Source organism: Salvelinus fontinalis, chromosome 4, assembly GCF_029448725.1.
Source record: "Salvelinus fontinalis isolate EN_2023a chromosome 4, ASM2944872v1, whole genome shotgun sequence".
NCBI classification, from domain to species: domain Eukaryota; kingdom Metazoa; phylum Chordata; class Actinopteri; order Salmoniformes; family Salmonidae; genus Salvelinus; species Salvelinus fontinalis.
In genome coordinates this window covers 71,112,677-71,184,765 of record NC_074668.1, presented here as the reverse complement: position 1 = coordinate 71,184,765, position 72,089 = coordinate 71,112,677, and the positions used below count along the sequence as shown (strand labels likewise).

Below are 72,089 nucleotides of genomic sequence, written 5' to 3'. Positions count from 1 at the left end.
GGCCTTCTAATGCTGGCTTCATAATTCTCCCCCTCAGTTGGCGGTAGTAGTATCAGTAGTATTGTAGTACCATACAGATTTGGAATAAATTGTCTTCAGTCTGACCAGCTTTTAAAAATACACTGCTCAAAAAAATAAAGGGAACACTTAAACAACACATTGTAACTCCAAGTCAATCACACTTCTGTGAAATCAAACTGTCCACTTAGGAAGCAACACTGATTGACAATAAATTTCACATGCTGTTGTGCAAATGGAATAGACAAAAGGTGGAAATTATAGGCAATTAGCAAGACACCCCCAAAAAAGGAGTGATTTTGCAGGTGGTGACCACAGACCACTTCTCAGTTCCTATGCTTCCTGGCTGATGTTTTGGTCACTTTTGAATGCTGGCGGTGCTCTCACTCTAGTGGTAGCATGAGACGGAGTCTACAACCCACACAAGTGGCTCAGGTAGTGCAGTTCATCCAGGATGGCACATCAATGCGAGCTGTGGCAAAAAGGTTTGCTGTGTCTGTCAGCGTAGTGTCCCGAGCATGGAGGCGCTACCAGGAGACAGGCCAGTACATCAGGAGACGTGGAGGAGGCCGTAGGAGGGCAACAACCCAGCAGCAGGACCGCTACCTCCGCCTTTGTGCAAGGAGGTGCACTGCCAGAGCCCCGCAAAATGACCTCCAGCAGGCCACAAATGTGCATGTGTCTGCTCAAACGGTCAGAAACAGACTCCATGAGGGTGGTATGAGTGCCCGACGTCCACAGGTGGGGGTTGTGCTTACAGCCCAGCACCGTGCAGGACATTTGGCATTTGCCAGAGAACACCAAGATTGGCAAATTCGCCACTGGCGCCCTGTGCTCTTCACAGATGAAAGCAGGTTCACACTGAGCACATGAGCACATGTGACAGACGTGACAGAGTCTGGACACGCCGTGGAGAACGTTCTGCTGCCTGCAACATCCTCCAGCATGACCGGTTTGGCGGTGGGTCAGTCATGGTGTGGGGTGGCATTTCTTTGTGGGGCCGCACAGCCCTCCATGTGCTCGCCAGAGGTAGCCTGACTGCCATTAGGTACCGAGATGAGATCCTCAGACCCCTTGTGAGACCATATGCTGACACATGCACATTTGTGGCCTGCTGGAGGTCATTTTGCAGGGCTCTGGCAGTGCACCTCCTTGCACAAAGGCGGAGGTAGCGGTCCTGCTGCTGGGTTGTTGCCCTCCTACGGCCTCCTCCACGTCTCCTGATGTACTGGCCTGTCTCCCGGTAGCGCCTCCATGCTCTGGACACTACGCTGACAGACACAGCAAACCTTTTTGCCACAGTTCGCATTGATGTGCCATCCTGGATGAACTGCACTACCTGAGCCACTTGTGTGGGTTGTAGACTCCGTCTCATGCTACCACTAGAGTGAGAGCACCGCCAGCATTAAAAAGTGACCAAAACATCAGCCAGGAAGCATAGGAACTGAGAAGTGGTCTGTGGTCACCACCTGCAGAATCACTCCTTTTTTGGGGGTGTCTTGCTAATTGTCTATAATTTCCACCTTTTGTCTATTCCATTTGCACAACAGCATGTGAAATTTATTGTCAATCAGTGTTGCTTCCTAAGTGGACAGTTTGATTTCATAGAAGTGTGATTGACTTGGAGTTACATTGTGTTGTTTAAGTGTTCCCTTTATTTTTTTGAGCAGTGTATATATATATTTCACCTTTATTTAACCAGGTAGGCTAGTTGAGAACAAGTTCTCATTTACAACTGCGACCTGGTCAAGATAAAATAAAGCAGTGTGACACAAACAACAACACAGAGTTACACATGGAATAAACAAACATACAGTCAATAATACAATAGAAAAAGTCTATATACAGTGTGTGCAAATGAGGTAGGAAAAGGGAGGTAAGGCAATAAATAGGCCATAGAGGCGAAATAATTACAATATAGCAATTAAACACTGGAGTGATAGATGTGCAGAAGATGAGTGTGCAAGTAGAGATACTGGGGTGCAAAGGAGCAAAATAAATAAAATAAATAACAGTATGGGGATGGGGATGAGGTAGTTGGATAGGCTGTTTACAGATGGGCTATGACCAGGTGCAGCGATCTGTGAGCTGCTCAGACAGCTTGTGCTTAAAGTTAGTGAAGAGATATGAGTCTCCAGCGTCAGGGATTTTTACAGTTCGTTCCAGTTATTTGCAGCAGAGAACTGGAAGGAAAGGCGGCAAAAGTAGGAATTGGCTTTGGGGGTGAACAGTGAAATCTACCTGCTGGAGCGCGTGCTACGGGTGGGTGCTGCTATGGTGACCAGTGAGCTGAGATAAGGCGGGGCTTTACCAAGCAAAGACTTATAGATACACCTGGAGCCAGTGGGTTTGGCGACGAATATGTAGCGAGGGCCAGCCAACGAGCGCATACAGGTCGCAGTGGTGGGTAGTATATGGGGCTTTGGTGACAAAACGGATGGCACTGTGATAGACTGCATCCAATTTGCTGAGTAGTGTTGGAGGCTATTTTGCAAACGACATCGCCGAAGTCAAGGATCGGTAGGATAGTCAGTTTTACTAGGGTATGTTTGGCAGCATGAATGAAGGAGGCTTTGATAATGCTTAGATAATGTCAACACACATCACGAAGAGCACCCATCCCAGAACAATTCAGAACCTCCACATCACGAAGAGTGCCCATCACCAGAACAATTCAGAACCTCCACATCACTCTAAAAACCACAGAGGATTTGAAGAAACCAATTAAACGGGAAATAATGATTCTTCTTCCTCACTGTAGTTGGTAATATGTTCACCTTAAAAGGCATGCTGTCCTTAAAACGACCCTCTCGCATTACAAGGGAAACAATGACTGTGCCCAAAACCTAAATGCTTTGCTGTCATCAAGGAAATCAATATGGCGGGGTGCTCACTCTGCCCTTCAGAGCAATGCTCTCAGCCCATTTAGAATGACTTTCCCAGATGATTGGTGGGCCGTAGCGCCCTCATAGCCACCATTAAAACATAGCGATACTAGTGATACCAGCGGAGTTTGCCTGCACCCCTTTAATATCTCCGGGCATTTTTTTACAGGGGAGAAATAAACTTGCGGGAGCATAAAGTTTTAACATTGTATACGAGAAGGCTTTGTACAGTTTATGAGCTGAGCAGTAGATTGTGTGGCCTCCTGGATGGGTATATGGCAGATAAGCCCTGGGTGGGAGATTGATAGAGCTGAATTATATTAGTGAGGCAGGAGTTTGGGGCTGGAGCCTGGGCAGATGCAGGGGCTGGGACTGCCTGGCGCTGATGCAGATGTAGGGGTTAGCAATGGGACTGGTGCAGGGGATAGAGTGGAGGCTGCCAGTAGAGGATTCGTTTCATCTCAGAGCACAGGGTGGAAATGCAAGACATCACTAGTGATCCCAGCTACACAGTCACCGCACAGGCACAATGAGCTACAGGACCATAAGCTTAAGAGCAGGACAATATGTTTGATTTTGCACCTGGTTCAGTTTCTTCATCTTTTGTGGCTAGAAGAAAATGCAAAAACGATACTTTTTGTAACCTAAAATGATACAGGTCACAGTCATTTAGTTGGTAAGAGCAAGGTTTTACTATTCAGTCAGAATTTCAATGAGAGCTTTTCATGTCTTTGTCCTTGACTGATAATGAATATATCTATGTAAACTTTCTATGCTCTTCTTGTATGACACATGATTGATGGCAGACGCAAAGCAACAGATGGGCACATTTCTCAAAGTCAGATTTGAACTTCAAAGTAGACAAGCTGAACTCCAGTGCGTTCTGAATGGGAACTTCTCAATGGCACGTCGCCGTCTGGTTGGGAGCAGGAGGAATGTGAGACACGCCACTGTTTTAAAAACACAGACCAGGAGAGATTAAACTGGCCTGTACAGCCGTAAGGTCACAGGAGGGTGAATGACAAAGGACCTGTCTCCTCCTATTCCCAGTACACTCACAGAGCCCCTCTCAATCTGGCTTCATTCCCATTTCACAAGACTTCAGCTCCCAGGAACAAAGCTAGCTACCTACTAAAGCCTGACTGACTCAATGCACAACGTGCTGGCCAGGCCAGGCCAGGCTTCCTTCCCTTGACATGTATTGATCCAGCCAGCGTTTTTTTCCTCCCACTGCTCCATTGTGTCTGGCTTTATTAGCACTGCCATTAACGACTTTGCCACCGATAATGACGCATGCTACTGCATAGTTCCTTTGTCCAAGTCTCCAAAAACAGAATTGTGTCAGCTAGATAACCTTATTCTAGATGCCGCTTTTCTACAGAATGTTGTTGAAATTAACACGTTCAATGGTCCCAGTATAAAGCTTTCAGAATGAGACAAATAGACAGCGGTTTCCTGTCTTTGAAATAAAAGCTGGGTTTGTGTCTCTCTCTGTCTGTCTGTTTCAGTTCATGCCACACAGAGCTCGAGCCCTGAGCGCTGACTGCATGACTCCCCGTGGCACCATCCTGCACCAGACCCTTGACTTTGACGAGTTCATCCCACCCATCCCTCCACCACCCTACTACCCCCCGGAGTACACCTGCACCCCGGTGATGGACGGACAGAGGTATCGCAACACAACATCACAACACAACAGAACAAACACAACATACCACAACACCTTGACCCCGGTGATGGGCGAACTGAGGTACTACAGCAAAGCAACACAACACAACACCTGCACTTCGGTAATAGATGTACAGATGTACTGGCTGCAGCACAACACTCTGACCTCCTAACAACCTCCTAACAACCTGGCTGACCAACATAGCAACATGCCTGTTTGAATGACTGGCTGTAGCAACTCCTTTGGCACCTGTCACACTGGGTTTGATATAGTCTTGCGTTGCCATGCCTCCAAAATCATGTTGTTGGCATGCCTGGAGAATTTTGTATTGCAAAAATGGTTTGAACGGTTCCGCAAGATTTTGATTGGCTGTTACATTTCAAGAACCCTCCTCCACACACCTGTAAGGGGGGGGGTTATGTGTGCCACTGTATTCCGTCCGGGTAGGACACATTTTGTAGAGAGTTGTTGCGTTTGGTAGTTTCCAGTGCACGTTTTCAAATGATCAAGTGTGGCTGACAATCTGCGATTTATATTTGTTAAAATTGAAAGTGGATTACGCTGGTTAAGTCAAATGTCACAACACGTTCTAAACTGCTCTGTCGACAAACACACGTTTTACCTTGTCTCCATTTGCCTATATTGCTGCTGGCTGCGCTTTGCTACCACTGAAAAATCTTGAAGATTATTATAAAAAAGAAGGGCTCAAAAAACAGAGGCAGTGGGAGAACCTATTCAAGTAAGTAAATATATTTTGAAATGTTAAACTATGTATTACACTTCTAGTAGGCTAACTCAACTGAGCTGCTAGCTAGCAAGCTAACTTTACACACTGTTTAGCTAAGTGAATTAAATGTCATTATCTAGATAACTTTCTATTAGCTAACTACAGTATCTTGATATAATCATTGTAATTTAAAAACAATCTCCAAATGCATTTGTTGATAACAGCCTAGGGAGAGACTGTGTCACGATCGTGTGGCGGATTAACGGACCAAAATGCAGCTTTTGGAAAATATGCCATCTTCTTTTATTTTAACACGAAGATGAACACGACACAAAAACACTTTAACAAAACAACAAAATAACAAAACGACCGTGAAGCTACAAACGTTGTGCACAAACATACAGGCTACTAACGTTCTTACATAGACAATTACCCACACCCAATGAGAGCCTATGGCTACCCTAAATAAGGCTCCCAATCAGAGACAACCGAAATCAGCTGTCTCTAATTGGGAACTCATTCAGGTAACCATAGACTCTCCTAGATAATTAACCAACATAGACAACGCTAGACATATACACTCAACACAAAACCATCTACTACACCACATAACCCCTTTACCAAATAAACACCCAAAACCAACAAAACATAAACATTCCCCATGTCACACCCTGACCTAACTAAAATAATAAAGAAAACAAAGAATAATAAGGCCAGGGCGTGACATAACCCCCCCCTTGAGGCGCGAACTCCGGGCGCACCATACACAGTCTAGGGGAGGGTCTGGGTGGGCTCCCCTCCACGGTGGCGGCTCCGGCTCTGGTCGTAGTCCCCACGTCACCACAGTACCTAACCACCTCCTAGGCTTCCTCCAAACGACCCCCCTCCACATTAACCCCATTGCATTAAGGGGGAGTTCCGGACTAAGGGACAGCTCCGGACTAAGGACCAGTACCAGGGTAAGGGGCAGTACCAGGGTCAGGGGCAGTACCAGGATAAGGGGCAGTTCCGGACTGAGGAATGGCAGCTCCGGACTGAGGAATGGCAGCTCCGGACTGAGGGACTGCAGCTCCGGACTGAGGGACGGCCCATGGCTGGCTGACAGATCTGGCTGCTCATGACTGGCTAACGGATCTGGCTGCTCATGGCTGGCTGACGGATCTGGCTGCTCATGGCTGGCTGACGGATCTGGCTGCTCATGGCTGGCTGACGGATCTGGCTGCTCATGGCTGGCTGACGGATCTGGCTGCTCATGGCTGGCTGACGGATCTGGCTGCTCATGGCTAGCTGACGGATCTGGCTGCTCATGGCTAGCTGACGGATCTGGCTGCTCATGGCTAGCTGACGGATCTGGCTGCTCATGGCTAGCTGACGGATCTGGCTGCTCATGGCTAGCTGACGGATCTGGCTGCTCATGGCTAGCTGACGGATCTGGCTGCTCATGGCTAGCTGACGGATCTGGCTGCTCATGGCTAGCTGACGGATCTGGCTGCTCATGGCTAGCTGACGGATCTGGCTGCTCATGGCTAGCTGACGGATCTGGCTGCTCATGGCTAGCTGACGGATCTGGCTGCTCATGGCTAGCTGACGGATCTGGCTGCTCATGGCTAGCTGACGGATCTGGCTGCTCATGGCTAGCTGACGGATCTGGCTGCTCATGGCTGGCTGACGGATCTGGCTGCTCATGGCTGGCTGACGGATCTGGCTGCTCATGGCTGGCTGACTGATCTGGCTGCTCCTGTCTGGTTGGCGGCTCTGGCAGATCCTGTCTGGTTGGCGGCTCTGGCAGATCCTGTCTGGTTGGCGGCTCTGGCAGATCCTGTCTGACGGACGGCTCTAGCGGCTCCTGTCTGGCTGGCGGCTCTAGCGGCTCCTGTCTGGCGGACGGCTCAGTGGGCTCATGGCAGACGGGCGGCTTTGCAGGCTCATGGCAGACGGGCGGCTTTGCAGGCTCATGGCAGACGGATGGCTCAGATGGCGCTGGGGAGACGGATGGCTCAGATGGCGCTGGGGAGACGGATGGCTCAGATGGCGCTGGGGAGACGGATGGCTCAGATGGCGCTGGGGAGACGGATGGCTCAGATGGCGCTGGGGAGACGAGCAGTTCAGTCAACGCTGTGCAGACGGCAGACTCCTGCCGGCTGAGGCGCACTGTAGGCCTGGTGCGTGGTGCCGGGACTGGTGGCACCGGGCTGGGGACACGCATCTCAGGGCTAGTGCGGGGAGCAGCAACAGGACGCACAGGACTCTGGGGACACACAGGAGGCTTGGTGCGTGGTTTAGACACTGGTGGTAAAGGGCTGGAGACACGCACCATATAGCTAGTGCGTGGAGGAGGCACTGGTGGTACTGGATTGGGGCGGGGAGGTGGCGCCGGAAATACCGGACCGTGCAGGCGTACTGGCTCCCTTGAACGCCGAGCCTGCCCAACCTTACCTGGTTCTATGCTCCCCGTCGCCTGACCAGTGCGGGGAGGTGGAATAACCCGCACCGGCCTATGTAGGCGAACCGGGGACACCATGCGTAAGGCTGGTGCCATGTACGCCGGCCCGAGAAGACGCACTGGTGACCAGATGCGTTGGGCCGGCTTCATGACATACGGCTCAACGCTCAGTCTAGCCCGGCCGATACGTGGAGCTGAAATGTACCGCACCGGGCTATGCACGCGTACAGGAGACACCGTGCGCTCTACTGCGTAACACGGTGTCTGCCCGTACTCCCGCTCTCCACGGTAAGTACAGGGAGTAGGCGCAGGTTTCCTACCTGACTTCGCCACACTCCCTTTAAGGCCCCCCCCAAGAAATTTTTGGGTTGTACTCACGGGTCTCCAGCCTTGTCTCCGTGCTGCCTCCTCATATCGCCTCCTCTCGGCTTTCGCTGCCTCCAGCTCTTCACGAGAGAGGCGATATTCTCCAGGTTGATCCCAAGGCCCCTTACCATCCAGTATCTCCTCCCATGTCCAGAAATCCTTTGTGAGTAGGTCCTGTTGCCGCCTTCCATGCCGCTTGGTCCTATGGTGGGTAATTCTGTCACGATCGTGTGGCGGATTAACGGACCAAAATGCAGCTTTTGGAAAATATGCCATCTTCTTTTATTTTAACACGAAGATGAACACGACACAAAAACACTTTAACAAAACAACAAAATGACCGTGAAGCTACAAACGTTGTGCACAAACATACAGGCTACTAACGTTCTTACATAGACAATTACCCACACCCAATGAGAGCCTATGGCTACCCTAAATAAGGCTCCCAATCAGAGACAACCGAAATCAGCTGTCTCTAATTGGGAACTCATTCAGGTAACCATAGACTCTCCTAGATAACTAACCAACATAGACAACGCTAGACATATACACTCAACACAAAACCATCTGCTACACCCCATAACCCCTTTACCAAATAAACACCCAAAACCAACAAAACATAAACATTCCCCATGTCACACCCTGACCTAACTAAAATAATAAAGAAAACAAAGAATAATAAGGCCAGGGCGTGACAGACTGCAATTGCAGCTCTAGCTGTCAGTAAAGGGAGAGTGTAGGCTACTGGACAGGGTAGGTCACTTTGTGGGAGGACATTATGAAAATATTCTCCAGTCCCAAGAAAGAAAAACAGAGAGATAATAACAACATAATGTTCAGTGCTGACTAATTTCAGTATAATGAAGCCTGTTTCATTGTGATGATTTTTGTCCTCAGATATGGAAAGTTGTGAAAGCCTGTGTTTGCAGATGAAGAGAGAGGTCCCAATGAATGTCCCAAGAGACTAATGGTGCATTTCCATAAAGGATTTACCCCAGTGTTTTACCTAAAAGGCTCAGACTTTTTGTTTCCATCTATGTGGGAAGGCACCCGTGTCTGGGCCATGACTCCGGTGGACCTGCTCTCACTTGGGGCCAAAGCCAGGCCACTGGTACTTTTCAGCCCACATATACATAACAATGGCTAACTTTAACATCTTCTCACACAGTAACTGTGTATACCAGCGGTATTTTTGTATATAACTTTTGCTAACATAGGTAGGCCTACCTATATGCCCTGGGTTATATGTGTAGGCCTACATATGTTAGCACATGTTGTATACAAAAACAGTTGAACATCACACACCATGTATAAACCTATTAGAATTGGAGAAGGCTGGAGATCTGCTAGGTGTGCAGGGTTCTGTTTCGGCCCAGAAATAACACACCTGATTCAACTTATCAAACCTAATGAGTTGATAATCAAGTGTGCTATTGCTGGGCTGGAATAGAAGTCTGCTCACCCAGTAGATCAGGGATCAATGGAGCAAGGTTAGTCACCGCTGGCATGGAGTTTTGTTCACCTGAAATTATGCTTTAGTAATAATGGCCTACTTGTTATTTCCACTCAATTTTCTATTGTTGTTTAGACTAAGATGTCTAATATTTACATAAGGTTAGCTTATTTGTACATTTTGTAGTGATGAAGTGTTTAACTTGTTTTAATTGTTAAAATATTATTCAAAATGAACTAGTGTTAATGTTGATTAATCACAATCCTGCAATAAAGAAGAGAAGGGGTTCTGTCTCTGTAGTTCTGTGTTGTATTCTCAAATTAACATTTCCTTTTTGTCTAGTTGTAAGATCTCCAATCTGTTTTATTTAACTGTCACTCTGTCTCAGTATATCAGCTATCTGAATCCATTTTGCAGCTTATCATATGGCATGCATCACTGGCCTTATGGGGATCTGTCATCTGAAGCAGAGAATAGCAAAACTCTCACATGGTTTACATGTTGAGCTATATATTCTCAATTTAAAATGATACTAGTAGACAATATATACAGTTGAAGTCAGAAATGTACATACACCTTAGCCAAATACATTTCAACTCAGTGTTTCACAATTCCTGACATTTAATCCTTGTAAAAATTCCCTTTCTTAGGTCAGTTAGGATCACCACTTTATTTTAAGAATTTGAAATGTCAGAATAATAGTAGAGTGATTTATTTATTTTAGCTTTTATTTCTTTCATCACATTCCCAGTGGGTCAGAAGTTTACATACACTCAATTATTTTGGTATTTGGTAACATTGCCTTTAAATTGTTTAACTTAGGTCGAACATTTCGGGTAGCCTTCCACAAGCTTCCCACAATAAGTTGGGTGAATTTTGCTGGCCCATTCCTCCTGACAGAGCTTGTGTAACTGAGTCAGGTTTGTAGGCCTCCTTGCTCGCACAAGCTTTTTCAGTTCTGACCACACATTTTCTATAGGATTGAGGTCAGGGCTTTGTGATGGCCACTCCAATACCTTGACTTTGTTGTCCTTAAGCCATTTTGTGTCAATTTAAAACTCGCTTTAGCCAGTTCACAAAATTATTAATTTAAAAACGTTTAGACAATTTATTCATGACTAAATTTAGCTAACATTAGATAGTTAATCCAGATATTCTTACCTTTGCCTCGATTCAGCTGTCTCGTCCAGATCATGGTATTTGTAGTTCATTATGATAGCCACATTAGCAGCTATTTAGCATTTCATTTTTGGGGAGTAAATGCAGGCGAATATATTGATAAAATTCAACTGTCAGGGGCCTCCCGAGTGGCGCAGTGGTCTAAGGCACTGCATCGCAGTGCTAGAGGCGTCACTACAGACCCTGGTTTGATCCCAGGGTGTGTCGCAACTGGCCGCAACTTGGAGACGCATGAGGTGGCGCACAATTGGCCCAGCATCGTCTGGAGAGGGTTTGGCCAGCCCGGATGTCCTTTACCCATCGCACTCTAGCGACTCCTGTGGCGGGCTGGGCGCATGCACGCTGACTTCAGTCACCAGTTGCACAGTGTTTCCTCCGATACATTGGTGCGACTGGCTTCCGGGTTAAGTGGGCAGTGTGTCAAGATGCAGTGCGACTTGGCAGGGTCGTGTTTCGGAGGAAGCATGGCGCTCTACCACCACCTCTCCCGAGTCCGTACGGGAGTTGCAGAGATGGGACAAGACTGTAACTACCAATTGGATAACGCGAAATTGGGGAGAAAAAGGGGTAAAAAAATATTATAAATAAAAAAGTCACCTTGTCCTAGAGAGATTTACACAGTTATCAAAATGTCACGCCTGGGTAAGCCTACACGAAACACAGCCCTTATTTGAACTGTTTCTAAAATCCCCTATGGGAAAAATGAATTGCGGAAAAACAATTAAAGCAGGACAATTAACTAAGAGGCAACTCAAATGAACTTTGATCGCTTTTATTTGAATTTTTACATTGCTATAAGTTACACTTATTTTTCATGCCACAAGAGGTACTGGATCTGTCCAAATAGGTTCCGAACGGAGAGGTGTCAGATCCTGTTCCGGCTCAAATTAAGCACTGACCTTAACGCTAACCCCTAACCTTAACCCCTAGCCTAGCTAACGTTAGCCACCTAACTAAAATTCATAACATATCATACGTTTTGCAAATTCATAACATATTGTAAATTTTGCAAATTCGTAACATATTGTACCTTTTGCAAATTTGTAACATATAATATGAATTGTAATTCATAACATACCATACGAAATGGGTGATGGAAATCCACAAATTAATAACATACTAAACGTAACACAACATCACGGATTTACGTACAAAATAATACAAAATGCTTTGAGACCAGGTTGAGTGCTGACAAAATTGTAAAAATCCAACCCTTGTAATTTAGGTGCAGTATGAAAGTAAGGCGATGACAATTAGGTTACAGGATATGAGCATTAGAGGTAACATATTTTGAGGTTCATTTTATTTTATTCATTTTAGCAATGTTGCTTGCGATAAGGTAGCCGTTGTTCCCATAGTAGACAGACCAGGCGTATTCAACTCTTACCCTACGAGGTCCGGAGTGCTGGTTTTCTCTTCTACCTGATAACTAATTGCATCCACCTGGTGTCCCAGGTCTAAATTAGTCCCTGATTAAAGGGGAACAATGAAAGCAGTAAAAGCAGTGGAATTGGCTTCGAGGTCCAGAGTTGAGATGGAGATAGACAGTACTATGGTTGCTTTAGGTATCACTGACCCTGAATAAGTTAGATATTGGGCTAAAACAGCTAGCCCTTTAGGTCAATAATATGCTTTTTTTATTAACATTTTGTTGCCTTTATAATCCTGAGAGAAATTGAACTAGCTAGTAGGTAACTAGCTAGTTATACCTAGGTAGCTTACAAGGTTAACTGACTTTTGTCAAAGTGAACCTCATTGTGACTAGCTACTTCTTGTCCCAGGGCTCATGCAAGCCTGCACACCCAAATATCACTCCAGAAACGTCAAAATAAGAAATATTGAAATGGCTAACATTGTAGACCATTTCTCCTCTCTTGCTGCAGCTTTATGTCGTCTCGAAACAACAGAGAAATGCTGTGAAAAGCAGGGTGCTGCAAACGTTCTAAAATGTTTTGTCACCACCCAGTGCTTGTTTTATAGATTTCTTTTGTCTTCACGCATTGAGGGGGTTTGATTAATCTCGCCCGAGCGCCCGTGTAGGCGTGTTTTGCACCGTGATTTACACCTGGTTCCCACCCCTCTTTAGCTCATTTTTGCCATGGAACTTCCCCAGGCTTCCCGTTTTAGGGAAGATGATGAGGCTAGGTTTGATACAACTCCTAGCTTGATTATTTGGTTTTATCCTCGCCCAGAATCATATTTTATTTTAGTGATTGATGGCAGAGTTTAAACTAAACACATATGTTTTATTAAATATATATATTGTAAGTGGCTAGAGCAAGTTTGATCCTAGACATGTATTTTAAAATATATATATTTAACCTTTATTTAACTAGGCAAGTCAGTTAAGAACAAATTCTTATTTACAATGACGGCCTACCAAAAGGGAAAAGGCCTCCTGCAGGGACAAGTGCGGGGATTTTAAAATGTAAAATAAATACAATATAAATATAGGACAAAACACACATCACGACAAGAGAGACAACACAACACTACATAAAGAGAGACCTAAGACAACAACATAGCAAGGCAGCAACACATGACAACACAGCATGGTAGCAACACAACATAACAACATGGTAGCAACACAACATGGTAGTAGCACAAAACATGGTACAAACATTATTGGGCACAGATAACAGCACAAAGGAAAAGAAGGTAGAGACAACAATACATCACACAAAGCAGCCACCGTGTCCATGATTGAGTCTTTGAATAAAACTGTCCCGTTTGAGTATTTGTTGCAAATCTGATGGCTGAATAGTAAAGAACATCTAGTCGCTCAAGAGCACCCTGACTTGCCGATCTATAAATTATGTCTCCAAAATCTAGCATGGGTAGGATGATCATCTGAATCAGGGTTAGTTTGGCAGCTGGGGTGAAAGAGGAGCGAATACGATAGAGGAAACCAAGTCTAGATTTTACTTTAGCCTGCAGCTTTGATATGTGCTGAGAGAAGGGCAGTGTACCGTCTAGCCATACTCCCAAGTACTTGTATGAGGTGACTACCTCAAGCTCTAAACCATCAGAGGTAGTAATCACACCTGTGGGGATAGTGGCATTCTTCATACCAAACCACATGACCTTTGTTTTGGAGGTGTTCAGAACATGGTTAAGGGTAGAGAAAGCTTGTTGGACACTAAGAAAGCTTCGTTGAGCCTTTAACACAAATTCTGTGGAGCCCTTGAGCCAAGCCACTCACAATGCTCAGTACAGACTCAGAATGTTGTAGTGCTTTGTTAAGGACCACTGGTAAAGTAACATCCATGGCCTTGTATAAATGTGCCATTGATCTCCTTCCACTTGGTATAGGAGAGTCAGTTCCATTTCCACATCTTTGAAGGCATGCTGATCCAGCTGCTTGGCTAGATGCCATGTGTCCTTGTCAGTTAGGTTGTAAATAGAAACATGCAGAGGAAGCCTTTATAGAGTCCCCTAGCTGAGGGCAGAAACATGTCATGACATCATCATGCGCTGGATGATTAATTCAGACACTCAAGTTGTATTTTATACTCTGCCACTTCACAGGAGAATGGGTTTTAATTAAAAAGATGGCTCTTGCATGGGTGAGAAATTTTTAATTAACACCACATGAAAAACAATGTGCCTCTCAACCAATTGAATGTGTTTGTTTACTCTAAAATGAAGTGTTGCTGGATTGAGGAAGAAGAGGGTATTATTATTATTTCTCCTCACACCTTTCCTCCCTAATGTTTCTCACATTCAGAAGTCTACACCTGGACTTTCCACACTCCCCGTTCAGCACCATCTATGGAGTGCCCATCAACAGCCCTGGGACACTCTACCCCTCTGAGTTGCCCCCGTCATATGAGTCTGTGGTGGGGCTGGGGATGGGGATGGGGATGGGGCAGACCCCTGCCAGTCAGGTGAGTATCACTACCATCCTGCCCCAATAAAAGACCAGCCTCTTTCTAACATTACACGTTCTCTATTCACAGTTAGAGTAGTTTAGAACCCCTCTCACTGTTTACATGCACATTGTAAGAACACATGCTAAGAAAGGCATTTTGACTTCAGAAGAAGTTGTTGTATGAGATCACAAAGAGAGAAGAAGTACACAGAGAGAAGCTAGCTAGTTAGAGACTCAGTTGAAGTTTCTATTTGGGTTGAGGATTAGTGAGGTGAGAGGATTTTATGCTCCTCTCTCTCTGTGTAAATAACTGCCACAGGCTCTAATAAAAGAGAGATAATAAAGACGTGTAACATTTCCTTATGCAGATGACCCAATTCACTGCTGACCTCATAAGACAGCAGCACACACATACAGTGCATTCACAAAGTATTCAGACCCCTTGACTTTTTGTTACGTTTCAGCCTTATTCTAAATTGGATGAAATAGTCCCCCCCCCCTCATAAATCTACACACAATACCCCATAATAACAAAGAAAAAACTGTTTTTTAGATTTTTTTGCAAATGTATTAAAAATAAAAAACTGTAATATCACATTCATTTACATAAGTATTCAGACCCTTTACTCAGTACTTTGTTGAAGAACCTTTGGCAGCGATTACAGCCTCGAGTCTTCTTGGGTATGACGCTACAAGCTTGGCACACCTGTATTTGGGGAGTTTTTCCCATTCTTCTCTGCAGATCCTCTCAAGCTTTTTCCGGGTTGGATGGGGAGAGTCGCTGCACAGCTATTTTCAGGTATTTGCAGGGATCTGGCTGGGACCTTCAAGTACATTCAGAGACTTGTCCCGAAGCCACTCCTGCATTGTCTTGGCTGTGTGCTTAGGGTCGTTGTCCTGTTGGAAGGTGAACCTTCGCCCCAGTCTGAGATCCTGAGCGCTCTGGAGCAGGTTTTCATCAAGGATGTCTCTGTACTTTGCTCTGTTCATCTTTCCCTTCATCCTGACTAGTCTCCCAGTCCCTGCCGCTGAAAAACATCCCCACAGTATGATGCTGCCACCACCATGCTTCACCGTTGGGATGGTGCCAGGTTTCCTCCAGATGTCACGCTTGACATTCAGGCAAAAGAGTTCAATCTTGGTTTCATCAGACCAGAGAATCTAATTTTTCATGGTCTGAGAGCCTTTAGGTGCCTGTCATGTGCCTTTTACTGAGGAGTAGCTTCCATTTGGTCACTCTACCATGAAGGCCTGATTGGTGGAGTGCTGCAGAGATGGGCAGAGATGGTTGTCCTCTAGAAGGTTCCCCATCTCAACAGAGGAACTCTGGAGAGCTGTCAGAGTGACCATCGGGTTCTTGGTCACCTCCCTGACCAAGGCCTTTCTCCCCTGATTGCTCAGTTTGGCCGGGCGGCCAGCTCTAAGAGTCTTGGTGGTTCCAAACTTCTTCCATTTAAGAATGATGGAGGCCACTGTGTTATTGGGGACCTTCAATGCTGCAGATTTTGGTACCCTACCCCAGATTGGTGCCTTGACACAATCCTGTCTCGGAGCTCTACAGACATCTCCTTCGACCTCAGGGGTTGTTTTATTCTCTGACATGCACTGTCCACTGTTGGACCTTATATAGACCGGTGTGTGCCTTTCCAAATCATGTCCAATCAATTGAATTTACCACAGGTGGACTCCAATCAAGTTGTTGAAACATCTCAAGGATGATCAATGGAAACAGGATGCACCTGAGCTCAATTTCTAGTCTCATAGCAAAAGGTCTGTATACTTATGTAAATAAGGTATATGTTTTTTTTTTATACATTTGAAGTCGAACGTTTACATACACTTAGGTTGGAGTCATTAAAACTCGTTTTTCAACCACTCCACACATTTCTTGTGAATAACAAACTATAGTTTTGGCAAGTCGGTTAGGACATCTACTTTGTGCATGACACAAGTTATTTTTCCAACAATTGTTTACAGACAGATTATTTCACTTATGTATCACAATTCCAGTGGGTCAGAAGTTTACATACACTAAGTTGACTGTGCCTTTAAACAGCTTGGAAAATTCCAGAAAATTATGTCATGGCTTCTGATAGGGTAATTGACATCATTTTAGACACTTGGAGGTGTACCTGTGGATGTATTTCAATGCCTACCTTCAAACTCAGTGCCTCTTTTCTTGACATCATGGGAAAATCAAAAGAAATCAGCCAAGACATCAGAAAAACAATTCTACACCTCCACAAGTCTGGTTCATCCTTGGGAGCAATTTCCAAATGCATGAATGTACCACGTTCATCTGTGAAGAAAAAGGTACAAAGTATCTAGATCCACAGTAAAACGAGTCCTATATCGACATAACCTGAAAGGCCGCTCAGCAAGGGAGAAGCCACTGCTCCAAAACCGCCATAAAAAAACAGACTACGGTTTGCAACTGCACGTGGGGACAAAGATCGTACTTTTTGGAGAAATGTCCTCTGGTCTGATGAAACAAAAATAGAACTGTTTGGCCATAATGACCATCGTTGTGTTTGGAGGAAAAAGGGGGAGGCTTGCAACCCGAAGAACACCATCCCAACTGTGAAGCACGGGGGTGGCAGCATCATGCTGTGGGGGTGCTTTGCTGCAGGAGGGACTGGTGCACTTCACAAAATAGATGGCATCATGAGGCGGGAAAATTACGTGGGTATATTAAAACAACATTTCAAGACATCAGTCAGGAAGTTAAAGCTTGGTCGCAAATGGGTCTTCCAAATGGACAATGACCCCAAGCATACTTCCAAAGTTGTAGCAAAATGGCTTAAGGACAATAAAGTCAAGATATTGGAGGGCAATCACAAAGCCCTGACCTCAATCCTATAGAAAATCTGTGGGCAGAACTGAAAAAGCGTGTGCGAGCAAGGAGGCCTACAAACCTGACTCAGTTTCACCAGCTCTGTCAGGAGGAATGGGGAAAAATTCACACAACTTATTGTGGGAAGCTTGTGGAAGGCTACCTGAAACGTTTGAACCACGTTAAACAATTTAAAGGCAATTCTACCAAATACTAATTGAGTGTATGTAAACTTCTGACCCACTGGAAATGTGATGAAATAAATAAAAGCTGAAATAAATCACTCTCTCTACTATTATTCTGACATTTCACATTCTTAAAATAAAGTGGTGATCCTAACTGACCTAAAACAGGGAATTTTTACTAGGATTAAATGTCAGGAATTGCGAAAAACTGAGTTTAAATGTATTTAGCTAAGGTGTATGTAAACTTCCGACTTCAACTGTATATTTGCAAAAGTTTCAGAAAACCTGCTTTTGTTTTGTCATGGGTTATTGCGTGGGGTACTGTGTGTAGATTGATGAGGAAAACAATTTAGTTAATCCATTTTAGAATAAGGCTGTAACCTAACAAAATGTGGGAAAAGTCAAGGGGTCTGAATACTTTCCGAATGTACTATAGGTGTGATGGAAAAAGTCTCATTTAGATGAGATACAGAAGACACATCTTGTCTGGTAGAACATCAGAGCGGGTATAGATTTCAGTTTGATGAGTTTAATGTAACATCCTGTTTTTCCTCTGAACTCAATCATGGAGGTACAATTGTTGTACACCTGGAGAAAATGTGAGATGTCACTTCTTCAAGGAATATAGTTGGTTTCCTATTGAATGCAGCTGGGACGTTCCACCAATTGGGTACCTTTTGAGAAGTGGAACTTGGTAAAGAAAATAACATTTGATTTAATCTAATTTTAATATTGTCATTAAGAGCACATGTTCAACTTCCTAGAAAACATGTTTTCCTATCTCTTGAGGTTAAATTTAAAAAAAAATCTATAGTAATTGCCTATAAGTGCCAAATATAGTAACAGGGTTGACTGTAACAGGGTTGACGATTTCATCTTAAATCAGCCATACATCCCCTTGTGACAGGGGGGGGATGGAAGCTTGTTGTGTGCAACAGGGAGTGCATTTGAATGCAACCTTAACAAAAAATGCCATTCAATCATTGGCGCAGTTATCTGTTCAGGGCTGAGTGGTGCTTTGTGGCTCTCCTAAGACAGACAAGGTCTCTTGTCTCTTACATGACAGTGAAGGGAAACCACAGGAGACAAAGACATAGGAATCCAATCTATAACAAAGCTGGGTCGTTCCACAAAAAGAGTGCCCTTTGTGTGCCTTTGATATTTTAAGAGACATTGTGCACCAACATTTTAGAGCAAAAATATATTGTTTGCTCTAAAATGTAATACCAAAAGGCTTCCCCTCATCTTTTAGAGCTCTGCACAGATCTCCTGAAAATGATCTTCTAACAAAGATTCTGTGAATGAGGTCAAATCAATATAGAGTTTTCTCACCTGAAGTACATGCCTTTGAAGTGTTGATGCAGGGAAAGCACCTGAGGGGACTGGCTGCTGTTAGATGTATGCCTCATAGGGGAGCAGCTGCAATAGAAGGATCTAGATTACCCCTGAATAGACACTCTAGTTGCTCATCTCTAGCAGGTTGACAAGAATAGAGGTATGGACCCGAAATGATCAGTTTGTACAGGTGACTGCAGCTTATGAACGGTAAGACTGAGGTATTGTATTGGAACATACTTTATATTAAATGGTACTACAGACACTACACGACATTACATGCTTCTAAGACCCTGATTATCCTTTTTCGTATTCACTGCTATGATTTCGAAATACTCATCATGATGGGATGAGAAAGCAAGCACACATAACACATAACATAATAAGCATTCAATTATTTAAGAAAACCACATTACAGTGACAGTTCACCACCTCTAAAATTTCAATGGAATTCCTGATGTAGAGTGGGTGATGTGTGCTTAGAGAGCTCTCTACTGGCCAGAGTGTGGTACTGAGCACATGGTTGCCAGATGTGTCGGGATGAAGCAGCAGCCTCTGACAGATGTTCTCCAAAAGGATTCTCTGCCTCTCCCACCTGTTCCTCATCTTTAACAAGGGTTTCACTAATGGCAGATTTATTTGGTTCCCTCACTCACTATCCCTTTGGAAATGTGTGTCTCCTTTGTTAACTGTAAGAACTAATCGTGTGTGTGTGTGTGTGTGTGTGTGTGTGTGTGTGTGTGTGTGTGTGTGTGTGTGTGTGTGTGTGTGTGTGTGTGTGTGTGTGTGTGTGTGTGTGTGTGTGTCTGTCTGTTCATGTGCTACTCTCTGCAGGTCACTACCAGCATTGATCAGTCCAGCCTCTGTGAGAGAAACGCCACAGCTGGTCTCAGTACTCAGGGTAAGGAAGGCTTAATTACTATCACTACAGCCACCCCTCCCACTACTTTGACTGTGTGTGTGAACAGGCTGGGGTATCTCACCCATAGGGTTGAGACATGTTTGATATCTATGCCTGTACTGTAATTTGGTGCAGCTGATGCTTGTGCTCTCCTGTGTCTTGTCCCAGCCTCGGTGGACAGTGCCTCTCTAATGGTATCAGAGGAGGTGGCAGAAATTCCAGACCACAGTTGCTCCTCAGAGGATCTCTGTTCCCTGGAGGTGCAGGGCTCTGACTCCTCTCCCTATAGCACGCTGCACACCGCCCCCACTGATGGCAGCTGTATCAGTCTAGAGCTCAGTGCCCGCTTCTCCCACCGCCACCGCGGCCTGGCCCGGCTCGACTACACTGGCTACAGCGAATCCTCCCACACCCAGGACTCCATACCCCGCTCTCCAGACTGGTCCATAGAGAACGTCAGCATACTGGAGCACGAGGAGCCCAAGGGAGGAGCAAAGTTACACGCAAACCTCAGAGAACGAGCCAGTAGGAAGCAGCTGATTCTTCCTGTCCCTCCTACTCCTCCCTACCTGCCCTCTGCCTCCCCCTCTGCAGCCACAGCCACAGCCTCCGTAGAGGTAGCCTCAGCAGCCCAGAGCCTCCCTGCCTGCCCCTCCCCGTCCCCCCCTGCCCGGCCCCGTGGCTCCCGGCTGTGCTTCAGTGTGTGGTCCCCATCCTCCTCTTCCTCCTGCCCGGCCTCGCAGCCCCCTTCTACCTCAGCGCCCGCAGAGCGACCCCGCATGCTCCGGTCGGGCAGGAGGTATCGCAAGCTGGCTCGCATCGTACGCTCCACCAGCGACCCCATCTCCTGTACCTCCATATCTGGAAGTACGTGAGTTGTTCCTGTGTCGGCACGGCATTGTTCCCCATGTGTTGTTTAGGAAAGATCCTGTCATTACTGTTGAGATGAACCAGGTTAATCAGACCACATAGGCAGCTAGCATCACTTCATTTGGTGAAATGCAAATAATATACCTTAGCATAAGTACTTGTTCACCATAAGGCTAACATCTCCCTCTGCAGGTGACAGCTGTGGCTACCCCTCTGCAAGCAACCCTCCTCCTGAAGATTCTCCTCAGACTTCACCAGAGCAAGGTAACGTCCACCCCACCAGAGCCTTTTACCACCTCTCTACTATGTACGCCTTTCACATCTCCCCACCTAACCTGGCAGTCTACACATACCCCTGGTGAAAACACCCATTTAGCGACTCGTAGGTGAAAATAGCGTTCGCCTACAGAATGTGCAAATGTGTTGAATATGTTGAGTACCGCCTGATTGGATGTTGTTGTATGTTTGTGTCTTTGGTGTGTTCAGAGTCTACAGAGGTGGCAGCTCCTCTCCACGCCACTGCCAAAGTCGGCACCCGGAGTGGTAGGAAGCAGAAGGAGGGGAGGAAAGTGGACATCCGCCTCAAACCGCGAGCCCTGCACACGGTCTCCAACGAGCGCCCACACTCTCTGGCTGACCTCAAGACGTATAAAGACACCAAAATCCTGGTGGCCAAATTCCTGGAGCACACCAGCTGCAGTCTACCTCCAGAGGTCCAGCAGGTGGTCAACAGCATCAAGTATGTCATCAAGTCTGACGAGAGACACATGGAGGAAGCTATATTCAGTGCCAATGTCATAGATCAGGTACGTCTATCGATGAGCATGAGTATGAATGAATATGAAAAATAAGCTGGTCTGATATCTTAATGAAACCATTGTTGGATCATTCTGGGCTAAACTGTTGGTCAGTGATATTGATGGATGTGTTTGTTTGTGTCTGTTAATTTGCACAGGTGATGACACAGTCACAACGCATCATCGGCAGCCCAAGGAAGCGTGCCCATGAAGACCTGCACCTCCAAAGCTGTGGGGCCTTGAGTTCCCCTTTCTCATCCCTGCGCCGTCCACCTACAGCACCAGGGCCTCCCAACCCCCCTGCTCCCCTGGACTCCTCTCCCTCACCCTCTGAACGCACTCAAAGCCTTTTGTGTAGAGAGACCATCCTTTGACCGCCCTCCCTCCCCACCAAGGACTCAACCCCTATATCTATCTCATAGTGCCCTGTGAGACTGTGCCAAGACATTAGCAGAAACAAACTCAGTAAGTCATGTCTGGACTGGATTGGCTTCTCTTCTCTCTCATATCAAAAACACCAGAATGTTCTTTTCTCCCTCAGGGGATTTTTTTAACAGTCTCAACCTTGTAAAACACACTTGTAAGCCAACTAAATGGAGATGTCATGATGAAAAACTAGTGCTCTACTTTATCAAAAGGAAAAAAACAACTTTGTATTAAAACTGTGAACTGGACAGACTTGGGATGGTACTAGCTCCTGCAGACTTTGTGGATTCTAACTCTGATTGGCTGAATACTGTGTGCCACTGCAGGACAGAGAACTTTACAAAAGTGGATTATTTAACTTACCTCAATGTGTTACAATTCTTATCAGTGTTACAATAAAATATGACTTTCTATGTTGTAGTCGACATCCTTCTTTCAACAATGGTATATCAGTTGAACATTACATACATTTTTAGGAGGCATGAGAGGCGCAGAAGTCCATACTTAAAGAAGATGCATGGCGCAACTAAATAGTTTAAAAGAATAATAAAATACTGTATCAATGTACAAAACACACAAATTGTGTCATATTTTTTAAAACCTTGGTCATTGTAACTTACGAAATATCAAGATCTTGCGGTTTTACAAACTATTCTGAATCAGATAGGTTGCCATCCAATTGGCAAAAGATTTTCAGGTGAATATTCTAAAATCTGCATAGAAACAATATGCACATTTTCCCAACAGCGGTGTTTCCATCAAACTGACTTATTAGCGGATAAAATGCTGTGCGTGATGACGTAGTGTACATAAAATGACTTTTGCACTTAAGTTTTCATGTTCTGAATAAATCAATTGAAGTTTAAAGGGATAGTTTATCCAAATTACAAAATTACATATTGGTTTTCGTAAGCAGTCTATGGACAAGGTATGACAGCAATCCACACTTTGGTTTAGTTTCCCTGGCACTGTTTCCATATGTTAACCTTTTAAGATTTTTGGCACAAATCCCATTCAAGTCATGGGACATATATTATACTTTTTCTGGCGTCATTTTCAAATCATGTGAAAGTATCTAAAATTGATTGTGAACCTCAAGAAAGTCACTTAAAGATGTTTTCAACATTTTCTCTCATTGATCCAGACAGGTGAGTGTCATCGTGACATGCAGCACTTTAGGGTGGACCCATGTGTGAAATTAGATGACATTTTTTCCGGTACGGGACTGTGTGTGCACACCCCAAAAAATGATGGGCCTAATCAAAGAACTACATATAGAATCCCTATTAATTCAATAGGATCTCTGTGGGCCTAGTCGTAAAGATTTATAATTTAACTTTTAAAATTTACAATATTACCTTTTATTGTGGCATAACGACAACCAGTCATAATGTTCTCATCTGATTCTCAAACATTCACTTCAAAGGGCTCCTTTACTAGGCACCCGCGCACATTCATCCACTCGCAACATATTTCCCGCCTCCAAACAGAGGTAAATGGAAAGGGACATCTGTTACACAAAACACCAAAAGGTGTAATGACATATGACATTTGGTGATTGTCATTAGGCTAGAATGTATGTATCCACTGCTGTCCCACGTCTCGGGTTTCCGGCACTACTCATCTCAGTTTTCTTGACATTTTGTTTGAATTATTGTGATAGACTCATGTTTTACCAATACCCCCACTGCCCTACCAACTAACCCTAGACCCTTTAAAACCTCACCCCTATCTGGTACTACACCAGGCCTGCAGCCTGGGAGGACGGTACACTATCGTTCAACACACCTTGTTAACTCTTCTGCAGTAAAATCACATACACCCAAGTACTTTTCTGCAGTACAGTTGATAACGATGGGTATGAACCCTAAGAAACACACTTACTGAAGCACATGTTATTCCTATCAATCTCTATAGGCCTTATCCTACTCACAGGGATCCTCTTAGAATCCCTCGCCCTGGACCCCATCTTCCTCTACTACTCTCTTAACTGCCTTATCATATGACACCTTCTGTACTACTCTGATCCTGGCAACCTCAACCTACCTTTCTCTCACCCGGACACTTCTGATCTCCAGCACCATGGGTACCTCTAGAGTTAACACACAACTTTTCCCACCAATACTACATATTCCGTTGTCACATTTCCTCCTGTAAACTTATCACATCTAGGAATCTTCCTCCTACACACTGCTGCAACATGACCATACACTTGGCACCTGAAACACGGCAGCGGGTTCGGCACAAAACCTCATACTGGATAACTGATATATCCAAGCATTACTTTGTCAAGTAAAGACAACATAAAAACTCAAAAGAACAAACCGCAGTAATCACTCCCTTCAATGGTGCCTTGATCTTGAGAGCAACACAAACCACATGTCTTGTCGAATCTTAATGTCCAGCCGTAGCTGTCGCTTTAATTAAGCTACCCTGGGTCATTGTCCATTCAAGCCCCCGCTGGGGCGGGGGGGCGACGGGGGACCCGGCCGAGGCATCCCCGGTTGCTTCAGCAGCGGCACCTGGATGTCACCTAAAAGTATATATATATAAACTCCATGATGCTTCCAATTGTGGAGTCAGCATTCTGTAAGGACAGACTCTGGGAGACAAGAAGCAAGTACAGGGAGTGAATATTTAATGAATAAACAGACAGGAAACAAACCATGACCAGTGTCTGGACAAGGGACCCATAACAACATTAATGCTGACTCGGGAAAGAAACTGAGGAAGTGACAGATATAGGGGAGGTAATTAATAACTTGATGGAGTCCAGGTGAGTCCGATGAAGCGCTGATGCGCATAACGATGGTGACAGGTGTGCGTAATGATGAGCAGTCTAGCAGCCTCGAGCCAGAAGGGGGGAGCAGGAGCAGGAGTGGACATAACCGCACTGTAGGCTAACTGCAAGCTGTTGGCTAGAGCACACGTACCAAGACCAGACTAGGCTATTTAACACAAAAGCTTTTGTGACAAAACTATTGGTAGAGTTCAAAATGTGATGAAAACACATTGAACTTTAGATTTTATTTGGTAAATGGAAATTTAAGCGAACGTCATCAGGACTGATTTTTTTATCTGCATCGTGTCCATTTGGTGGAAACAATTGGTGAGGAAATGCACTTTTTTTATGAGGATTCTAGAATATTCACATGACAATCTGTCGCCAATTGGATGGAAATTTAGCTACAGTGTAATTTTACCAATAAATATGCTGTTTCCATAAGGCCTGTCATGACTTATTTTATGTGTTCCATATGCATAAAATGGTTGGATGGAAACAGAGACAAGAGGCGAAGCGATCTTTAGAAAATAAGCCCAATGCATCTCTATGGGCTTATTTTGGACTTATCTTGTCCCATTGTTATGTTGAAGATATGGGCATCTCGTCATTGTATACAGATAATGGATGGAAACCTGATTATTGTAGCCTACATCAACGTGACAGGGTTGTTTCACTTCAACATGACGTTATTTAACCAGACCACTAACCAGAGGAGTATACTAAAAAGCTTAATCAATGAGTTAGCCAGATAACATGCCCAAATATTCTGAAATAACTTTTTATTTTTTAGAAAGAGAATCTTGAAATGGGCATGGTGTAATTGACTCAACAGCCAAAAACACATATCAAAGTTTAACTTTCATAATGAAACAGAAAATCAGTAGGTGTAGTTATTTCTGGTTGTTTATCAAAGTTAGCTGGCTAACTCATTGATCCTGCTTTGTAGTATACCCCTCCGGTATGACATTGGTTGTTGTCTTCCAAACAGCATTGGCGCATTCTGTACCATTTCCACACATCAAGAGCACTCAATATAAATATAACAATTGTAGGAGTATAAACTAAATCTCCATGAGGGTTAAGAAAAAAGCTGAACACCATTGAAAGCTATCAAGTTGCTTATTTTCTGTCGATTGCCACTCTGACACCTTCAGTGTAGTGTCTGTTCTGATTCTTGATTGGTTCTCATTCTTTGAGGTTGTAGATACAATGACAAATTACATACACATACACACGGGGACGGCGCTAGCCTTTAGGGGGCCCTAAGCGAGACTTGTTTGGGGGGGCCCCCACCTCTCGGCAAAACATTTTAGTGCTCCCCCCCCTCTTGACGGTGGAGAGAAATGTACGTTTTAAAGTTAATTTACTGCAAATTCTACACATTTTGCCATAAGGCGTAGAGAAAACGTTGCCGTTTTAAAGGTGATTGATCTGTGTTTTATATGTTTCCACACTATACTGTGAAATTGTTAACATGATAATGCTATTTTAGTGTAAGAGCTGTTTGAAAAGACTGCCAAAAATGTCAGTCTAATTTGGTGTGATGGAGTTTTGGCCTTCCATGGTGAAATCACCATGGGCTAAATTGGTTATTATAAACTGGGTGGTTCGAGCCCTTAATGCTGATTGGCTGACAGCCGTGGTATATCAGACCGTTTACCACTGGTAAGACAAAAAAAATATTTTTACTGCTCTAATTAAGTTGGTAACCAGTTTATAATAGCAATTTTTTACTTTTAAATTTATTTCACTTTTCTTTAACCAGGTAGGCTAGTTGAGAACAAGTTCCCACTTACAACTGCAACCTGGCCAAGATAAAGCAAAGCAGTGCGACACAAAATACAACAGAGTTGAGTTACACATGGAATAAACAAGCGTACAGTCAATAACACAATAGAAAAAAAAAGAAAGTCTATATACAGTGTGTGCAAATGACGTGAGGAGGTAAGGCAATAAATAGGCCATAGTAGCAAGTAATTACAATTTAGCTAATTAACACTGGAGTGATAGATGTGAAGATGATGATGTGCAAGTAGAAATGCTGGTGTGCAAAAGAGCAGAAAAGTAAATAAAAACAATATGGGGATGAGGTAGGTAGATTGGATGTGCTATTTACAGATGGGCTATGTACAGCTGTAGCGATCGGTTAGCTGCTCGGATAGCTGATGTTTAAAGTTAGTGAGGGAAATATAAGTCTCCAGCTTCAGCAATTTTTGCAATTCGTTCCAGTCATTGACAGCAGGGAACTGAAAGGAAAGGCGGCCAAAGGAGATGTTGGCTTTGAGGATGACCAGTGAGATATACCTGCTGGAGCGCGTGCTACGGGTGGGTGTTGTTGTCGTGACCAGTGAGCTGAGATGAGGTGGAGCGTTAACTAGCAAAGACTTATAGATGACCTGGAACCAGTGGGTCTTGCGACGAATATGTAGCAAGCGCCAGCCGATTTAGAGCATACAGGTTGCAGTGGTGGGTAGTATATGGGGCTTTGGACCTTTTGAAAGTATGACAGAACTTTGCAAGCTATCTCTGCAGTAGATTGCAACTCCTCCCCCTTTGGCAGTGCTATCTTGACGGAAAATGTTGTAGTTGGGGATGGAAATCTCCGAATTTTTGGTGGCCTTCCTAAGCCAGGATTCAGACATGGCAAGGACATCAGGGTTGGTGGAGTGTGCTAAAGCAGTGAGGGACAGAGAATAAAAGGAGCACATTTTTCGGCGTGGTAGAATAGATTCACGGCATAATGTACAGACAGGGGTATGGTGGGGTGGAGGTAACCGCATGTGTGGGAGGTGGGACAGAGGAGGTATCTGAGGCATCCAGGCACTCCGCATTGCGTCGTGAAAAGAACATCCCTTAGCCTTGGTATATTGGCTATAAACCACACCCCCTCGTGCCTTATTTCTTAAATATCAATAAGAAAGATAGTTCCAAACCTCTCTGCCAATAACAGTTATTATGTTTATGTTTATTGTTTTTCCGTCCTTACTCAGACCACTCCCAGACAGTCTTATCAAAATTCTTCCTTGAGAAATGTATCTTTGCTAAGAAGCTATTTTTGTTTTAAATTAAAATGATAAACTAACAATCACAGTAAGGTACTTAATTGTTGCCCAGAAATAATTTGATAGAGATAAAAACGCTGCATTGCACATTTACAGAAAGTTGTGTGCCATTCTACACATTTTGCCATGGGGCAGAGAAAAAACATGGCAGTTTTACAGTTAATTTCCTGCAATTCTACCCATTTTGTAATTACTTACGCCATGTTTATATGATATCTGAGTGACAGTGACGAACAAAATCAAATCAAGTTTTATTGGTCACATACACATGGTTAGCAGATGTTAATGCCAGTGTAGCGAAATGCTTGTGCTTCTAGTTCTGACCGTGCGGTAATATCTAACAAGTAATCTAACAATTTCACAACAACTACCTTATACACACAACTCTAAAGGAATTTATAAGAATATGTACATATAAATATATGGATGAGCGATGGCCGAACGGCATAGGCAATATGCAGTAGATGGTCTAGAGTACAGTATATACAGTTGAAGTCGGACGTTTACATACACCTTAGCCAAATACATTTAAACTCAGTTTTTCACAATTCCTGACATTTAATCCCAGTAATAATTCCCTGTCTTAGGTCAGTTAGGATCACCACTTTATTTTAAGAATGTGAAATGTCAGAATAATAGTAGAGTGATTTATTTCAGCTTTTATTTATTTCATCACATTTCCAGTGGGTCAGAAGTTTACATACACTCAATTAGTATTTGGTAGTATTGCCTTTAAATTGTTTAACTTGGTTTAAACGTTTCAGGTAGCCTTCCACAAGCTTCCCACAATAAGTTGGGTGAATTTTGGGCCATTTCTCCTGACATAGCTGGTGTAACTGAGTCAGGTTTGTAGGCCTCCTTGCTCGCACACGCTTTTTCAGTTCTGCCCACAACTTTTCTACAAGATTGAGGTCAGGGCTTTGTGATGGTCACTCCAATACCTTGACTTTGTTGTCCTTAAGCCATTTTGCCACAACTTTGGAAGTATGCTTGGGGTCATTGTCCATTTGGAAGACCCATTTGCGACCAAGCTTTAACTTCCTGACTTTCTTGAGATGTTACTTAAATATATCCACAGAATTTTTCTACCTCATGATGCCATCTATTTTGTGAAGTGCACCAGTCCCTCCTGCAGCAAAGCACGCCCTCAACATGATGCTGCCACCCCCTTGCTTCACGGTTGGGATGGTGTTGTTCGGCTTGCAAGACCTCACCCTTTTTCCTCCAAACATAATGATGGTCATTATGGTCAAACAGTTCTATTTTTGTTTCATCAGACCAGAGGACATTTCCCCAAAGTACGATATTTCTCCTCATGTGCAGTTGCAAACCATAGTCTGGCTTTTTTATGGCGGTTTTGGAGCAGTGGCTTCTTCCTGAGCGGCCTTTCAGGTTATGTCGATATAGGACTCGTTTTACTGTGGATATAGATACTTTTGTACCTGTTTCCTCCAGCATCTTCACAAGGTCCTTTGCTGTTGTTCTGGGATTGATTTGCACTTTTCGCACCAAAGTACGTTCATCTCTAGGAGACAGAACTCATCTCCTTCCTGAGCGGTATGGCGGCTGCGTGGTCCCATGGTGTTTATACATTATATTGCGTACTATTGTTTGTACAGATGAACGTGGTACCTTCGGGCGTTTGTAAATTGCTCCCAAGGATGAACCAGACTTGTGGAGGTCTACAATTCTTTTTTCTGAGGTCTTGGCTGATTTCTTTTGATTTTCCCATGATGTCAAGCAAAGAGGCACTGAGTTTGAAGGTAGGCCTTGAAATTGTGTCAATTGAAATTATGTCAATTGGCCTATCAGAAGCTTCTAAAGCCAGTACATAATTTTCAAGATGTTTAAAGGCACAGTCAACTTAGTGTATGTAAACTTCTGACCCACTGGAATTGTGATACAGTGAGTTATAAGTGAAATAATCTTTCTGTAAACAATTGTTGGAAAAATGACTTGTCATGCACAAAGTAGATGTCCTAATCGACTTGCCTAAACTATAGAAATGTGTGGAGTGGTTGAAAAATTAGTTGAAAAATTAGTTTTAATGACTCCAACCTAAGTGTATGTAAACTTCAGACTTCATCTGTACATATGAGATGAGTAATGTAGGGTATGTAAACATTATATAAAGTGGCATTGTTCAAAGTGACTAGTGATACATTTATTACATCCAAGTTTTAATTATTAAAGTGGCTAGAGCTTGAGTCAGTATGTTGGCAGCAGTCGCTCAATGTTAGTGATGGCTGTTTAATAGTCTGATGGCTTTGAGATATAAGCTTTCAGTGTCTCGGTCCCAGCTTTGATGCACCTGTACTGACCTAGCCTTCTGAATGATAGCAGGGTGAACAGGCAGTGGCTCGGGTGGTTGTTGTCCTTGATGATCTTTTTGGCCTTCCTGTGACATTTGGTGGTGTAGGTGTCCTGGAGGGCAGGTAGTTTGCCCCCGGTGATGCGTTGTGCAGACCTCACTACCCTCTGGAGAGCCTCACGGTTGTGGCTGGAGTTGTACCAGGCGGTGATACAGCCCGACAGGATGCTCACGATTGTGCATCTGTAAAAGTTTGAGTGTTTTTGGTGACAAGCCAAATTTCTTCAGCCTTCTTCACCACGCTGTCTGTGTGGGTGGACCATTTCAGTTTTTCCGTAATGTGTACGCCGAGGAACTTAACTTTCCACCCTCTCCACTACTGTCCCGTCGATGTGGATAGGGGGCTGCTCCCTCTGCTGTTTCCTGAAGTCCATGATCATCTCCATTGTTTTGTTGACGTTGAGTGTGAGGTTATTTTCCTGACACCACACTCCGAGGGCCCTCACCTCCTCCCCGTAGGCCGTCTCGTCGTTGTTGGTAATCAATTCTAACACTGTAGTGTTGTCTGCAAACTTGATGATTGCATGGCCACGCAGTCATGGGTGAACAGGGAGTACAGGAGAGGGCTGATAATGCACCCTTGTGGGGCCCCAGTGTTGAGGATCAGCGGGGTGGAGATGTTGTTTCCTACCCTCACTACCTGGGGGCGGCCCGTCAGAAAGTCCAGGACCCAGTTGCACAGGGCGGGGTCGAGACCCAGGGTCTCGGCTTAATGATGAGTTTTGAGTGTACTGTGGTGTTAAATGCTGAGCTGTAATCGATGAACAGCATTCTTACATAGGTATTCCTCTTGTCCAGATGGGTTAGGGCAGTGTGCAGTGTGATTGGGATTGCGTCATCTGTGGACCTATTGGGGTGGTAAGCAAATTGGAGTTGGTCCATGGTGTCAGGTATGATGGAGGTGATGTGATCCTTGACTAGTCTCTCAAAGCACTTCATGATGACGGAAGTGAGTGCTACGGGGCGGTAGTCGTTTATCTCAGTTACCTTAGCTTTCTTGGGAACAGGAACAATGGTGGCCCTCTTGAAGCATGTGGGAACAGCGGACTGGGATAGGGATTGATTGACTGTCCATAAACACACCAGCCAGCTGGTCTGCGCATGCTCTGAGGACGCGGCTAGGGATGTCGTCTGGGCCGGTAGCCTTGCGAGGGTTAACACGTTTAAATGTTTTACTCACGTTGGCTGCAGTGAAGGAGAGCCCGCAGGTTTTGGTAGCTGGCCGTGTCAGTGGCAATGTATTGTCCTCAAAGCGAGCAAATAAGTTGTTTAGTTTGCCTGGGGGCAAGACATCGGTGTCCGCGACGTGCTGGTTTTCTTTTTGTAATCTGCGATTGACTGTAGACCCTGCCACATACGTCTCGTATCTGAGCCGTTGAATTGCGACTCTACTTTGTCTCTATACTGACGCTTAGCTTGTTTGATTGCCTTGCGGAGGGAATAGCTACACTGTTTGTATTTGGTCATGTTTTCCGGTCGCCTTGCCATGATTAAAAGCAGTGGTTTGCGCTTTCAGTTTTGCGCGATTGCTGCCATCAATCCATTGTTTCTGGTTGGGGAAAGTTTTAATAGTCACCGTGGGTACAACATCACCGATGCACTTGCTAATAAACTCGCTCACCGAATCAGCGTATACATCAATGTTGTTGTCTGAGGCTATCTGGAACATATCCCAGTCCACGTGATCGAAGCAATTTTGAAGCGTGGAATCCGATTGGTCGGAGGCACCCTGGAGATCAGGGCCCCTGGGCATGTGCACGGTCGGTATTCGGCCATGATTACTACAAGTTTAGATAGCTGGCTAGACTAAATAGCAATAAAAAAAGTGTTATCTGGATAATTGAGTGACTGTCAGTGACTTATTTAATAAGAGAACTGCTAATCATGCACAAACAAATTTTGAAATTGCACCTGGTGCAGTCTACAATTCTTATTCTTAAAGCTGCAATATGTAACTTTGGGTGACCAAATCAACATAGAAATGTGAGTTATAGATCTGTCATTCTCATTTAAATCAAGTCTAAGAAGCGGTAGATCTGCTCTGTGTGCTATTTCTATGCTTCCCGTGCTTAAGTTTGGTATTTGCGTAGTTTACTTTTGGTTTTATACAACCGCTTCAAACAGCTGAAAATACAGTCTTTTTGGTTACTGAAAAGGTATTGCACAGCGGTTTAGAAGGTACAGTAATTCACTACACTAGACATTGCTTGTTTTGTCACAAACTGGAATTAGGAAAACTATTCTAATTTTAGCAACCAGGAAATGGTGGAATGATTTCTGCATATAGCACCTTTAATAGTAAGTTGAGACACTGAGTAAAAAATATATATATAATAATTGGTTGGGCCCCTTAAGTGACCACTTATTTCGCTTGTGCCTGGAACCGGCCCTGCACACACACACATTTCCACCCGAGTCAGACACCAACATGTTTGATAAATTTGACTCATATTTCTGTCCACTGTGTGCTGCCTTGCTTACGAACACGGAACTTCAGCGCATTAGAAATCCGAATCCAACACCCCCCCCCCCCCATGATCTGGATAAACCCCGTCCATGTCATTTTTCTCATCCAATGTGCTTCCAAACACACAAGAACTACCCAATAGAATCTGTTCTTTATTGCAAGACGTATGTCATGATTGGATCATTGTACTGTCACTTTAACCCAACCATGCACCTTGCACGCCTTGGCTACACTTCAGAAATCTGAAAAAGGTGGTTTGACAAACTTGCTTGTATTGTGTGTCTACATTAGCTAGTCTTTTGTCAATGTGACGTTAACTGTCTAACCTTTTATAACGATATAGCTCATCACTGTATTCAACGTCGTTTGCGAGGCACCAACAACGGAGGATATGCCAGCCAAGCCAAGGTGGAAGTAGCTAAAGTAACCATATCAACAGACAAGACAGGCTCGAGACTGGGGACAGGGGTAAAACAAAAATGATCTGATTAGGAATATGACCGCAAACTAACAAGGGAAATTGTTATATATTGGTAAAATAAGCGTTTACCACGTGTAACCTTATTTCAATGAGTCTAATAGCTAGCTACAAAGAACGTATTGCTACCCTATGTTGCTATCTCGCGTAGTAGCGACAATGATTAGCAGTTAACGCGTAGCGACTACGTTGAATTGCATTGGATAGCGCTATAAAGGTTAGCTAGATCAACGTTTGAATACAGTATTTTCTATATACATAATTAAGATCCATAATCAAGCTGTATCATTAGGATGGCAATAGTTGCTTTCTAGTATCTGACTAGCACTTTCAGTGCAAGCAGCTAGCCAAACCAGTTTGGTAAATCTGTGTTAATGCAGTCATGTTGCTAATGCGTTAGCTAGCTACTGTAGGTTTACGATTTGGTGGATAAATACACTTTTTCTATCTATCTTGAAACGACTCGGGACCCACCAGAATCGTTCAGATATTTTGACACTGGACTCGTTAGATAGCTAAATAATTTGGCACTTGCATGCTGGCTAGTGTTTGTCCACGTTTGTTGCATTTAGGCCACGTCGCTGCAGATGCATTTCATCTTACAGCGTCGTTGGATGAATGCAAACAAGACTGTGCGGAAGAGGGAAGGCGCGTGAAAAACTGTTCCCCACATTCCCTGCAGCTAACTAATGCAAGAAACTCGTGTGGGGTTTGATACAAATGCTTTCTTTATTGACTATCTCAGTGGCTGTGTGTTTGCTGTAATTGAACGGCATGTCAGCTACCCAATTTGTTTACCAGTGGAAGCATAGGCTTATTTAGTTTTATAGATCAGTTATCTAATACATTCTGAAATGGTTGGCTTTGGCGCAAACCGACGGGGAGGCCGTCTCCCGTCCTTCATCCTGATCGCATTGATGGTGATCATTGCCATACTGTCTTTCAACTACTGGACTGTGTCCAACAAGCAAGGGCGCCTATTGGACGAGTTGGCAGAGGTGCAGACACAGGTGAAGCGGACCGACGCGGCGCGCAGTCGACTGGAGAAGCGCAACTCAGAGCTGATGGTGCAGGTAGACACGCACAGGAAACAGATCGATCAGAAGGACGGAGATAACAGCATGCTGGAGGGCAAGCTGCATGCTCGTGAAGCACTCATCAAAAAGTGCACAGATGAAAAGGTAGGTAGGACTAGATCACTAAGTCCATCCGTAGTACCTATGCTTCCTAGTTCCTGCTTATCTCAGGCTTATTAACTAACTGTGCCAAAGGTTTGACAGGTGGAAAGCAGCCTTGCACCTGCATCCTATTGTATTACAGTGGAGGGCTAAACCTGTGATGTCAACCAACATGGGTAAAGACTGAGCAGTCTCCAGCAACGATTTGAATGCTCAAATCACACACACAAGCAAGCCAAAGTTGAGTGTGTTGTCCCAGTGCATTGTTGTTATCTAAGCCTCAGATGAGTTTGAGGTACACGCCAGTACAACCTAAGTGACACATTTTTTTTTATAAATGTACTTCCTAAATCAAGGAATGAGTCTTGATGTCATTTTAAATGTAGGTTATACTCATAAAGAATATTTCAGTTTAAGTGGTTATTTTATCTACTTCAGCTATGATAGCGATCAGATCCTTTGAATCTCAAAGGTGATTTCAAAAGCCATATCATATAACAGCTAAACTCATTTATCCCCATCACAATAGCACCTGCTAACCTGGCATTGCAGTTTGCAAATTGTTTATTGGTGTATATTTGTACACTTATATTAGTCATTTTACAGGAGGTAAAGTCTCCCTCCTTGCTGACATGGGGGTTATGAGTCCCAGCTGGGGCCCATCTGTGTGCCCAGTGCTGTGGCTGGGGATTAGCCTCTTTTTACACTTACTACAGTCAGTCTGCCTCTCCCCTCCTTGTCTCAACCACCTCAATGTATGCTTATGTGCCTCATCAGATTGCATAGGAGGTGTGGCGAGAACAGATGCGGGGGGGGGCCTACCTTTCATTAGCATTCTGCCGTACCCACACGGATGTTTGCTCTTCGGATTGTGTGGGCTAGCCATGCCCAAACCGGATTGTATATTTTTTTTAAATTACAGCTCATTTCCTGAATGTTAATTGTGTCCAACAGTGCAAATCCTCTGTTCAACATGAGGGATGTCGTAGTGTAAGACCAGTCCCAGATTTTCCCCAGCGTTAATCTACTCTTTGTCCCGTATCAGGATGTCACCAGTGTTAGGGTTGGGCGACGTCAACCTTAGTCCTATTGTGATTATGTACCCATAAAACATGCCCCTCATAAAAAAAACATACAAAAACGACCGTTGGGCTATAGCGTGAAATTGAATGCAACTGGATGAATCATGACGAAAGATCATGTTAAACGCCTGGACAGAGGCTAAGTGCAGGCAATGGCAAATGTTTTCTAATATTCCTTTCTGGTGGAGGGGCAGAGCAGGTTTGTGTGGCGCACATATGATGAAGCAGTGACTGTCTGATGAGGAACGGTCTGTCTTACCATAGTGTGCTAGGTTATAGGCCTACATCATGGGCTGGATAGAAGCAGTCTACAGTCTTCAGAATTTGATAATAATTGCTTTATTTCTCTCATAAAATAATGGTAATTTTGCATGAAGAAAAAGCAAGTCCCACCAATTTAACTCTTTACAAGTGTTTTTGTGGTAGTGGAAGAAGTTTAAAATGTTTTAAGCCAAGCAGTTAAATTTTGTAAAATAATTGGTCTGATTGCTTTGATAGACTATAGTATCAACCTTATTACTTTGGATTGTGGGGCAGTTAGATCACATATTTCTTCACAAATAACTAGAGATGCACTGATATAACATTTTGGGCCCATACCGATATCAAATATTTTCTTTGCCAAATTTTTTTTTCTAGTAAGCATTATAGTACAGTTAAATAGTTGAAACACACACAGACCAAAAAGTTATTTTGTTGGCATTTACGTTTGTCTCCATTACCAGTAAAACATAATCAAAACCTATTTCTTTCACTTACTTGCTGTGCTGTTTTGTTGTTCATTTGTTCAGTCTCAACCAGGATTTCATCATAAATGTCAAGCAGTGAAGTTTCAGCTCTGTCTGCCCGTGGCCTCTCTTTCTTGGTGCACACTGTCACTGTGTCCGTTTCCACCTTGTCCAGCTGTGTCTGTAACATTTCACGTAAACCCTGTTTCTTGTCTGCATTGAAGTAGTGGTCCTTGTACCTAGCATTGAGCATGGTGGCGATAGAGTAAAGAGGCTCAGAGAATGCCTCTTGTAGAGTACTTTTGCAAGTTTTAACCCCACGGTCTGTCAGCAGTTTTGTTGAGCAGGCGTTACAATGCCACGACAAAGGCTATCACGTCTGCTGCAGACGCAGTTGATCTTATTTTTCCAGTCAGTTGTTCGCTTGGGGCTAGGAGTGTGTTCATGTTTCAAACATGTTCTCAAATGTCATTGAAATGGCAGCAGTGGTATGAAAACCAGCACATTTTTGAGCATGAAATACCAGCACATTTTTGAGCATGCAATACATTTTTGAGCATGCAATACATTTTTGAGCATGCAATACATTTTTGAGCATGCAATACATTTTTGAGCATGCAATACATTTTTGAGCAGGCAATACATTTTTGAGCAGGCAATACATTTTTGAGCAGGCAATACATTTTTGAGCATGCAATACGTTTTTGAGCATGCAATACGGAATGTGATTTGAGTTACTGTGGTGGTAGTAGTAATGATGCTGTATTAGCGTAGCCTAGTTATGCCATTACTCCTCTCATTCTAGTACTGCTGAAAGGGCTAAAGGATAGAGAAGCAACACAAAGTCATTGTCTGAAGTGCTTTGCTTTAATGTTTTGGTTTCCGTCTCCACATCTGCAGTGTACTTTGTGGGTGCCAAGAAAGAGCACTGTTATTTTCCACACAGCAGATTTGGTGGAGAGACTGTGAACCACTCGGTGTCTCTGCAGGGAAGGTGACAGCATGAAGCTTTTATCTCCACAATGGCTGACATTGATGCTGTAATTACTGCCACTCCTCTTCTGTGCATTCTGCCTCATTAAAGTCCTGAGCCCCTCATTCCCTCCCTCTGTGGATTTGATTCAAGCCCTTGGTTCTCACTGGAGAATCCACCCCTGTGATTTGATTGGTGGCTAGTGGCAACTGATGGGGACGTGAATCTCGTATGTGGGGGAGTTGTTTGTCTCTGGGACAGTCGTACAGAGGTGCCCGAATGGATACTATTCCCTCCTTAGCCTATAAATAACGGTTCCTTTACTCATTGAGCGGTTCCTTCGCTTTCACTCCCTTCAATGAACAAAAAAGGAGCACATAAGGAATACCAGGCATGATGGCAGCCTAACACACTGACTTGACAGTCAGGATTATCAGGCACTATTCCACACGGCTGTAAAATGTTTAGTGACTGGGCCAATGGAGCTATCAGAGAGAGAATCTTCTTTGGGAGAGACTAGTATTGAATTACACATATGGGGCAGGCAAACAAAGTAGGGATCTCTTTTGACACGTGGTTACTTGCCACCCGGGAAGGGTAATCCCAGCCAGCCAGGCATCCCCTTGGTGTTTGCACCATGCTCAAATCGATTTGGTTTCTCCGGGCTGGGTTTGATGTTTTTGTCTTTTGATGTTCATTTCATGCATTGAGGGTGTAGAATACAGTAGGTCTGTGAAGCTCCTAGGTTTGATGGTCCTTTGCCTGTGTTTTTAGCAGCTGGGATCTCCTGTCCTTACACTTATGACAGTTATTTATTTTTTTGCTCATTCTGAGTGGTTATACATTTGGCTGGGCTGTAGAGACTTAGTCAGACCCCAGATAAAGGAGATGTGTAATTGGGTGGAGGGCAGAGAGGGGCCTGTCTGGATCAGTCAGGGGCTCAGGAGGACAGAACTCTCTCTCGTCTGACAGGTTCTCATGCCGTCTGCGGCCTTTCGGCCACTGAGCTGACTGGACCTATATGGCCGGTGTTGGATTTTGGACAGCTTGAGTGCTTTCAATTAGATACGCTTTGGTATATTAAAAAAGATGGGTATTGCAGAGATGACGTGCCGCATCTAACAAGTATTATTGTTCTATATAGTGAATGCATTTACTTTGTGTATGGTAGAGGAGAGGATATCAAGTATTAGGCTGTGCATGTGCAGTAGCTCCCTCAGTGACTAGTACTGCCAATGAGGAGTGCTGCGACGATGGCTCACTCTTCAAGTCACTGGGCAACGCTGGGCCGTCTTTTTTTATTGTGGTCAAGGTGGGGGAGGGGAAAGACGGGACAAAGGAAAGCAAACTGGACAAATTAGGATTTTGTCTCCTTTTTGAGAGAGGCTACACGGTGTATAATGTAACCATTGCAGAATTAGACAAATATGAAACTGAACACAGGATGTATGCATAAGTTAAGCTCATAATGCCTTTGTAACAAATCCACAGATGTTGAGCTCAGAACGCAAATACCTACTCTTATACCTACTTTTATTTGGTGTAGCATAATGTTGCCTCAGCCTCGCCTCTCTTTTTTTACTGTGTTCTATTATGTTCAATACAACGGTAACTGTATTCATAAAAACACGTTATACAGCTCAGGTGTTTGTGTGGCCACGTAGGCTGTCTGTCGAACTTGCGTATATGGACACACAAATGTGCAGAATACAGATACCAGACATGTAGACTCTTCACATTCTCTGTGCCTCTAAGCATGCACAAATAGCGCCCCGGGGATGGCCTTCAGTCCTCTGTTTCTCTCCCAGCTGCATTTCACATTCACCTCCTTCCCTCAGATCAATGCCTGCACCCCTCCCACCGCTCCCTAAATCTACCTCAAAGCCACAGCCGCTCTCCTCTGGTTGAGGCAACAAAAAACACTTGGGATTGAATTTTGTCTTTTGTACATGTATGAAAATACATGTAATAACCCCTTAGCCAGTCAGTGTGCCATAATGTGTAATGGGCCAATAGTGCATTGTTCTGATTATAAAGTGGTTTCACTCTAAGCGGTTTGGGGGTGTAAAGTCAATTGAAAATCAATCCAGTTTATTACAAGTTGCAACAGGGAGACACCTTTAACACAGAAGCAGAGAAAATGTCTAACTGGCCTTCTCTGAGATAGCTCTTATATCCTGAATAGCAGACAACTGTTCTTTAATCCCGAGAGGCTATTGGGAAGTCAAAACAAAAGGCCTGGACTTGGTCAGCTGCTACAGAATCAGTGTTTTCACAGAATACAATCGTAATCAGTGTGTCCTTGTACCTCCAGTCTGGCGTCAATCGCTATCAACAGATGTGAGTTTAATCCAGAACATACAGCATCCAGTCTAGTGACATCAACCCAAGTGTCACAGAACACTAGAAACCATTTCTCTATTACAGAAAGAGAATGTATAACTATGCTAAACATTGTTAATCACTCTAAACTAAATGTGAACTTTATTCTCTTAAATATTCCTATTACAGTGAGCCATAGGTCTCTCTCCATCAGGCTTCATTATGAAGGGTAGAGATCTAATGAAGGCTGCTGCTCTGTGTTCTGTTCTGACTGCCTCAGCCTGGCTGTCCTTTAGGATCTCTTCCATCTGATCTGACTCAATATCTGGCTGCGGGTGGTCCTCCAGTCACTCGGCGGGTCAGACGCAATCAATGAGACGGGAGTGTTTTGCAAGCAGAATTTTCACTCAACAGAATCTTTTTATGCAGCTAGATATCTACTGTTGCCGAGCTGACATTTGAAATGCTATTGCATCTGAACGTAGTACAAAAATGATATCTTTCCAGTTAGGCTAGTTCAGCCATGTAATAATGTAGATGTCCTGTTAAACCGGTTGTGTTTGGAATTAAGATGAGCACAAAGAGTTCTGCTAACAAAGTGTTCTGGTGACCTTTCCTCAGACTGATGTTCTTTTCTCTCCTTTCCAGATGAAGGTGCAGGGTGATGTCACCGCACAGATGTCGGAGATTGTGAGGCTGAAAGGTAAGAGCAGACACTGGCCAGCAGAGGGCACACTTCTGTTGGAGTCTTAAGGCTAGGCTAGCAGAAAGCAGTATGGGCTTGTATTACCACAGAGCCTGGAGCAGTAACAGCAGTTTGCTTAATGCTATTAGTGCTGTTAAGATGTTTTATCTCAAGTCCCCCATGTGCCAAGTGGACTCTAATGCAAACAGATTTGCAATGTTGTCGTCCCTAGTTTCTTTATTGAACGATTGTCCGACACTAAAGCTGTAGCCCGATATCACTGCATGGTTGAAATTGCATTTGTCCATACACTATAACCTTAGGGTTCATATTCTATCTTATTTGGGTGGGGTGTAGAGCAGCTGAAGGAGCTGAAACAGGAGTTTATGAGGCAGGAGATCCAGCTGAGGGATGTGAAGAAGAACAGCACCAACCTGGAGAGGAAGCTGGAGTATGAGAGGTACAGAGAATGAACTCTCAACACATCTTTCATGTTTTTGCTCTAGGCTCTCAATCACAGCAAAGTTTAGGTTATGATGACTATCGCACCAATATAGCCATTGGTTGGAATTTTGACAAGAGCTTCATTGCTTTTCTCTCTGATTTGTCTAACCAATTGTTTGTGTGAATGATAGTTTGCAGTGTGGGCGTCAAATCACACAACTAATGGACGAGTATGAAGAAGCTAAAAAGACCCTGGAGGAGGAGGTGGTGAAGCTGAGAAAGGTGAGGCCCTCTGTCAGAGCTGCTAGTCATGATGTCCCTGCCTTTCCTTCCCCGTAATGTAAGTGGTTGTCTACCACCCCCTGTTGGTGTTCATAGATCATACACTCTGTGGAATGTCCTTTGTCCTGGATGTCAGCAGTTCTGCACTTAGTCATTGTGACTTTTGCTTACCCAGCAATAGTAAGGTAATTATATTAATCTCTCCCCTCTTTTTCTCTGTCTCTCTTTCCCGCCCTCTGCAGAGTGTGCTGGATAGCAGGAAGGTTGGAGCTGCAGAAGGAGGGACTGAGGTGGAGACCGCAGGAGAGCACCTAACTGTGGCCACACACCAAGACACTGACCTCAAAGGTAACATTACAACCAGCTCATATTGCCACATTCTGCCTCTGTAATGTTTCAGAGCTAACCCACCCTCTCTCCCTCCACCCCATCCATTCTTCTCTCTCTCCCTCCTGGGATAGAAGATTTGGGCAAGCCTGGCAGTGATGCTGGCATGCCTGGTATTGAGGACAGTGAAGTGGGAAAAATAGATGATGTGCAATTTGGTGAGTATTTATTCCCTCTGGTTATTCTACTTTTGATAACGATTCTTGCAGTAAGATTAGTGTAAAATGTCATTGTCAAATTTCAACTGGAACTGTCCTCCTCCCCTCATTCTCTCTAGCCCTGAAGAAGCCAGCCATCACCCAGAACCACATAGAGATACCTGATACTGCGTTAAGAGAGGTGGGGGCCGGTATGGGAGCAGGGGCAGGTGCCGGGGCTGGTGAGGGGGCTGGTCGAGACCTCTCTCTGGACCGGCCTGTGCTCCAGATCCAGGACAAGGTCCTAGGGCTGGGGATGGAGGGACGAGTGGGGGCCCTCCAGCAGCAGCCCCCCCAGGCAGTGGCAGAAAGACCCATCCTCTTTGATGACAACAAGGCAGCCATCCAGGCAGATGAGTTCGGAGAGCAGCACAGACCGCTTAGAGGTATGTCAACTCAAACTTCACACACTACATATTTGCATTTTCAGTTTACTTTATTAGCTTTGCTGCCCAGAGACAAAGCCAGTTATGCAGTAATGCTTTAGTGGTGACATGTTATCGTGTGTCTGTCATTGATTTCGAGACCTGAGGCCATGGCCTGGGTACAGCTCTGACTGGGCTCTTAATGGCTGTGTGCAGCAGAGGCCCCGCTACTCTTGGCCTCTCTTGAACTCCACACTAGCTGCTATAAAACGTGAGCCATGCCGGCTTCCTGTTTTCAGTTCAGTTTTTTTTTCATGGAATGTTTGTGTAGAAAATGGAGGGAAATGTATCGTTGGCGCAGTGCTCTGCTCTGTTTGGCAACCTCTGTCTTTTTAAAGGTGATTCATCCTTTTCTCCCGGAGATTGAAAACATGCTCCTTCACAGAGAGCTAGCCTACAGTCTGAAGGAGCATGTTTTCAATCTCCGGGAGACATATTCCGTACTACAGGAGAGAGTGCACCCTGAACCTCTACTGTACATTAAAAATGAAAAGCCCAAAAGGGATGACCAAATTTCAGGTGAAATGTTTCTAACGGAAAAAAAAGTGATTATTGATGCTACCTGTTTCGCTGTCTCCTTTTAAGCTCCTGCCAATGTGATGAAAGCAGATGGTGTACAGAGGAAAGGGGCAGAACTGCCTTTGCCTCCTAACCCTGCCCAGGTGCCCAACCCTATAGAACCTCGGCATGCCAGAGACCCCAAGCCTGCTGAGCCCCTGCGTCACAGACAGAGTGAGTGCCTCCAAAGGCTAGTGGGGATGGGCGGGGGAGACTGAGTAACTCTCAGTACACAGGAGATGTGACACATGGAGACTGTGGTTGTGTCTTTCCTCTGACCTTTAGCTGCAGCGTCCCAGTAAGAAGAGCTTCTCTCCCTTGCAGATGTGTCAAGGATACAACATAACCTTTACAATTACATAAGCTATTTTTGAACGCATTCTACAGTCTGAGCCCTATCTCGAGTTTTCTTTCTCAAGGCTGCGTTATAGGTCTACTATAAGCGGTTGCCTTCCCTAGCTATCAGGGTTTTAACAAACCTTCCTCAACACTGCTCATGAAGTCATACATATTAGAGGTGCTGTCGCCACAGACTGAAAGAGATGGCCAGATGCCAGAGTGCACACACAGTGGGAGAGGCCGCCTGACTTCAAGGGTCTCAGGGTGTTCCTTCCTGCTGCCTGCCTGGCTTCAGCTCTGCTCCCTCCCTCCGCTGCCTACACTCCAAACAATACCCCAACCAGCTGCCCTGCCAGCTACCCCTCTCCTTGCTTCATCTTCACACTCTCTGCACCACACACACACTCGTCATGTTTTCCTCCAAGTTCCTTTACACATATCACTTCATTGCCAATGACTCTTTTTGTCTTCCCAAAAATCCCCTTAAACATATAAACTATGCATCCCTCACATACCTTTACTGTCCAACCAATCACCACCTCCTTCATCCCCTCTGTTTCTTAGTTTCATCATTCTTTCTTTCATTCACTCTCTCCATCCTTTCTCTTCTGACTCTGTCACAATCTCTTTGCTTCCCTCCCTTCCTGATGGGGCCCTTCTCTGCCTCTACAGGCCGTTTCTTTGATGAGAACGAGTCCCCTGTAGATCCGCAGCACGGCTCTAAGCTGGCGGACTACAATGGGGACGATGGGAACGTGGGTGAGTACGAGGCGGACAAGCAGGCCGAGCTGGCCTACAATGAGGAAGAGGATGGTGATGGTGGGGAGGAAGACGTCCAAGGTGAGCCAGGCCAGGGGTCTTCAAGTCCAGCTGTATCACCATTTCTCCCTCCTCCACTCCTGCTGCCCCTGCATTAGACTGAGTACCACCAGCTCGGCCAGAGCTCACAGCACCCTGAGTTACCCACCATTCCTGTCTCAGGAACATCCATAACCAACCGCCCCTCAGGGTCTAAGCCTGAGGACTGTTCAGTGGGTCATTTTAGGCTGGAGGGCAAACCTCCCATCATTGTATACCACAATCAAGCCCTATACCTCTACATGTGGGTGGGGGCACTTCTCCCCCTCAGTGACTCCACTCCAATGTCTGCATGCCTCATCCAGCCGTGCGCTTCCCCACTATCTGTGCTCCACCACCTGTATGTGCCCACTTGTCATCTGTGTACACCTGCAGTAGATTAGTAGATGCTGTGTTTGAGTAACACTTGAAGTTTTAAATGCATGTGCGTTCTTGTCTTATCATTATTGTACCGCTGTCATTCATTTCTCCGCGACAGGTTAGGTTGTGAAGTATTTTGTGTGTTAAACCTTTTTAATGGACCACCAGGTAGATCCATGTAGGTCCTTAGTCATTTAACCACTTGATATTGACATTTTATAACAGCTATTGTCATCCCTGCCATTGAAAGTGCCATTGAACAGGCTGAAAAAAGTAGTGTTAGGAATTCTATGGCCAATATGGGACCAGACTAATATGTACAGTATGTTGCTCTATGGAGCATTCCTAATGATGATCTTTTGGGATTTCCTTTGAAATCTATCTAGCAGATGTAATTTAGGGATAAGAGAGATGACTACTCCCTGATTTGTTCTATCTTCAATCTCCTTTCAGATGATGAAGATCGAGACATGCAGGGAGACCGGGCAGTGGACTATGGGAAGAGACGTCAAGCCATCGACATTCTGTAAACCTTGTCAACTTGCTCTAGGATCTGGGATAGAAAATTCAAACAAAAAAATCCTCCGCATTGTTTCAATTATGCTACGGATGTCATTCTTAGGACTGGTTGAAATCACGAAGATGTTTTTAGCTGCGTCTCTTATGGCGATGGACAATTCTGAAGACACGATTACAGATTATTATTCCATGAACCAGTTTGACCTAAAACCATGTATCATTGAATCTATAAAACAATTCATGATAATATCATTCTGTGCCACCGTTGACTTGCAACTATATTTGTTTTATAAGTTATTTGGTATTAGAATTCCTTAGCGATTACATTGATATAATGTACAAGAGTGCTATACAGTATACATTTTTTTTTTTTTTTCCCCGTGACCGATTTTATGAAGGCTTTTGTTTTGTTTACTACTTTGAATGAACTGTCAGCTGCAAGAATAGACTGAAGTGGTCTGGAAGAGACAGTTTGGGCCAGAAACTCGCTGTCTTGGATGACTGTTGCTGACCTGGTCACCTAGACTGGCAGGCATGGCATATTGCTTGAAATTGTCAACTTTAATTTGACTTGTCTTTACCTAAAAAAGGAATATGTTTCCCTTTGATGTGGGACAGCTGTTGCTTGATAAAGAAAAATAACTGAACTATCGCTCCAAACTGTGTCAATGAATTTGACAGGACAGTTTCTTTGGCACTTTCTTATTGTTGGACTCTTGTATGGACGCCCACACTTCAAACACAGCCGCGCCAACCAACGCAGCGCTTATGCCAAGGACTTCTCATGGCTTCTTAAACCTATTTGTTCACCTTATTTCTGTCAGACATAACACTCAAGTGCTCATTCTGTCTTACAATTATGCTGTTGTTATTAATGCATGTAATCTTTATTAATCAACCTGAAGAACGTCTTGAAGCTGGAGGCAATACTTAGACCAGTTTAGAATTAGGAATCCTGTGGAAGACTAAATGCACATCTGTCCTGCTATTATGAATGGACTACAGTAGGCATAGATGTACATATTTGAATTGTTTCTATTTTAACTATAGGACTCAAAGGACTATTCTTCCTTTAAATAATAAGCATAATCCGTTTTGTTTAAGTTTTTTTTTTGTTTTTTTTTCATATGGAAGGTCGGCATATTGAATGTACGCTGCTGATTGGTTTTTCAAGATCATAATGTAATTAAGAAATTTGAGTAGTTAATTGTTACAAAACTGAATTTAGATGCTAATAGATAAAACTGTGGAACCAGTGAACGTGTCCCCAGCTAAGTTTTCCCTCAAATTTCAATGTGTTACTGATCTGCTGGGGATTACTAAAAGCTGTTGGTATCACTGATCGTGGAGGTAATTTAAATTTCATACCGAAGAATAAATAATTAACTGGTCATTATTGATACAAGTAATTAAACAATTGTTTCTGTTTCCCCCTGAAAGCCTTTTGAGCCATGATTTGTTAAAAATATATATTTTGTTCTCTAACCTCTTGAGAATGTGCATGTGAACTGTAATTTACCTGAAAAGGTGACTGACTGGCAATGGGAAAACTGCATGTGATTGTGGCCCATGTTGACTCCAATGTTTCCCACAGTTGTCAAGTTGGTTGGATATCCTTTGGGTGGTTGACCATTCTTGATACACACTGGAAACTGTTGAGCGTGAAACCCATCAGCGTTGCAGTTCCTGACACAAACCGTTGCGCCTGGCACCTACTACCATACCCTGTTCAAAGGCACTTAAATGTTTTTGCCTTGCCCATTCACCCACTGAATGGCATACATACACAATCCATGTCTCAAGCCTTAAAAATCCTTCTTTAACCTGTCTCATCCCATTAATCTACAGTGATTGAAATGGATTTAACAAGTGACATAAGGGATCATAACTTTCGCCAGGTCAGTCTTATGGAAAGAGCTGGTGTTCTTAATGTTTTGGATACTGAGTGTATACACTAAACTCAGCAAAAAAAGAAACGTCCCTTTTTCAGGACCCTGTCTTTCAAAGATAATTTGTAAAAATCCAAATAACTTCACAGATCTTCATTGTAAAGGGTTTAAACACTGTTTCCCATACTTGTTCAATGAACCAAAAACAATTAATGAACATGCACCTGTGGAACGGTTGTTAAGACACTAACAGCTTAGACGGTAGGCAATTAAGGTCAGTTATGAAAACTTAAGACACTAAAGAGGCCTTTCTACTGACTCTGGAAAAACACAAAGAAACATGCCCAGGTTCCCTGCTCATCTGTGTGAATGTGCCTTAGGCATGCTGCAAGGAGGCATGAGGACTGCAGATGTAGCCAGGGCAATAAATGGCAATGTTTGTACTGTGAAACGCCTAAGACAGTGCTACAGGGAGACAGGACGGACAGCTGATCGCCCTCACAGTGGCAGACCACGTGTAACAACACCTGCACAGGATCGGTACATCCAAACATCACACCTGCTGGACAGGTACAGGATGGCAACAACAACTGCCCAAGTTACACCAGGAACGCATCTCTCCATCAGTACTGACTGTCTGCAATAGGCTGAGAGAGGCTGAACTGGGGGCTTGAAGGCCTGTTGTAAGGCAGGTCCTCACCAGACCCACAAACCCACCGTCGCTGGACCAGACAGGACTGGCAAAAGTGCTCTTCACTGACGAGTCGCGGTTTTGTCTTACCAGGGGTGATGGTCGGATTTGAGTTTATCGTAGAAGGAATGAGCGTTACACTGAGGCCTGTACTCTGGAGCGGGATCGATTTGGAGGTGGAGGGTCCGTCATGGTCTGGGGCGGTGTGTCACAGCATCATCGGACTGAGCTTGTCATTGCAGGCAATCTCAACGCTGTGCATAACAGGGAAGACATCCTCCTCTCTCGTGGTACCCTTCCTGCAGGCTCATCCTGACATGACCCTCCAGCATGACAATGCCACCATACTGTTTGTTCTGTGTGTGATTTCCTGCAAGACAGGAATGTCAGTGTTCTGCCTTGGCCAGCGAAGAGCCCTGATCTCAATCCCATTGAGCACATCTGGGACCTGCTGGATCGCAGGATGAGGGCTAGGGCCATTCCCCCTAGAAATGTCTGGGAACTTGCAGGTGCCTTGGTGGAAGAGGGGAGTATCAACTCACAGCAAGAACTGGCAAATCTGGTGCAGTACATGAGGAGATGCACTGCAGTACTTAATGCAGCTGGTGACCACACCAGATAATAACTGTTACTTTTGATATTGACCCCTCATTTGTTCAGGGACGCATTATTACATTTCTGTTAGTCACATGTCTGTGGAACTTGTTCAGTTTGTCTCAGTTGTTGAATCTTATGTTAATATAAATATTTACACGTTATGTTTGCTGAAAATAAATGCAGTTAACAGTGAGGACGTTTCTTTTTTTGCTGAGTTTGTTAGTGCTACCAGAAGCCTCTCTGTTGTAATCAAATCCACATCACCAGATTATTTTGATTCAGTTCAAATGGCCATAAAGCCACTGTAACATTTATAGTATTTTCAATTAATCAATTACATTTTAATCAAAGCTCGTTATTAGTCTGCATAGAAGACCCCCAAATATCAAGCAATTGCAAGTAAAAACCAACAAGCTGTATGGAGAAAAAAATCTACAAAATACCCGTGAAGGAAGAAACCTCGAGAGGAACCACACTTATGGGTGCTCGGGGGATTCAGGACCAGGTAACGGTATGTACTGTCAGAGTATCTCCGGGGCTGTACTGTTTTTCAAATTAAAGGGTTGTGAGTTCATGTGCCAAAGCAAAGGGGAAAATGAGTTATATTACGCTGGCCCGTGTTGAACCGGCAGATGGCCCGGCACGTCATCGGGTGAAAGCGGGGAGGGAGGAGCGCCCATCTCAAATCAAACAGTAATCTGCGCTGTTTGGTCATGTCAGCATGGTGCATCGTCCAGAAACATACATCTCTTCCATAAAATAAATGAATTTTCAAACTAGGTTTTCATTGGGAAGGCAGGTAAAGGGTTTTATCCAAAGCAATCACTGTTGAATGTGAAAACACAAAAACTGATTTATAACTGACGTTTGTTTTGAACCGATTTCGCTGTCCGCCAGAGCCGGGCACCTGACTCACGCCCGGAAACAGCCCGGTTCCACCATGAAGGCAATCACTTCACCCGAAGTGACCTTTGCCAGACTCTAGTCACCCAAGTTACGGCAAGCGGTACCGGAGCGCCAAGTCTAGGACCAACAGCCTCCTCAACGGCTTCTACCCCCAAGCCATTAGACTGCTGAAAAATTATATCCCCCCCTACACTGCTGCTACTCGCTGTTTGTTACCTATGGCATAGTCACTTCGCCCCCACCTACATGTACAGATTACCTCAATTGACTTGGTACCGGTGCCCCTTGTATATAGCCTAGTTATTCTTATTGTGTTACTTTTTATTATTACTTTTTATGTTAGCCTACTTCGTAAATATGTTCTTCTTCTTGAACTGCACTGTTGGTTACGGGCTTGTAAGTAAGCATTTCACGGTAAAGTCTACACTTGTTGTATTCGGTGCATGTGGCAAATAAAGTTTGATTTGATTCAAACTCTTCTCACCGGGGTACCCGGGCCAGATAAACGAACCACCTCATTGACGCCTCTGGCTCAAGCGGTCCTCTGTCATCCGGGTATCTGCATCGAGAGTGTGGGTGAGGAGGCGGGAAATGGCGTCTGGGTGCACATCGCAGTATCAGCTACTAGACGGTTCATAAAAACAGCAAAGCAGAGAGGAAACAAGAAGAAAAGAAGAAGAAGCAGCTGCTGTCCGCACCGTGGCAGCCAGCAGTGCTTGATCAGTCAACTCGTTTTCGAGATACTGTGGAGTACTGTAAAGTAAGTAGGGATTATTTCAAGCGTCTTTCAGCATGTGTGAGTGACGTACAAATAAATATTTTCCTTTCTCGCCCCCAAGGCATGGACAACAGCAATCTAACGTACAGTAGCTAGCCAGCCAACTTGACCCTCTGTCTTGATAAAATCTCGGCCTCCTGGTTTGCTAACATGTAACCATTTTGCTGCGGAAAATTACTCAATGGTTTTGTACATTTTGTTTTGAATTCTTGTACATTTACATCAGTCTTGATTAACTTGCCTAAAACAGCTAATTGACTAGATCCATGTTGCCAAGCTAGGTAGCTAACCAGCTAGCAAAGTTTAGGTAGTGCTAGCTAATTAAGTTTTGCTAATGTTAGTTAACGTTAGCAACTAGCTAGCTAGTCAAATTTGTCTTTGGACAGAAGGGGCTAAAATATTGCTTGTCCAGCCTCTCGCAACTTAAGTTTAATTTCGTTAGCTAGATGTTCTAACAGCTAACCGTATAGCTAAACCGCTAACATTTCTCAGTTGAAAATGGACAGTGAGAAATGGCAGGTACAGTAGCTAGTTATCTAGGTACTGTGTTTTTTGCGAGTTAGCCGTCACGGCTAGTTAACGTGAACTAACCTCGCGCGCTGTTTTCGAACGATGTTTGTTACTTGTTAGCAGCTTGCGAACTCGCGTGATGTTTAGCTAGTTAGTTACTATTGGTGTCCTGCTTTTACGGCCTTCTACCTGGACACGAGTGGTGGGTAGCAAGCTTTAATTTCCCGCCCACTGTGTATACAAGCCTGGTTAGGGCTTCCCGTCCATGGACATAGAACAAGTTAGTTGATAATTAGCTTTCCATGTTTTCTTTTGAATTGCAACCAGCATTGGCCCATTACACGAAGGAGTCAGAAACATTTTGAACAGTGACAATTCGATTAACTTGCCAGAAGACTGTCTAGTTAGCTAACTAGCTATTTCAATTAAGTGTGCGTGGTGTTCCCACTTTCCACTCATTTTGATTGACCATCCCTTCATCAAACCATACTTTCCACATGTTATGGAACGATGCACCCCCACCACCAAACAATTAGTAGTGAGGGCGAATGAATGGGCTGCTGCAGTCACTATGGGAACTCTTTCTAGAGCCCACAATTTAAGTCCAGGTAGCAGATAATGGACCTTAATAACAGATATGTATGTAGTTGGTGCTGTATATTTAAGCAGTAAGGCCCGAGGGTGGGTGGTATATGGCCAATATACCACATGTAAGGGCTGTTCTTAGGCAAGAAGCACCGTTGAAGGCTGTGACAAGGACCTTAGCTGCTGTATATTGACCATATTTCACAAACCCCTGGGGTGCCTTATTGCTATTATAAATGGGTTACCAATGTAATTAGACCAGTAAAAATACATATTTTGTCATAACTGTGCTATAAGGTCTGAAAAACCATGGCTTTCAGCATTCAGGGCTCGAACCACACAGTTTAGAATTTCTTTATAGTAGTATATAATGGTTCCAGCTGTGGTATCAGACCGTATACTACGGACATGACAAAGCATGTATTTGTACTGTTCTAATTATGTTGTAACCAGTTTATAATAACAATAAGGCACTTCAGGTTTGTGGTACATGGCAAATATACCACTGCTAAGGGCTGTATCCAGGTACTCCGTGTTGCGTCGTGCTTAAGAACAGTCCATAGCTATGGTATATTGGACATATACCACACCCTCTCGTCTTACTGCGTAAAACGTTTTAAGGATCTGACACCTTTTTTCACATTTTTGGGGGGTGGCAGGCAGGCACAGCAAGGGTTCAAAATGTAGAACCTAAATTGATTTGATCAAGCAAAACTGCTACATTTTATTTTTGGGACCCTCAGGATGACAAATCAGAGCAGGATAACTTAATGTAAGTATATTAGTTACCTTCAGAGGTGAATGTATCAAACAGTTGCCATGATACATTTTTTGTTGTGCACTCCTCAAACAAAACAACCCCCCCCCCCCCCAATGTAATAGCTACTGTAAATTGGACAGTGCTGTTAGATTAACAAGAATTTAAGCTTTCTGCCCATATAAGGCATGTTTGATCTGGGAAATGTTCTTGTTACTTGCAACATCATGCTAATCACATTAGCGCACGTTAACTCAAACGTCCTGGGCGGCACCGATCCCGTGGAGGTTAAATATACATGAGTTTTAAGTCTAAAATATCTTTGTTAGTTTACAGTTCATGATCCCCGCATATAAGGAAAGCCCCCAATGCAAGATCGACTTTTCTATGATTCACTTGGTGGGGGAACCTATTGCCTGTAACCTACTGTACATGGTGGGGGAACATATTTCCTGTAGCCTACTGTACATGGTAGAGAAACATATTTCCTGTAGCCTACTGTAAATGGTGAGCTGTAAGTGGCACTTCCACTTTTTTAATATGGAAAACGACTGAGGAATTTTCTACAATATTCACACCATATTGACACAATTCTTTATAGAACAAAAATGTAAATTCATCAGCTATGTGGAAATATGTATTTGTGTGTACATTATAAAGCAAGTGAATACTCTCCTCCCCGGTTTTAGCTTGCATTCTACAGTAGATGGCTAGGTTTAGGATATTTACTAGCCCACACCAGTGACAAACGTAGCTATGTTATTGACGTACACAAGCAAAAGCGATATCACTTATTTTACTTGCTAGAAATGGCCACATTCATTCAGATATGAAGGAAGAGGATGGCTACAGCTGAAGTTGGAAGTTTACATACACCTTAGCCAAATACAGTTATACTCAGTTTTTCACAATTCCTGACATTTAATCCTAGTAAAAAAAATCCATGTTTTAGGTCAGTTTGGATCACCATTTTATTTTAAGAATGTGATATGTCAGAATTTGCTGGTGTCTTTAGATTTTCCCATGATGTCAAGCGAAGAGGCACTGAGTTTGAAGGTAGGCCTTAAATACATCCACAGGTACACCTCCAAGTGACTCAAATTATGTCAATTAGCCTATCAGAAGCTTCTAAAGCCATGACATAATTTTCTGGAATTTTCCAAGCTGTTTAAAGGCACAGTCAACTTAGTGTATGTAAACTTCTGACCCACTGAAATTGTGATACAGTGAAATAATCTCTGTAAACAATTGTTGGAAAAATTACTTGTCATGCACAAAGTAGTTGTCCTAACCGACTTACCAAAACTATAGTTTGTTAACAAGAAATTTGTGGAATGGCTGAAATTTGTTTTAATGACTCCAATCTAGATGTATGTAAACTTCCGACTTCAACTGTAGCTATAGCAAGCAAATGTTAGCAGCTGCTTCTTCAACAAGAAGTAACTGACAATGTTGATCCTAAGATAAAATAAAAGTTCTTATTAAGCAAAATCTACCATCGGCCCTTCCAAAGAAAACAACACGGGCTTCTCTGAAATACGATCAGATCTATCGGCCGACTTAAATTCATTTCACTGTCCAGGCTGTATAGAAAACTCCCCTGGAGTTACACAATGTCCGAATTACCGTAACGCTCAGCCCCCACAAACATCTTAAACTTGCTCTATATAGTAAGTGAACTCCTTTTTCCCGTTGGCATGTACCTATAGTTTGACAGCGTCAGCAGTTCGCTACCAACTGCTGGCAGACGTGTTGGTTAGTTTTCAGAGTTATTTAGATGGAAGACGTGAGCTAAATCCGTTATAGCTAGATAATGTTAGCATAACTCTTTCACTTACCTGGTTGACCTCAATGAAGCCCATGATCGGGCTCGGCTGGTGCTGCTGGCTTTTTTGAGATGCTTTAAAGCCACATTGATGGTAGGGACACCATCCACTTAAATTGCAGCCAACTGTTGTCACTATTGATATCATATGCCGGGTTATGATTTGTTGAAGTTAACAGAAAAGGTGTTGGTCCTTTTCTGTGATGGCAGCCTCCCGAAATCAACATCCGCCATTCCAAAATATAGATGGAGGCCTTCTACAATTTCTCATCTAACCATTCATATATAGATTATACCAAGTGGTCTTTGTATAATTTGTGTTTTAATAGTGCTTACAACCCAAATGTTTTGCCCCAGTTCAATTGATTTCAACGTGTAATCGATATGAGTGTTGCCTATACACTTCAATGGCAAAAATGTAGCTGGCTGTCTTCAACAAATTGTCTTTTATCAGTGATATACACATTATTCACAGATTCTGTGTGAGTGATTTGTTGCTACTTGTCAAATCAAGGGTTTTTAGTGCATATGCAATTCGTAAGGTGCTCATTTAATAAAATGTATTGTCAACAAGAAGCAGCCACAGCATTTTCATACTATGTTTTCAATTAATATCATCCAACATACCAGTTACAGCCAATCCGAGCTGCTAACGGGTGCCCGCCCGCCCGCCTATCGGCTCTTTCGCCACAGATGAGATCACTACACCAGAGCGTGCTTTGTGCTTAACTCAGTCCACAGTGTTTAACTCACAGCTATCATAAACCTTATCCGATCAACAGCCTAGCCTGCAACACCGCTTGTTTTGTGGTCTGCTGGACATCATTATCTACTTTTACGTATTGTTTGGTGGCTACGCAAGGGTAATAATCCTCTCGAGAGCAGCCTATGAGAGCTTAGGGACGAGATGGTTGCTTTTTTTCAGTGATTGCCGCCACGAGAAAGCCAACAAATATCTAGCAAATGCTTGAGGTGCTCGTATGACGTTTTGTTTTTGTGGCATCTTCAATCAATTGAATTAACATTAATCTGGGACTACAGGGGAAGTATAAAACAAATTTCTAAATGTTTTCTAATTTTCTCCTGATTTTTAAGCTCAAACAAAACCTTCCATTTCCCTACGCTGCACAACTATGTTCGGTCAACAGTACAGATCACTCCCGTGATGTCAAGAGTTTTTAGATAAACTGAAAGCAAACTCATAAAAATACCCACAGAGGTGGTGCAGTTTATAGGCACCCGTTCTCTACTGATGAGGTGGGAGAGAGACTGCTCCGCAAAAGCTAGTCAAATGAGATATGTTTCTGTGTAAAAACAAAAGTAGACAGAACTATGAATGAAAATGGGACAGAATTTGATGCTGATCAACTGAGATATACCATGCATAAAAGGTTTCCTATGTGTAAATAAAAACAAGATGAAGCGATGCATGTAGAAATTAATTAATGTGATGCAGGTGTGTTAAGTTCAAATGTTCCATTATGTAAAACCATTTGATGCACTGAATTGGGCTGGTCTTAAAGCACTCAAATGGAACTTCTAGCAACATTTAATTTGAATGAAAGTGCTTTATAAGATTATAATATAAATTACCCTGTTCAAATCTGGCCCCTGTAAGAATTTAGTTGAGTAACCTTGCAGTAGGGTAAACTGAGCCACGATAAAATGAGGTAATACCCTGTTAGATTTTTAACAACTTGCATTGTTGTCACACCACTGAGCTATGTGTGCATGAGGCCATTTCAATGGTTCTCACACCGCTTCAAACAATTTTTTTTGTGTTTTAGAACTCACTTGTGTGTATGTGCAAATAGCTAGCATCTAGCTACTATACATGTCATTTTCTTTGTAGCGTGTGTAACAGCTGGCTGTAATTTCAGAAGTATGGGGGCAGTGAAAATGGATAGTCTACTATATTTTTCTGAAATATAGCTTTATCCGCAACCTTACTTGATTTGATGTGTGTTATATATCCATAGATCTCATTTTTTGTTTAAATAAAGAAAGAGAAAAAAGGAAATCCTCTTCCCCAGTATGGTGTTTCTGTTGCTGCTGGCTGCATCCTTGGTTTGTTGGAAGCTGTGAATGAGTCATGCTTTGAGATGGTAAAAAATAGGCATGCTGTGACTAGAGGAACTGTATGTGTGTGATTCGTGTTCATTGGCTCTTACATACATGCCGAGTTCTGCAGGCAAAATTGAGGCGTGCCGTATCTGCTGGCTCCTTGGATGGTTTAGCCCGGGGATGTCAAACTCAATCAGCACATGGGCCATATTGGGGGAAAAACAACATTCGCGGGCCAGACCTAGCCTATTGTTTGTTTTTATAAAAAACGTGCATACAACTGCAACCCACTTATGCACATAGGATGCTGTATATAAAAATGTTACATATTAAAACAAGAGATTAAATAGTATTTGTCAAGCCTTTGCTGCTGGCAGATGAGCAAAATATGCTGCGACCGTAGTCAAAGTATTTAATAACTCCAAATTACAAAAATGTAACTAGGTTAGCCTACTAGGCTACTGCTCAAATGTTCTCATAGGCCTACGTTTCTCCTTTGCAATGTGTTTTATTGAAAGGTTTAGCTTTTCGGCTATTAATTGTTACGCTTAAAATCGAAGCCAGACTGCAAAAAATGTTTGTGGCCTAGGAGGACATTGCTGCGCGCTGTAACAGGACACACGAAAGCAGAGCAATTCACGTTGAATTCAGATGCAAGTGTAATTTCATAAAGCAGAGGACTCAACTGTTGCCTAATTTATACTCGCATGTGTGCCCTATTGTCCTTCAGTGGTCATTTATTCCTGCGTGTGAATCCATTTCTTAAAATTATGACAACAAATTACATTTTCTGTAGGCAACTGCAATACTCAGTTGGAATGGAAACTTGGCATGGACATTAAGCCGTTGTTTCACATCACTAATGCTACTGACCAAATCTACCGGACTGAAAGTTTAAAAGGTTACAACACCTTTTAAACTTTTGGTCCGGTAGATTTGGTCAGTGCCATTAGTGATGTGATACAGCATGCAGGCGTGTGTGTGGCAATGCACTGCTGTTTAGCGTGCAGCATGTTGGCAGTGCTTTCTGTGACTTGTGGTGCAGCGTATCATGGGCGGTATGGAAGCGGGCCAAAATTAATAGACATCACAAATCAGTGCGCCTTCTGGTTAGAAATGCTTCACTGGCTGGTTTTGGTCCGCGGGCCTTGTTTTATGCCTGGCTTAGCCTAACGGAGAGCTAGGTCGGTCGTTCATTCATAAATTATCTTATTTAATTGGCTATATTATTGTCTAGGCAAAATATATATATAAAAAAAATGCCTCTAGATTTGAAGCTATTTTTAATCTCTAACTTGTTGCTAACCTTTGCTCCCCTCCATTGCGGTATTGCGTTGCTCATGGGGCTTGCAGTCATTACAAGGACTCGAATGCTGTCATATTACATCAATAGTACCACATAACATCCCCGTCATGCTAGTTCAACATCACCGTGACGAAGCAATAGCTGTTAAGACTCTAGGGTTAATTTGGAAATAATCGTCCCTGTGGCATGTATTAAATAAGTCTGGCTACTTGTCTTGTATCTATGGACATGTTGTAGGCACATACGTTCCCCGAATCCCCACCCTGTAATCAGCTGCTAATTTCATTTGGGTATTAAAATTAAATTGTCCTTCACACGTTTTGACGAGGGATGGAAACTTTACATTAGTGACTGAAAAAGGGATGGTGTGTTCACATTCCAAGGTTCATCTCAGAAGTAAATGGACTTTATTATATTAGGATCTGTTGAGAAAGTGTGTTCACTGTTTAGGCCAGGCGCCATGGTAATGTAATGCACATGTAGTGAAGCAGTGGGTTTCTCTGCAGTGCAATGGGAGTGGTGGATAGAGAGGGCTGTATGTGACCACTGTCTGGCATGGTGCCTGATAAGTCCTGGACATGTCATGATTTTGTGACTCAAAATGTGCCAAAATTCTACCAAGATCCAGCAAAAAAATACCATATGCATTTCAGGTAAAATAACCCACTGTTTATCTCCCAGGACTGCAAGCTAGCTAAATGTCCATGAATGTTTCATGCGTGTTTCGACCTGTCCCCAAATTTAATATAGGTTGTTTTGATATTGAACCCGTCTGGTGTTGACGGACAAAATCAACATGCGAACGTGCAGAACTAGTTTGGTCAGCATGTGAAAGTAAGCACGGGGGTGGGGGGGTTTGCTCCTTGAGAGAAGAGCGCTGTGGTTACTTACAGTAAGTCATTTTCCCTATGCATGTTTTTGTTCGTTAATGGAAACAATAGGTCCATCTTATCTCTAATGTCCTCATACTTTTTGATCAATTTGTCCCATCAGTTTGGTCAGTTGTTAGATCAACACATTCACTGAAGTAGTCTTGAGTACTCAATGGTCGTGTGATCGGTCTTTGGCTCACTGAGGCAGCGATGATGTACTGTGATGCAGAGGAAATGGTGTCTTGAATGCAACCAGATGTTGGCGGCGGCGGCGGCAGCAGCAGCACTTTTTCTGCTGCTGTTTTTTGTTCACTGAGGGTTTTCAAATCACCAGCTTGTCCGCTCCTTTTTAGCTGTTAGGCTGTATATCATGTGACTGTATGAAGAGGGCGAAAATCAGGTCTTACACTAACAAACTGTTTTTTTCCCCCTCTCTTCCTACCCAATCTCCCCCCATTTGTCTGCTTTTGCCCATCAACCCGCTTTGCCCTGTCTGTCCTCCAGTCTTACATGTGGCTCTTAAAACAATGAGGCTGAGAATGCGGAAGGCATCTCAGCAGTCGAGCCCTGCCCATGCGCCCCGCACATCCCGGACCAAGCGGAGGCATTCAGAAGTGGAGGAGTGCACGCCGACAGGTGGCGGGAGAGGCCTGCTGTCCACCATTAAGAAATTAATCAGAGGCAATGCTGTGAAGGTAAGCTGTCTCTGAAATGGCATCCTATTCCCTAATATAGTACACTACTTTTGACCAGAGCCCTATGAGATTTGGTCAAAAGTAGTGCACTATATAGTGAATAGGGTGCCATCTCTGGGATGGATTTGAGTGTCTGCGTCTAAGTAACATTTCCCCCTCCAACGTTCTACAGCTGTTTGATCACTAAAGTTACATGTTCCTAGTTTAACATTTTAGCAATGTGTTATGTAAGCAGCACCTTTTTACACCCCCCCCCCCCCCCCCCCCCTCAACTAGACCTTTATTTAGCCCCTATCCAGATTTAATAAGTAAAGTCTGTTTTAGTACCCAGTGTCGTGTTTCCCTAGAAATGCATGGTGGAATGCAGCTGCTTGTCTTCGAACTCCAGCAGTGCTCCAATTTTAGCAGTGGCTCTAGAGATTGTAGAAGGATGGTAGGTAGTGGTGCTGCACAATTTGGGGAAAAAATCTTAATTTAAATTTTTGGGGGGCCAGATATTGCAATTGTGATTTTGGGTGAAAATGTGGTAATTCCATCAGGCATGTTTAAAACACGTGTCCGGGTAGAAAACATCACTTCTAAAATGAGATGAGTTAATACTTACTGTGCTAACTGAATACAAAAACCAAATTAAGCTAATGTTTTCAAACATTGTTATACTTAGGTTTGTTAATGTGTAGTAATCCTAATTTAACATGATCATCAAATATAGCATGGTTCTTTAACTGGCGAGTCGGATTTGGCTTGCAGGTGTTCGTTTGAGCCCTATAAAATTACAATTTTCATTGTTGAACATAGACTAAAAATACCAGGAAATCAGCTCCAAGTGATTTTAATTTAGGACATATTTTTCCCAAGTATTCCCACCCATAATAGAGATGTGATCATATACAAATGTAAACCAAGTTTGAAATTATGTTTTAGTCAAATATTATATTTTTTGAGCTTCTTATGGTTAATTTGCAGTCTACAAATTATTTGTAATTATGTTCTTGCCCCCTGACCATCCACTGTGGCTGAATCTAGTTGATGATCCTTGAAATATAGTGTGCTTTAAGCGTAGCATGTTGTTCAATTAACCTCATTAGGGTATGTGGGACGGTAGCGTCCCACCTCGTCAACAGCCAGTGAAACTGCAGGGCGCCAAATTCAAAACAGAAATCCCATAATTTAAATTCCTCAAACATACAAGTATTTTACACCATTTTAAAGATACACTTGTTGTAAATCCAGCCACAGTGTCTGATTTCAAAAAGGTTTTACGACGAAAGCACACCAAACGATTGTTAGGTCAGAGCCAAGCCACAGAAAAAGACAGCCATTTTTCCAGCCAAAGAGAGGAGTAACAAAAAGCAGAAATAGAGATAAAATTAATCACTAACCTTTGATTTTCTTCAGATGACACTCATAGGACTTCATGTTACACAATGCATGTATGTTTTGTTTGGTAAAGTTCATATTTATATCCAAAAATCTGAGTTTAGGCGGGACTGTCTCGCTTGGCCAAAGGCCAGAGAAAATGCAGAGCGCCAAATTCAAATAAATTACTATAAAAATCTAACTTTCATTAAATCACACATGAAAGATACCAAATTAAGGCTACACTGGTTGTGAATCCAGCCAACATGTCGGAATTCAAATCGGCTTTTCGGCGAAAGCAAACGATGCTATTATCTGAGGATAGCACCATAGTAAACAAAGCGAGAGAAGCGTATTTCAACCCTGCAGGCGCGACGCAAAACGCAGAAATAAAAAATATAATTCTTGCCTTTGACGAGCTTCTGTTGTTGGCACTACAATATGTCCCATAAACATCACAAATGGTCCTTTTGTCCGATTTAATTCCGTCTATATATATCCAAAATGTCAATTTTATTTGGTGCGTTTGATCCAGAAAAACACTGGTTCCATCTTGTGAAACGTGACTACAAAATATCTCAAAGGTTACCTGTAAACTTTGCCAAAACATTTCAAACTACTTTTGTAATACACCTTTAGGTATTTTTTAACATAAATCATCGATACAATTGAAGACGGGATAATCTGTGTTCAAACAGGATTAAAACAAACTGTAGCTAGCTTTCTGGTCACGCGCCTCTAACCAGCAGGACACTTCGAGTGACCCTCGTTCAAGATGGCCGTACTTCTTCATTACACAAAGGAATAACCTCAACCAATTTCTAAAGACTGTTCACATCCAGTGGAAGCGGTAGGAACTGCAAGAAGGTCCCTTAGAAATCTGGATTCCCAATGAAAATCCATTGAAAAGAGTGACAACAACAACAAAAATCTGAATGGTTTGTCCTCTGGGTTTCGCCTGCTAAATAAGTTCTGTTATACTCCCAGACATGATTCAAACAGTTTTAGAAACTTCAGTCTTTTCTATCCAAATCTACTAATAATATGCATCTCTTCTGGGGATGAGTAGCTGGCAGTTTAATTTGAGCATGCTTTTCATCCAAAATTACAAATGATGCCCCCTACCCTAGAGAAGTTAAGAACAAATTCTTATTTTCAATGACTGCCTTGTTCAGGGGCAAAACGACAGATTTTTACCTTGTCAGCTCAGGGATTCGATCTAGCAACCTTTCGGTTACTGGCCCAACGCTCTAACCTCTAACCGCTATATCATATTGTTTTGACTAACACAATATTATTTTTGCTCTAGTTGGCTGTACTTGCACCAAAACTCCAGTATTTCCCTTCATAGCTTGTTCGCCATCTTTTTAAATAGGGAGCCCATTTTCTTTTTTCAGCACTTTTATTTCTGTGACTGCTCAACTCATTTTCTCATGGCTCTATTATCCCTCTGCAGCATACATTTGGTAAGCATTATGTTTGGAACATTAAATCGCAATAAGATCAGTGTCGATCGCAATACATATCGTATCGGCACCTAAGTAGAGTGATAATATCGCATTGTGAGGTCCCTGTCAATTCCCATCCCCGTGTTGTACTGTACTAGTGGTTCCCAAACTTTTATAGGCCTGTACCCCTTCAAACATTCAACCTCCAGCTGCCTAACCCCTCTAGCACCAGGGTCAGCGCACTCTCAAACTTTGCCATCATTGTTAGCCTGCCATACACACACTATAGATTTATTAAACATAAGAATGAGTGTGAGTTTGTCACAATCCGGCTCGTGGGAAGTGACAGAGCTCTTTTAGGATCAGGGAGCAAATAATAATAAACAATTTTGCTCTTTATTTAAAAATCTTATATATAAAACCTTATTTGTTCTTTGAGAATGGTGAATAACTTACCACAGGTTAATGAGAAGGGTGTGTTTGAAAGGATGCACAGAACTCTGCAATGTTGGGTTGTATTGGAGAGATTCTCAGTCTTAAATCATTTTCCACACAGTCTGTGCTTGTATTTCGTTTTCATGCTAGTGAGGGCCGAGAATCCACTCACATAGGTACGTGGTTGCAAAGGGCATCAGTGTCTTAACAGCGGGATTTGCCAAGGCAGGATACTCTGAGCGCAGCCCAATCCAAAAATCTGGCAATGGCTTCTGATTAAATAAATAAAAAATTCTTGTTGCAATTTCGATGAGACTCTTGTTCAGATATCGGTAAGTGGACTGGAGTTAGCATGAAAGGGATAATGAATCCAGTTGTTTGTGTTGTCCGTTTTGGGAAAGTAATTGCACACCCATCTCACTCAGGTGCTATATCACATTTGGCATTGTCTGTAAGCTTGAGTTCATTTGAGCATAAAAAATTATACAATGATGGAAAGACCTGTTTTCCTTGTTAATGCAGACAGAGAAGAGCTCCAACTTCTTAATCAAAGCCTCAATTTTGTCCCGCACATTGGTATAGTTGCGGAGAGTCCCTGTAATCCCAGATTCAGATCATTCAGGTGAGAAAAATCATCACCCAAATATATAGCCCCCTGTTTGAAAATGTGAAGAGAAAAATAAAATAAAAATTTGAATCGCATTTTTATTTGCCGTCCCCCTGACGCATTGCACCCATTTTGGGATACCCGTATTAGACCAAAGACAGGCCTATGTTGTAGTCGCGTAATAATCATGTGAGCTCTGTTTCAACTTGTCCCTTAATTTTGTTATACAGCGTTGGTATGGTGACTTGAGTGACGTAGTCTTGTATCCTGTCCAGCTTGTTTATCCTCTTTAAGCTTTGCTGACTGTAAATGTGAAATGTCTTTGGCTGGGTGATAGCCTCTGGGTGATGTCTGTTGATTGTTTTTTTGTGGGGCGTTACACTTGTCAATTCCTGTTTAACGTAGGAGTCTAGCTGAGGGGCTTTGCAGCTGTTGGGAGCTTTTTTTATTTATTTTTTATTTTACATTCATTTTTATTCAAGAGCACATAAAGAACATGTACCATACATACACAACTTATCTTTGCTGTCTTTACTAAGGAGTGTAATTTCTGTCGGGTGCGTTTTTCTTCACCATGCAATCGTCGTGAAGTAGGGGATGGTTCTTCAAATGACTGAATGCTTTTGTTGTGTTGCCTCTTGTTGTCGCCACAACTCTGAGGCACTTTTTGCACAACACATTTTGTTGACTTTGGTTTGCCTGTACTACAAGTGCTTTGTCCATCCAACCAGATACGAGTCAGAATTCCTTGGGCCTTCTGCTAGTGGGTTTATTCAAAATTAAATGTTGGGAATACTGTAAGAGATTTTGGGGGGTTTATTCTACAGTTAAACGCTCCTCCCATCTGTTCTGATATGAGAGTTGTGTTTCTACCTCAGGTAGAGCAGGAGAAACCAGCAAAGAAGACACGGCTCACCTGTGACGTCGACGACAACCTGATCTCTTCCACACCACAAGGTGGCGATGCCCCCAGGAGGACAATCTCCAGGGTCAACGGGGGTGAGTTTGGAAAGGGATTGGAGGATTAATTGAAAGATGGGAACAAAACCTTATCCTATTCAGTAATCATACCTTGCACACCAACAGGCCTTTTATAGGAGTTTGCATGTCTTGATAAAGCGACGTATCATGTTGTCCTTACCTGCTCCTCACCCTAAACCACAGAAGCGACAAACCATGACACGAACCATGACACCAGTAGTAAGCCTGTGAAGCCCAATGGGAAACTGGAGGAGGCGGCAGAGACTTTGACCAGTCCGCCTAGAACTACACTCTTGGGAACCATCTTCTCTCCAGTCTTCAACTTCTTCTCACCAGCAAATAAAAATGGTAATACCCCAAAATGATGCTAGGTCGAAGAGTGCCAAGTACTCTGCAGAAACTTGACTTAAAATATGTTAGATTATCCTAAATTGTTCCATGTTTGTCTCTACTCCATGCACTGGTAATGGGCCTACTATATTACCTCTGTCTTCAATCTACCTTGTACGACGCTCATTTGTTATGTTGTAATTTTTATATTGTGGTCAAATCTAACTTCCCTGCAGAACTACGGTATTAAGTAGTATACATATAATATAGTAATCTAATGTAATTTTCAGGCACGTCAGGTTCGGACTCCCCAGACCAGGCGTTGGAGGCTGAGGAGATCGTCAAGCAGCTGGACATGGAGACTGTGGAGGAGACCCCCACCTGCACTGCCACCTCCACAGAGGAAGTGTGTACAACTATGCCCCTTTACCCCAGCGACATGCTGCCACCATTGCGGGCTCCACATCCTCCAGAAGTGCCTGTCGAGGAAGAGGAGGTCGTCACAGACATGCCTGCTCTCACAGGTAGCTGGAGATAAAGAAATGTCTTCTTGGTATAGAGTCCATGTTATTATGGACAGGGATCATTCTCACTTCACTCTCTCCTTCCCATTTCTCTTGGTCTCCTCCTTCCTATCATCTCAGCCCCAGGCGCCACTCCAGAAGGAGGCTATGTGGTGGCACAGCCCACAGCCCCTGCAGAGGGGACATACGAGGAGGACTGGGAGGTCTTTGATCCGTAAGTACAAATCTGCTCCCTCTAAGCAAAATATTCCAGTCTTAGTTAAGGCCAGAATACGGATGTTTAGAATACATTTTTATCTTGTGAATACAAAAAAAAGGAAAATATACTAACAAAAATATGAACTCTATATTCAATATGTTCAAAGAGTTACAGTTCATATAAGGAAATAAGTCAATTGAAATCAGTGCATTAGGCACTAATCTATGGATATCACATGACTGGGAATACAGACATGCAACTGTTGGTCACAGATGCCCCAAAAAAAGTAGGGGCGTTGATCACTATTTGCCTCATGCAACACATCTACCTTGCATAGAGTTGATCAGGCTGTTTGTGGCCTGTGGAATGTTGTCCCACTCCTCTTCAATGACTGTGCAAAGTTACTGGATGTTGGCGGGAACTGGAACATGCTGTCATGCGTGTCAATCCAGAGCATCCTTAACATGCTCAATGGGTGAGGAAGCAGGCCATGGAAGAACGGGGTCTTAGCTTCCAGGAGTTGTGTACAGATCCTTGCGACATGGGGCTGTGAATTATGCTGAAACATGAGATAATGGCAGCGGATGAATGGCACGACAAAGGGCCTCAGGAACTTGTCACGGTATCTACAGTGCATTCGGAAAGTATTCAGACCCCTTCACCTTTTCCACATTTTGTTACTTTACAGCCTGATTGTAAAATGGGTTAAACAAAACATTTTCCTCATCAATCTACACATACTACCCCATTTAATGACAAAGCAAAAGCAGGTGTTTAGATATTTTTGCAAATTTATTAAAAACAACATACCTTATTTACATAAGTATTCAGACACTTTTCTATGGGACTGAAAATTGAGCTCCGGTGCGTCCTGTTTCCATTGATCACTCTGACAGAGCTCCAGATTTCCTCTGTGGCGATGGTTGTAATTCTGGAAGGTTGTCCAATCTCTGCAGCACTCCACCAATCAGGCCTTCATCATAGAGTGACCAGGCGGAAGCCACTCTTCAGTAAAAGGCACATGACATCCCGCTTGGAGTTTGACAAAAGGCACCTAAAGGATTCTGACCATTCGAAACAAGATTCTCTGGTCTGATGAAACCAAGATTGAACTCTTTGGCCAAGCGTCACGTCTGGAGGAAACCTGGCACCATCCCTACGTTGTAGCATGGTGGTGGCAACATTCTGTGGGGATGCTTTTCAGCGGCAGGGACTGGGAGACTAGGCAGGATAGATGAACAGAGCACAGTACAGAGATCCTTGCTCCAGAGCGCTCAGGACTTCAGACTGGGATGAAGGTTCACCTACCAACAGGACAACGACCATAAGCACACAGTCAAGACAGCGCAGGAGTGACTACAGGATGAGTCTCTGAATGTCCTTGAGTGGCCCAGGCAGAGCCCAGACTTGAACCCGATAGACCATCTCTGGAGAGACCTGAAAATGGCTGTGCAGCGACACTCCCCCTCCAACCTGACAAAGCTTGAGGATCTGCAGAGAAGAATGGGAGAAACTCCCCAAATACAAGTGTGTCAAGCTTATAGCGTCATACCCAAGAAGACCCAAAGCTGTAATCGCTGCCAAAGGTGTTTCAACAAAGTACTGAGTAAAGGGTCTGAATACTTACTTATGTAAACGTGATAATGTAATCCATTTTAGAATAAGGCTGTAACGTAATGTGGGAAAGTCAAGGGGTCTGAATACTTTCCAAATGCAGGCTGTATCACATCCGCCCGTGATTGGGAGGCACACAATTGGCTCAGCGTTGGCCGGGGTTGCCGTCATAGTAAATAAGAATTTGTTCTTAACTGCCTAGTAAAATAAAGTCAGTTAAGTAATTTAAAAACAAAGTGCATTCAAATTCCCGTTAATAAAATGCATTTGTGTGTTGTTTACTAAGGACAATGTCAGCAAACCGCTTGCCCACACAACGCCATACACGTGGTCTGCTGTTGAGGCTGGTTGGACGTACTGCCAAATTCTCTAAAACGATGTTGGAGGTAGTTTATGGTAGAGAAATGAACATGAAATTATCTAGCAACAGCTCTAGTAGCATGCCAACTTTTGCCCCTTTTTTTCCTCCCCAATTTCATGATATCCAATTGGTAGTTAGTCTTGTCTCATCACTGCAACGAGTACGGACTCGGGAGAGGCGAAGGTCGAGAGCCGTGCGTCCTCCTAAACCCAGCCAAGCCACACTGCTTCTTGACACAATGACCGCTTAACCCGCACCAATGTGTCGGAGGAAACACCATACACCCGGCGACCGTGTCAGCCACAGGAGTCGCTAGAGCGTGCCGGCCAAACCCTCCGATAACCCGGATGATGCTGGGCCAATTGGGTCTCGCGGTCGCGTTCGGCTGAGACAGAGCCTGGACTTGAACCAGGATCTCTAGTGGCACAGCTAGCACTGCAATGCAGTGCCTTAGACCACTGCGCCACTCAGGAGGCCCAAAACTGCACATTTTATTGTCCCCAGCACAAGGGGCACCTGTAATGATCATGCTGCTTAAAATTGCCACACCTATCAGGTGGATGGATTATCTTGACAAAGAAGAAATGCTCACTAACAAGGATGTGAACAAATTTGTGCACAACTTGAGTATTAAGCTTTTTGTGATCATGGGACATTTCTGCAATCTTTTATTTCAGCTCATGAAACATGGGACCAACACTTTACATGTTGCGTTTTATTTTTGTTCAGTGTAGTTTCATATATTTTTTCCCCTCCTGATTTCATTAAGTCCTGTATTTAACTTTGAACGATTTGATTTTGTCCAGGTATTTCTTCATCAAGCATGTACCTCCACTGACAGAGGAACAGCTGACCAGGAAGCCTGCTCTCCCACTAAAGACCCGCAGTACACCAGAGTTCTCCCTAGTCCTCGACCTGGTGAGTGATAAATGGTGCACTTCAATCCGACATCTGCATAGGCCGTGCAGTTTTTACAGTGATACGGCCTCTGTAGATGTCAGGGCATTCATACTTCTTGCGCTTCCCGGAGCAGCTCAGAGCTGTTGAGTATTGCTTTTGTAAAGGAAGTGAGTTTGTTTATACAGGACGGACCGCCCCCACCTGCCGTCAACCAATCATGTCAATGCGAAGCTATACGGAGCCCTCCGCGTTGTTACAAAATTTGGGAGGCTCAATTTGGCCTCTGCGTGCCTCCGGAGGCACCGCAATTGTCACACCCTCCGTATGGAGCCTACTACCACATTTTCGGATCAAGCATAAATAGGCTTTTACTGTAAATAGTACATCCACTTAAAGGGCATTGTTATGGTGGTTTGTAACTTACAACTACTTTTGTGATTCCTACCAGGATGAGACATTGGTGCACTGTAGCTTGAATGAGCTGGACGATGCAGCACTTACCTTCCCGGTCCTGTTTCAAGATGTAATTTACCAGGTATACAGAAGTCCTTGATCTGACATTGAGGTGTTTCTATTTTAAATGGGAAATAATTAAGCATTTTACTTTTCCACCAGAGGGTGCTAAAGCTGTTTTTTGTAGACTGCCACAGGTGAAAGTGGGTGACAGAATCAGTTTCTAGGAGAAACAGAGGCCTCTGAATACTTTGTACAAATAACTGGTACTTTGCTTGTGTGCAGGTGTATGTGCGTTTAAGGCCGTTCTTCAGAGAGTTCCTGGAGCGCATGTCTCAAATCTATGAGGTAAACTGGGCTTCCCTTTCTCCTATTTAATTGTAACAGTTTATGGAAAGAGTACGGTTACTTGCATTAAGCTACTCTATAGTGAGAAACGTATTCAGTTGTCGTCTTTTCCTCGTTAGATCATTCTCTTCACTGCCTCTAAGAAGGTTTATGCAGACAAGTTGCTCAACATCTTGGATCCCAAGAAACAGTTGGTTAGGTAAGTTAAATGTTTCTTTCTACCCCTTAATTTAGATGCATTGGAAGTATCAGCTGTGTTTTTGTAATAGAATACCACGCCTTAACTTTGACATGCATTTATAGCGCTCTCTGTTTGGATGAGGTTGATTGTGGTTTTGGGACTGGGCAATGGGGCACGTGCTGTGTGCTGTTCAGTTGTCAACATTGTGGTTTGACTGAATTCATAAACAGACCTGTAGACTTAACAATTGATTGATTTTCCTCCTCTCCACTAATCCTAGACACAGGTTATTTCGTGAGCATTGTGTCTGTGTACAAGGGAACTACATCAAGGACCTGAACATCCTTGGAAGAGACCTGTCCAAGACCGTCATCATTGACAATTCACCTCAAGCCTTTGCATATCAGGTGAGCCTTTCAGCCCCAAGTGACGTATGTAACCCCACCTAGCACAGTGTAATTAAGCCTACTGTTCACGTTTTAAATTATATTCACAGATTTTATATATGCTATTGTTGTACAATCCAATAGAGTATACCTTCCTATATCCCTACAGCTTTCCAATGGGATTCCCATTGAGAGCTGGTTCATGGACAAAAATGACAACGAACTCCTGAAGCTTGTCCCGTTCTTGGAGAAGCTTGTTGAGCTGGTACATACAAGCTACATTTGACATGTTTTACTCATGATTGGATAGTAATATTTTGTTTATTTCTAAGCCATACATGCTTGAGCTGTCATTGACATGTGCTTTGCAATGCCCCCAACAGTAATTTTTAGTAGCCTGCTACCAATGTCTTTTACAAAATGAAAATGAAATCATCTCTTTAAATCATTGGTTTATGTTCATATCACTGTGGTACTAATATAGTCTGTCTCCTGTGCTCCAGAACGAGGATGTGAGGCCACATGTTCGAGAACGGTTTCGTCTGCACGAGCTTCTTCCCCCAGACTGATCCCTGGAATAGACGGACAGAAGAAATAACGAATGATTGAATAAACCAACACAGACATATAAAAAGCCCTCTTGGATTGTAACATTGCCATTACTGTTGAAGGTTTCACTTTTTCTCTATTTTTACCCCACAGTTTTTTTGCATCGATAACAACAAAGTGCAAAGTCTCAATTTTTTTGCAGCAACATCTGGTTAAAAAATAATTTATAAAGCCACATGTTTAGATCACATTACTGTGGGCAAGATCAAGAAGGCTCCTCCTTTTGACTGGCTTTTTTTCAGTAGCAGTTTCTTTCTCCTTGCTTCCTATCGGAGGGGCCAAGGTGCTGTCTGTCTGGTTGGACTGAATGTGTTAGCTGACAGAGAAGAGGATTATTCTTGCTCCCTTTGGTGCTTTCATGGGACTGTTGACAGTGACACTCATTGGCTTTAGACCAATTTTTAACAGGAATGGCCAGTAAAGTGTGTATGGGTACATAGCCCATCTTTTTCTTTCCATCTTGGGATTTTATAAACGTTTTACCTGTAGCCTATAGGATCTCATTATGCATTCCTCTAGCTGCATTTCTTTTTGTTGTTGTAGACACTCATTGTAACCGCAATGTGTTCTTTTACCCCATTTCACAATGTTGTATTGTTTGCTTTTTTTCTGGCTATGTTTTATGTAGGTGTTCTCCAAGGCTGTTGATTGGGAAATAATATTGATGATGATATGGTAGGATATCCCCATGATATGTCAAATCAAATTGAACGAATTCAGAACTTCCTGTATAATGTGTACTTCTGTTTAAACAATAGTTGGCTTTGTTTGAATTAATAGGACACTTTGCCAAAAATCTATCAATTAGTATAACTTTCAAGAAATTTGCATCAATGGACAGTTCATTGTTTGTGACTAAATGTCCCCCACTTCTCAAGTGAAGTGTTACTGACTTTTTATTTTATAGTAACATTTTTATTTGTCATTCATATATTTCAATGTATTTTTACTCAACCAAGGTTTTATTTTTATGGATATGTCTAGTATTGAATTATAACTAATGTAGATTGGCTCTGTCAGCATCTCACCCCTGTCTGTTACTGGGGGCATATGGATGGTCCTGAAACAGCCCAATGTGTAGCACCACCAGCATATAAACAGCAAGCCTCATCACTGTGGTATAAACCCAACCTGCCTCTAGTAGTTTTTTTTGTTTTAGGAATTGGTTTTATTATACGGCTTTAAAGCCTTTCTTTTAAATGCAGTAGAAAGAAGCATCGTTATTGGAGGACCTTTTGTTATGAATGTCTGACTGTCTCTGCCCAGGAGAGTTGTATAAAAATATACCATGATGCATTGTCAGATATTGTACCTAATACTTATGTTATTTTATGTGGACTAACCAGATCCCAGATCATAGACACTTTATTGATGACAGATAGCGTAAGACAAAATTATACCCAAAACGGTTACCCTTCCATGTCCATTTGGCCCTTTTGTTGATATTATGGACTTTTAAATTAGCTGGTCATGTATATGGTGCCATACAAATCTCCTTCCTAACATGATCAAACGTCGCCACCCATGTCATTTAAAAAAAAAACTTGTTGGAAGTGTTTATAAGTCGGAGACAATCAAGCCTCTAAGATCAAAACACTCAAATCGGAAAGGAAATTCTGGTCCGTTTGTTAGTTGCGCAGTTTTTTTTTGTTGTTCGAAATTGAATTGTGTCCTGCGAACAAAGTTGTTAGGTGACTCCAACTGCCCTATCCCAGCTAATCATGCATGTCATCTTGCCAAACATCTGAAAGACTGAGGGTAAAAACTCTGTATTCTACCAGTCCTTTTAGCCTACTCTCTCATTGCCTTTCTGGAAATCATCGCCCTATAAAACTGAACTGACCTAGTGTAACTCGTCTATTACAGGGCACATTGTTTTTTGGCGACGTTCAATATTTCCAGACTATGAATGTAATTATTTTTCCACACTTGATCCCAAAATGTGGGGGGAAAATGAACAAATCAAAAGTCCATGATCCAAAGGATCTATCAACTTGTTAGATTTCTTCTGCTTTGAACGGTGCACAATGAGTAACATTTTTTTCACCATTATAGAACATATATATAAATAATGAACACCCTATTCTATAGCATTTTCAAATATGCAACCCTATCCATACCCACTTTAGCGGTTGGTTGAGAGTTGGCCCTAGGAGGATGAACCTGCTCCTTAAAGGGGGCCTGGCACTTTTCTATCAAGGGAGAGCTTACTTTGTAATTGTTAAAGGATGGGCTATTTGACATGTACATCCAGTTCATTTTTATGTGAATTATACCTGTTATTGTACAATACATGCAGCTTTGCATTAAAAGAAAATCCTTAAAGGAAAATCTTATTTTTTATTTCAAAAGGCATGTCATCTACTTTTTAAATGTATTCATTAAGATTTAACTTTACATCAGATGGAGTGTTTTTCTTACAAAGATCTGTATGTTTAGTTAGGACAGTGTCACTGAACTGTTAGAAACCTAGCATGTATGTAGAGAATCTTGTTATGTGGGAAAGTCCTGAATTAAATTTTGATCTTGGCACTTTTTCTGCAGAAAAGAACAACTGTGTTAATTAACTTTTTCAATTTCCATTAAGGTGTATTTAAAATGTATTTTTAAATGCTTAAAATGACATCTTTGTTAGCCATGTTGTAAAATGTACATACCAAAATGCATTGAACAAAGTTTTCAAGTTATACCATCCAGCATGCTGTTTTTCTTTCCTATTAAACATGGTCATTTATTTTCACTTGATGCTCCCCTCCCTGGGTGCACATTTTGGTTTTTGCCCTAGCACTACACAGCTGAGTAAAATCGTCAAAGCTTGATGGTGAGTTAGTTCTTTAAATCAGCTGTGTTGTGCTAGGGCAAAACCAAAATGTGCACCCAGGTGGGCCCCAGGACTGAGTTTGGGGAAACCCTGCTCTAGATATGGGGTATTCAACTCTTACCCTATGAGGGCTGGAGCCTGCTGGTTTTCTGTTCTACCTGATAATTAGTTGCACCCATCTGGTGTCCCTAGTCTAAATCAGTCCCTGGTTAGAGAGGATGGGTGCAGTGGTACTGGCTTTGATGTGTTGAGGTAAAGGGCTCTAGAAACTCCCAACTAAATTTTACTGAGAGGGGAAGTTTTTTTGGGGGGGGCTGGCCTACTGGTTTCCAGTTAAAACACTGAGAAACTGAGCTGCTCTTGAACATATAGTCCCTTATCCTATTTGAGCCCATATCAAACACCAGACAAAACGGCCTACTTAAAACCTCTATGGGATCACTGTCCCTAAACCGGGACGATTGTTGCTCAATATGCGATAATATGACTAGAAAAAGTTGTAACAGCCAACTTTCCGGGACACAGACATGTATGGGCAGCAAGCTTAAATTCTTGTTAGTCTAACTGCAGTCTCCAATTTACAGTAGTTATTACAACAAA

General features: G+C 43.2%; 3 protein-coding genes across 6 annotated transcripts in view; all 3 read left to right on the top strand.

The window, feature by feature from the left end:
- Positions 1-22,371, top strand: part of LOC129854314 (protein ENTREP2-like) — a 134,763-nt gene extending 112,392 nt beyond the window's left edge. Inside the window, exons 6-12 of the mRNA XM_055921218.1 lie at positions 4,412-4,572; positions 14,468-14,627; positions 19,799-19,865; positions 20,034-20,732; positions 20,928-20,999; positions 21,222-21,541; positions 21,691-22,371. Coding sequence (XP_055777193.1) covers positions 4,412-4,572; positions 14,468-14,627; positions 19,799-19,865; positions 20,034-20,732; positions 20,928-20,999; positions 21,222-21,541; positions 21,691-21,906 — 1,695 coding nt within the window. The 3' untranslated portion in view covers positions 21,907-22,371. The remainder of the gene's footprint in view (positions 1-4,411; positions 4,573-14,467; positions 14,628-19,798; positions 19,866-20,033; positions 20,733-20,927; positions 21,000-21,221; positions 21,542-21,690) is intronic.
- Positions 22,372-32,832: 10,461 nt separating this feature from the next.
- Positions 32,833-45,897, top strand: golm2 (golgi membrane protein 2). 4 transcript variants are annotated; one of them, XM_055921215.1, is made up of 10 exons: positions 32,834-34,302; positions 40,053-40,107; positions 40,447-40,549; positions 40,725-40,815; positions 41,058-41,163; positions 41,280-41,360; positions 41,480-41,785; positions 42,410-42,556; positions 43,394-43,561; positions 44,393-45,897. In XM_055921215.1, the coding sequence occupies exons 1-10, from the start codon at positions 33,976-33,978 to the stop codon at positions 44,467-44,469; spliced, it is 1,461 nt and encodes a 486-aa protein (XP_055777190.1). In that variant the 5' UTR covers positions 32,834-33,975; the 3' UTR covers positions 44,470-45,897. The 4 variants fall into 4 exon arrangements, with proteins under 4 accessions (XP_055777192.1, XP_055777191.1, XP_055777190.1 ...); XM_055921213.1 differs by having other exon boundaries at positions 41,277-41,360; XM_055921217.1 differs by lacking the exon at positions 43,394-43,561 and having other exon boundaries at positions 32,833-34,302.
- Positions 45,898-49,052: 3,155 nt separating this feature from the next.
- LOC129854312 (CTD small phosphatase-like protein 2-B) lies at positions 49,053-71,355 on the top strand. The gene is made up of 13 exons (XM_055921212.1): positions 49,053-49,301; positions 57,743-57,933; positions 62,661-62,781; positions 62,947-63,111; positions 63,384-63,617; positions 63,738-63,831; positions 66,598-66,709; positions 67,140-67,226; positions 67,430-67,492; positions 67,612-67,691; positions 67,954-68,080; positions 68,229-68,324; positions 68,563-71,355. The coding sequence occupies exons 2-13, from the start codon at positions 57,766-57,768 to the stop codon at positions 68,626-68,628; spliced, it is 1,413 nt and encodes a 470-aa protein (XP_055777187.1). The 5' UTR covers positions 49,053-49,301; positions 57,743-57,765; the 3' UTR covers positions 68,629-71,355.
- Positions 71,356-72,089: the final 734 nt, after the last annotated feature.

Coding starts and splice junctions, on each gene's coding strand:
- golm2 (XM_055921213.1), top strand. CDS start 33,976: ATGGTTGGCTTTGGCGCAAACCGACGGGGAGGCCGTCTCCCGTCCTTC. Junction 34,303..40,052: donor AAAAGTGCACAGATGAAAAG/GTAGGTAGGACT, acceptor TCTCCTTTCCAG/ATGAAGGTGCAGGGTGATGT. Junction 40,816..41,057: donor AGGTGGTGAAGCTGAGAAAG/GTGAGGCCCTCT, acceptor CGCCCTCTGCAG/AGTGTGCTGGATAGCAGGAA.
- LOC129854312 (XM_055921212.1), top strand. CDS start 57,766: ATGAGGCTGAGAATGCGGAAGGCATCTCAGCAGTCGAGCCCTGCCCAT. Junction 62,782..62,946: donor AATCTCCAGGGTCAACGGGG/GTGAGTTTGGAA, acceptor CCTAAACCACAG/AAGCGACAAACCATGACACG. Junction 68,325..68,562: donor TGGAGAAGCTTGTTGAGCTG/GTACATACAAGC, acceptor CCTGTGCTCCAG/AACGAGGATGTGAGGCCACA.